The following is a 72,089-nucleotide window of genomic DNA, read 5'->3' as shown; positions in this document are numbered from 1 at the left end:
CTGTGTCCCTCTCCCCCTCCACCTGGATGCTTGACCAAGACTTGTTTATTGAGGCTTCCTTCTCCTTGTCCACCCCTTCATCTCTTCCTGTCATAGATTGGATCAGATCCTACATTCCAGTCTTCCTTAGCCCATCCTACTTATGTTGATTTTGGTTTCCTCTTTGTTTCACAATGTTTATCCTATTACTTTTTATTTGTACAAAGTCTTATCATATTTTGAAGGATCAATGGCTGTATTTTTCTCTCTATTTTGATTTTCTTCCATGCAACTCTCTACTGTTCAAATGGGGCTCTTTCTTTCCTCTGGTTTCTTGTAGACTAAGGAAATAATTTCTCAGGGTTTTTTTTTTTTTTTTGCCATGCTGGGGATTGAACCCAGGGCCTGTGCATGGGAGGCAAGCACTCTACCAGCTGAGCTATATCCCCAGCCCAATTTCTCAGTTTTTGATATTCAAATTGAACCCAAAGTATTAAAACAAAAACAAAAACAAAACCGGAAATGTAATCTTTGAATTCAGACTTTCAAGAAAGAGAAGCCTCTTGACTCAGAATTTGGAAGGCCGCTTCTGACTACTTTATAGCTGGGAGGACTGAATTTGGAGTAATCCAGAGTGGGAGGCTGAGGGCATGTTATAAAGAGAGTTAGTTCTTTCCATGTAGGAAAGAAGAACACAACCATGGTAGGTAAGGCTTAGTAGAAAGGTCAGCTGTGAGGGTTCTGCTCTACCCTTGGGCATTAATCCTGCGGATGGCAGAGGTGACTCAATTGAAAAAACACACTCCGATGGACTTGGAGGGAGTCCAAGAACATCAAGGCTGATTCCTGCTTCCTTGGAAGTGCGCCTGGAGAGGGGAAGCCTCTTAAATAAGCTCTGGCTGCGTCTGGTTCAGGGCCAATGTATATGGGAAAGGTTTTGTTGCTGAAGTGGAGGACCATGTCTCACAGGGAGCAAGGAAAACAGGTACAGAAGTGTTGGGTTTTACAGATTTCAAGGCTTGACAGCCAATGAGGTCATGGCCTCATCTGTGGATGTCAGCAGTGGATGCTAGAACAAGGTCCACAGGACTGGGTGGCCTAAGCCATGCTGGAGACATCCCAAGGTCCATATGCCCAAGGGTGAACCATTATTTCAGTTGGGTACCAAGAATTTCAGATGAATCAAATGCTTGGGGAAGGGGCAGAATGAATGATTCAGTCAGCTCACATTTTTATAGCCAGTTTACAGTTTGAAAACATCTTTCTCTGCTGGGCCAGGCAAGGGGAGTATTGTGGGTGAGGTTTTAAAGACTGGACCATGGAGAGTTTAGGAGGTGAACAGTGAGAGTGAGCTCAGTGGCAAGTCTCCTGTCTCCAAATCCACTATCTGGATTTGCACTGTCTTTTGCACTGTTTTCCTGGGACCTTGTTGGTGACATTGACGATGATTTCTAAAGTTCAACTCTCTTTTTTTTTTTTTGTCTTTTTTTTTTTTTGGAACTTATGTGACTACTGAGGAGTCCCCAATTTACCTTCAGCCCTGGCTTTCTTCCTTCCATTCCATGGCACTGTGAGGGGCTGGGCCAGCCCACTGTGCTCCACAAGGCAGAGGTAAGGGGCTCTGTCCTCAGGGGGGACTCCCACCACCACCCAGGACTGGTAAGTACCATTTCCACTGGGAAGAATCTCTCCCCCTGCTTTAGTTTCCTGCACCTTGCCGGCCCGAGTCCAGCGCAAACCGATTCTTTGTGGGTAGAAGTCATAAGCCAGGCATTTGAGTGTTCTGTTTCTTCCCGGGGCCACATGGCTGGTGACTGACACAGAGGGAGGATCTGTGGAGGGACAGGAGATGGACACTGAGGGCTTGAGGTAGACTTTTCCTTTGTCATGTCCCTTCCATCCCCAAACCCTCAGATGTCACTATCAGCAGATCTTTAAGCTATGCGCCCACCTCCCCTAAGAAATCTTTAAGAAGATCAGGGAAGATTGAGGCTCTCTGTTGGGTCATGGAATGTCTACTCTGTTACCCTTATTCCCATCTGACTGTGTATTGACTTATGATAGCAGCAATTTGTGAATTCCCTATATGTTTCCCTGGTGTGCCCAAATCTCAGTGGGGTTTGTAGCTCCTTTCTTCTCTAGTCTTGACCCAGCTCCTTGGCTCTTCCTATGTCTCTGTCTATCAGACTCCTCTCTGCTCTATTGCGTTCTTCTCTCTCCCTACCTCTCCAATCAAAGCCTCAGTTTGTGGCACTTAGTTCTGTTCACACTTGCTTGTCCTTCCAAGCTGGACTTCTCTCCACAAACAAGAGGCATCAGGAGTAGAAAAAAGTGTTCATGGGATTTGAACTCTGAAATATGGAATTTGAAACCTGATTCTGTCTGTTATGGCTAGTATTAACTTAGCCTCTTGGAACCCCAATTTCTTCATCTGTGAAATAGGGGGTTATTTAGAGAAGGTTACCATCAAGACAGTGGTTTTCCTGGCTCCTCCAACTTGAAATTTGGATAAATGTTGGTTTTGGATCTCACCTCTTCTCTTCCCAGGGAAGGAATGAATTCTAGGAAGTGAAAAGTGGGGGACCAAGGGATTCCCAGGGGTGGATGGAAGCAGCCTGAGATGACCCCCTGAGCTCCCAGCCTGAGATCATCTTGGTCTTTCTCAGCTCATTACTGAGAGTAGGTCCCAGGAAGTTCCGAGTACCTTGTTGGTCCAGGTGAGTCCTGCTGTGGTTCAGGTACCTCTGCAGTATCTCAGGGCACTCCTGTTCCAGGTATGCCTTGGCCCGCTGCACGTAGACCTTTTCTGCTTCCCACTTCTTCTTGGTGTTCAGGGCTGCTGGGTCCAAGGGGACCCAGGCTGGGATTTCTTTGTTGAATTCAATGAAGTCCTGTCCATCATAGGCATACCTCCAGAACGCCCCATTGCTTCTATTATTCTGGATCTCACAGCCGAACATTCCCTGAAAGGTGTGAGACCCTGAAGCCTCCCCCAAACCCACAGGGAGCCAATCAGCCTGGTATGAAATCCAGCTGAATGACTCTCATTCCTGCACACTTTGCAACCAAATAGGAAGAAAACTTTTGGATCTCTCCTTTCCTCTCAGTTCTAGGTGGAGTTCATCTGACCACATAAGAAAACATAATTTGATCCCTTTTCCCCTCTTTTCCAGTGGTTGGCATCTTTTTTTTCTGAGTTTTTAAAGCCTCAACCCCTTTGTGAACAATGACTCTCAGAAACTGACCTTCTTGGGGAACGTTCAGTCTGAATAGCTCTAAGAGTGCAAATCCCAGATCTCTCCTCACCACACTGGCCTGTTCATGAGATTAAGCCTTATCTCTCTATGCTTTTCATATCTCTGAAATGGCAATGACAGCAGTGCTATTTTAGGAGTTTATTGAAAGTGAGATGTATTGATATCTGGGCCTGGCACATAATAAGTGCCCAATAAAAAGTTAGCTACCATCACCTTCTAATATTGTGCTCATATTTTTCTCTTTTCTTATAATTACTTACTTAAACATTTCTATTACAGTCTTCCGGTGTCCTTCCTGCTCCTATTTGGGACACACCAGCCCAGGTCATTTTCCTTACCAAGACTTTCCATGCTAAATCCTTCAGATTTATACTTAACTCTGGCCTCCTTTTGAAAACCTTCAGATTTCAGGTGGCTTCTTGGAGATTTTTTTTTAAACTCAGAAGCCCAGTCTTGATATCCTGTCTTATATAATTATCTGATATCTGCAGTTTATCAAGTCTGATTAGTTGCCTTGGTGGGTAGACTGTGTGGTTTTTATCCTGACCCTATCACGTAACTCATGAAACTCAACATTCATGAAACTCTAACAGTCTGTGGTTTTGAACCCAGCACTTTCTGAGCTTTCAGTATGGACCATGAGTTTGTTGTGCTCGGTATTTTCTCTCTCTTCATTTAACATACTTCAGTTGAGCAAATAGTATTGGCTGCACCTCGTCCTAGGCCCTGGGGCTGCAGGGGAGAGCAAAACACATGCTGCCTCCTTCATGGAATTGATGTAGGTAAGTTTTCCAGAACCTCATGGAGGCAGGTCTCAATTCTCCAGATAATTAAAAAGCTTGCTCACTGTCAAGCAGCGACTGATGGAAGAATGTACCACGTGAACTCAGCTCAGACTGACTCCAAGGTTACTCACCATTCCACTCAACATCCCTGAACAGGGGTGAACCTCACTTCCTGTGAGAGCTGAGGCCTGGAGCAAGGATGGGAGGCCATATGGAAGGAGGACACTATGGGAGGGGGCATTAGGTCCAGATGGGTCTGTGTATTTCTATTTGTGCCTCCTGCTCCACCTTTGGGGGAGGGACTATCTTCAACCTGTTGGCCCCTTTCCACTCACACTTATAGGGCTGCCTCTTGAGCTAAGACCCTCCCCGTGGTCTGCATTTCACTGACCTCTGCTGTCCTTGTGGTAGTCCATGATGTCTTTCAGGGTCACCAGGAAGATTTCCTCCCGGGCCTTCTGAAGTTGGCTCTCCTTCTCCCAGTCCTCCATTCCTTCTACTTGGCTCCATGGTCCCATGGGCTCTGCTTTCCTGCCCTCACTATCGTAGTGGAAGAAGGCCTGGTCATTGAGGAAGGCAGTGGCCTGAAACCTTGGGAGGCCTTTACTAGGCCTGGACACCCCAGTGTAGAGAAAGGTCAGAGAATAAGGACCTGAAAAAAATGAGAAGACTCAGAGGGGTGGGGTCCATGCATGGGGAGACCTACTGTGCACCAGAAGAGAAGACCCGTCCCTGAGGCCTCTGTCCCTGAGGCCTCTTCCCAGCTCTCTCGGCCCTGCTGTCAGCCTCACACTACTGGAAGTTTGAGCAAGCTCAGCTCTCATTCTGGGACTGACTTTTCATATGTCTTCGCTACATTGTTCCTCTGCTTGGCATGTGAGATAATATTTCTCAACCTTCTTGTGGGTATATTGGGACCATGTGGCTGAGTTCTGGCAAAGGAGAAAAATGAGGTAACCTCATTCTTTTCGTCCTATGAGCTGGCTTGCACCTTCTCTCTTCCCTTTAGGCAAAGACTATGGAGACAAACCAGCCTGGACCCCTGAGTCACCTTATGGAGGAGAGGAAAGTGGCCTGATATGCACTGAACTTGATGGTAACCTGAAAAATACATATAGTTAGAAAATATGGGAAGGAGAATTTACTAGAAAATCCAAGAAATGACCCAGGATGGGACAGTACAGGGCAAGACTTCAATCAGTCTCAGAATTCTGAGGGATGTACCTGCATTTTAATACCAGGCAGCAACTAGAATAGGGGGACATTTCCATAATGAATTCCATAATTGGTTCATGAGATAGTTCACGTGGATTTCAATAGTGTTGGGGGCATATGGCAGATTCCTAATTAGTTTATAATAAACATGGTTAACATTTAAATCAGTTGTGGAGGTGAAACCTCAGTGGAGACCCCAGAAAAGTAGAGTGACTGCCATGTCTACCCAGGAAAGCCACCAACATCAGCCTGCAGGTGTAGAAAGCACCACTACGGTGTTGAATATAACAGAGAGGGGTAGGGCAGCCCGGGATTTGAGGACTCACCTGTCATAGCAGTGTGCACAAGATGCTAGACTTGGAACCTTGGGATTTAATGTCTGCCCTTCTGGGTTTGGTCTTCTTTTGGGCCAATAGCTCCTTTCTACTCTCCTATTCCTCCCATTTGGAGTGGGAATATATACCCTGTCTGCCCCATAATTGTATATCATAAGTAGTAACTTGTTTTGATTTTATGGGTTCAAAGCTTCAAGGAGTTTGCCTTGAGTCTCAGTTGAGACTTTGGATTTTGAATTAATGCTGGATGAGTTAAGACTTTGGGACTTCTAGGGATGAATGATTACATATTTTACAATATGAGAAGGACATGAACTCTTGGGAGTTAGGGATGGAAAGTTAAGAAGAGAGAGAAAAACTAGACATAATCTGTATTCCCTTTTCTTTTGCTGTGTGATGCTTTGTGTTGCCTCAGACCCCGCCAGCAAGAAGGTCATTCTCAGATTAGGCCCCTTGGAACCATCTACCTCCAGAACCATGAGCCAAAATAAATCCTTTTTCTTTATAAAGTTAACCACCTCTGCTGTTTCATTACAGTAATGAAAAAGATGACTAAGTACATCAGTAGACCCTGAGTAAAGCAGATTATTCTCCATAATGTGGGAAGGTCTCATCCAACTGGTTGAAGGCCTCAAGAGAAAAGACTGACTCCTCCCTCCCCACCAAAGAAGAAAGAATCTAGTCTCTGGACTATGTTTGGATTCAAGACTACAATGTTAACTCTTTCCTGAGTCCCCAACCTGCTGGCCTGTTCTGCAGATTTTAGGATAAGCCAGACCCTACAACTGTGTACCCCATTCTTTAAAATAAAATTCTTTCCCCCATTAAAATCTATCTATCTATCTATCTATCTATCTATCTATCTATCTATCTATCTATCTGTCATTTATCTATTACCCATCCATCCCTCCATTCTTTTGTGTCTCTCTGACTAATCTGGATTTTGGTATAGAATGTGCTTAACATTCTAAACATGATTGTTATAAAACAAACATAAAAAAAACCTATTTGACAATTTGTGACTGCAAGGAATTTTAAACTTGCACAGGTTAAAAGCCCATAGCTCATCTCTCTTCATCCTGGACCCTTGATGCCATGCATAGCCTCATTCCCTGTTGAAGCATTGACTCTGGATTTCCCTGAGTGTCCCCACCTGTCCTCCATCCCAGCCCCTTGCCTTCTAGGCTCATGATTGGGTGAGGACCTGGGTTTCCTTTAGCTAACTGCCTTCTTGCTTGCCCCTGGGAGCCCCCCCCCCGTCTCTCTCTCTCTCTCTCTCTCTCTCTCTCTCTCTCTCTCCTCTCTCTTTGAGTCAGGCAGGTGTGCCTATCCACTGGAAGGAAGGAAGGAACAGATTAGAAGCAGCTCTCTCTGTGTGGGTTTCTGCCTCATTCTGCCATTTAATCCCAGGAAAGTCACTTTGCCTTTTCTATGTCTTAGTTTTTTTCACTTGGGTTTTAGATTCAAAATCTTTACAGTCTTAATGAGCAGGAGTCCAGAGGCCCCTTGAATGCTTCTAGAAGTGTGAGCTGAGTTAGTTGATGGTCTTGAACACCCATGACTATGACGTGCCTGGGAATCCCAGCCACAGGGGGTCCTTCTCCCTGCCATTCTGTCTTGTTCTTTGCCTTCCCACCATTCTTCTCCAGCACCTATCCCTTGCTTCCCCACTCACCAGCTTGGGTCTCCTGGGGGACTGCATGACCCAGAAGGAGCGGCAGAGACAGCAGAACAGGTACCATTGTTACCATCGTGTCTGGCTGGAAGGTTCTGGACAGGAAACAGCTCTTTCCTTGGGTCCTGGCACCATGCCCAGGGGAGGTGAATTCACAGGCCAATGAGGGAGCCAGGATGGGTTCCTCCCCAAACAATGTGAAAAAAGGATTCATGAATTGGCTTGGCAGTGTGGTCAGGAGGTCTATAGACAGGCTCTGCAAACAGAGTGGAGAGAGCTGATCTCAGGACTCTGAATTCCTTGGGTGAAAGAATGGGTGGGCTAGAGGTGTGGGTGAAGAGTGGCAGATGTCTGGGATGTGTGTCTATGGTGACACAACTGCCCTGGGGTCATTGGGGGGATTGGGGTGTTGTGGGACCATACTTCACCCCTCTTCTCTGGAAAAATTCTTTATGTGTCAGAGCCTGGGTAAATCCCAACTAGTGAAACCAAAGGGACACCTAAACTGACCCTCTAGTGTCACCTGCTTTTAGTTGACTTTAAAAACCACTAATTTTGGAAGTCACTAGCTGAGCAATATATTATTCATCTCTTACCAGGTTTGCTATAGTTGACACCTCTGACATGTGGGTCATGATGGTAACATAGATTAGATTATTTTACAGGGACTTGGAAAGCCACTGACTTTTCAGTTGGGTTTGCACAAGTGTTTGATGCGTGACCTTTTGATGGCAGAAGGCTGAAAACTCCACCTTGGAATCATGTGTTGTCATTTTGGTAACACTAGTCCCGTGAAGAGCGATAAACATTTGACTGCGCATGTGCAGACCCTGATTGCTTCACCTCCAAAAACCTTTCTTTGCACCTAAAACATCCTACTTTCTTACTCCATAGATATCCCCAAATCCTACCTGACAGGAGGCAGATTTGATATGTGGGGTTCGCCCTCCGCACTCAGTTGCTTGTGAATAAACTCTGTTTGCAAAACTCGTTCGCATTGATGGCATGCTGTGTGGGGACTGGGTGGCGGCGGGGGTGATGCAAACTTGGCCTGATTTGGCACCACAAGGGGACAACCATTATTCTCTCGCACACTGCTCCCAACCAGAGCTTCATCTTGAGGACATATCCACCTCTTTCCCTTTCCATGCCTGGGACATCCCGACCTTCCATCATGGAAGCAGAAACAGCCAGAAATAGGCGTGCACATGGCTTAGGCTCAGCAAGCACTTGTTCCTGTCCTGCCCGTTGAGTCAGGAGTCAGGGAACCGAAGCGGGCACAGTGGACATCCCTTCCTAATGGGTCTCGACAGTGACCCAGCTCCTGTGAGCTCCCCAGCAGTGGTGGCTGAGGTGGAGCCAACGTCCAGTGCTTGACGGTACTGGCGGTCAAAACTGTGGCATCTGCCGCCCCCTGCTGGCAGCTGCCGTGCATTCGTGAAGTGATTTTGACTGTGTTGCTTCTGCTTAATTCTGAGTCTGGGTTCTCCAGCCCTTCTGTGGACTCTGAACGCTAATCAACCTACAAATATTCTGCTTAAAGTCAGAACTCAGTTGTGTTTCTAGCAACGGTTGATCCTGACAGATACAGAAATTTGTACCAGGATTATTTTCAGGCCACAGTCTCTCAGGCAGCTGGAGGACTGGGAATCTGAGATTGGTTATAGGGGCCATACTGGGGCTGAAGGAAGTGAAAAAATGAAAGACTTGGGGAAGTTTTGCTGGCCTAGTACGCAGTGGTGGCTAAAACTGTGGACTGAGTTCTCTCTTGTGGTGGACAGGAGCAACTGTCATTGAAGGCAACATTTGAACTCCCTGGGGGGTGATACTATAGGACAGTATGAAGGACATGAGGAATCCAAGGAGTGAAGGATGGGAGTTTGAGCCATAAAGTGGCAGGAAACAGAGTAAAAGAATAAACCCCAAAACTGAAATTATTAGCCGCGTGCGTTAGCACATGCCTTTAATCCAGCAACTTGGGAGGCTGAGGCAGGAGGATTACAAGTTTGAGGGCAGCCTCAGCAACTTAGCAAGACTGTAAGCAATTTAGCAAGAACCTATCTCAAAATAAAAACTAAAAAGATCTGGGATTTTGGCTCAGTGGTAGATTGCCCCAGCTTCTTTCTTTCTATCTATCTATCTATCTATCTATCTATCTATCTATCTATCTATCTATAATTATCTATTCAAACTACAGTCTGAAAATCAGGCCTTTTCTATGACAGTGCAGAGATAATATGTCTTTTGCAGTTGCATGTACGAAACAGATGAAAAACTCTACAAATTCCTACTTATTAAAGTATAATAACAAAAAATAGGTTTTGTAACCTAAGTACCCAAATCTAATAAATCTAATAACAAAATGTGATCTAGACATGTGATCTGGAGTGGCTCTGGGAAAGACCTCCTGGGGGGTGTCCTGGGTGAGCAGGACATTGGACAGAGGTAGAGTTTCTGTTGGCAGAGAGGGGGCACACGTCATTAGGACAGGGACAGTGTCTGTCAAATTCTTTTCTCTGTCCCTTGTGCTTGGTAGAAAGAAGGTAATCAATATACACACCAATAGATCAATGGGTAAATGGGCAAAGACTTAAAGAGCGGCAACAGACATATTTGAGGGTCACTGAGACCATGCTGGTGGGAAAAAAGAAAGCTTATGAAGATGATTGAGGGGTTGGGTAGATGGGGAAATTGCAATCAGATTTCTAAGATTTCCTCAGTGCAGTGAATGTCCCCCACCACCCAGTGAATGAGGAATATTCCATGACGTCTTTTCCCTCACGGCCTTTGTTCTCCGGCTGCCCCATTTCTATAGGTCAGTAGCTCTTAATCTCCTTGCCAGTCGTTCTCAAGATAATTTTTATGTATAAAACAAAATATACTCGATACAGAGGAAGCCAATTAAACGGTAACCAGGTCTTTCCATGAAACTCTGGACTGATGGGCTCTTTGCAGAGGGGTCCCCAAATACAAAATGACATATTATTCTAAAATGACCAAGGAATTATTGAATAAGGAGATAATTTGTGGCAACGAAACTCTCTTGGCTTGGGGCATCCTCTGATTGCACTTGAAGTTGATTCCACCTGCAGGAGAATCTTTGTTGGTGGCACTTTGTTGGGTGGGTAGGGAGTGACCCACATTTGGTTTTCTGGACCCCTCTATCCTCTTGGTGTGCCCAGTCAAGCCCATGGTTTACTTTCATATTACTTGCCTCATCAGACCCTTGTGATCCTCCCCCGTCAGCAATCTCACACCCAACTGGTTAGGAGCATTCTTTTTTTCTGGGGGGGGGGGGTTACCAGGGATTGAACCCAGGGCACTCGGCCACTGAGCCACATCCCCAGCCCTATTTTGTATTTAAATTTTTTTTCTGTAGTTGTAGATGGACAGGATGCCTTTATTTTATTTGTTTATTTTTATGTGGTGCTGAGGATCGAACCTCATGCCTCACTGAGGCATGCTAGGCAAGTGCTGTACCACTGAGCCACAGTCCCAGCCCTATTTTGTATTTTATTAGAGACAGGGTCTTACTGAGTTGCTTAGTACCTCACCATTGCTGAGACTGGCTTTGAACTCGCCATCCTCCTGTATCAGCCTCCAGAGCCGCTGGGATTACTGGTGTGCGGCACTATGCCTGCAGGAGCAATCTTTTGACCTCTTCTTGGAAAGCTGTCCCACCCCCATTTTATTTTATTATTATTTTGTCCCTTTTTAATTGTTACATCATAGTTGAATATAATGGTGGGATTTGTTACTTATTTGTACGTTCACAATACAAAACCATAATTTGGCCAATATCACTCCTCAGCATTTCCCTAACCTTTCTCCTCCTTCCCCTGTCCCTTTTCTTTCCTCTACTCTACTGATCTCCCTTTGATTTTCATGAGATCTTCATCCCCTCCCCCAACTCCTACCACCTTTCTTTTCTTTCTCCTCTGTAGCTTCCACTAGGAGAGAAAACATACAACCCTTGACTTCCCTAGTTTGGCTTATTTTACTTAACATAATGTTCTCAAGTTCCATCCATTTTCCTGCAAATGATAAAATTTTATTCTTCTTTATGGCTGAATAAAACTCCATTGTGTGGCTGGGGGTTGTGGTTCAGAGGTAAAGCACTTGCCTAGCATGTGTGAGGCACTGGGTTCCATTCTTAGCACCACATAAAAATAAAATACACCACATAAAAATAAAATAAAGTGTCCCCCTCCTCCTCCCATCTACAACTAAAAATAAATTAATAAAAAAACTTCATTGTGTATATATGCCACATTTTCTTTGTCCGTTTATCCATTGATGGACATTTAGGCTGATTTCATAGTTTGGCTATTGTGAATTGTGTTACTGTAAACATGAGTGTGCATGTATCATAAGGAGTGGTGTAGCTGGGTCATATGGTGTTCCATGCCTAGTCTTTTAAGGAACTTCCACACCAATTTCCACCCCAATCTCACCACAGCGTAAAAGTGCTGCTTCTCCTTGTCCTCTCTAGAATTTATTATTATTTGTGTCCTTGAGGACTTGGCAAGCTTTCTAAACTATCACACCTCCTTTGTAATCCGATTCCCTCCAGGAAGTTCTCTCTGGGTTTCTGAGTGGTTCTGTGCACCCGCCCTCCACTCCCAGACACTTGGTCTTCTGAGGTTTCCTCATCCTTTGCCACTTTGTCCCTCTCTCCTGTTATAGGTGGGGCTGGATTTCACATTCCCTTCTCCTTAGCCCTGGCCTGTTTGGTTCCCTCAATGATCTGAAATTTTCTTTCTGTTATGTGCTATCCTTTATTTGTTCAAAGTATCAGGAGTTGCTTTGAAATATCACTGGTTGGGTTATTTCCTTCTGAGTTCTTTGTTTTTCTTTCCTAAGTCAATTGAATAGCCCTGCCAAAGGCAGCATTTATACACATTGCCCATCTGATACTGTGTAAGAAAAAAGTACTAATATGAACAAGAAGCAAAAAGGACAAGCAAGTGGGCCAACTTCTCACTGAAACAACTGGAATAAGGACTAGGCCCCTTCTCTTGGTCTCAGGAGTCAGCTGACAATGTCTTTCTCAATCCCCACGCTTATGCTAAAGTTGGGCTTTTGTGAATGCTCTCAGTGGGTTCAGTAGGATTCTGAAAGACACCATTCTAAGCCTCTATGCCTTCCTCTTTCCACAGGGTCATCTACCCTCATAGGTTCCCTCCTTCAAGGTTCCTTGGTCTGCGTCTTCCTCCATGCTGATGAGTAGAACACACACACACACACACACACACACACACACACACAAAACAAACAAACAGTGAGCCCTTAGTCCAGTGGCAGGAGATCCCTGAGCAGCTCCTCAGGACGCTCCTGCTCCAGGCAGCCTCAGCTTGCTTCCCTTAGATGCTCTCTCCCTTCGGCTTCTGCTTGGGGTCCAAGGCTTCTGGGTCCAAGAAGACTCAGGCTGGGATTATTTTTTGTTGTTGAATTTTATGTTTTCTCCTACTTTCTATTTCTCTTGCTTTTTTTTATTGTAGTCTCTGTTACATTTCCTAAACTATATATTTTAACCCTTTTACTATAGAGTTTTAAAAACTCTACTGTCATATGTTTAATGTCTAAGAGCATTCTCTAAATTTTAGTTGGTCTTTTTTTTTTTTCCCTCTTTTGGCAGTACTGAGGATTGACTCTAGGACCTCATGCATGCTAGGCAAGAACTCCACCACTAAGTCACATCCCCAGTTCTTAGTCTTTTAAAATTGTGTTCTCCCTGACTGAACTTTGTTTCTGGCTACTTAGCTAATTTTTTTTTCCTCCACTCTTAGGTCTATACTTTCTTGTCTGAGGCCTATTTCTGATGTCTGTTAATCCTCAGGTGTCTGCTCATGTTTAGAGTGAGGAGGGGGAGGCAGAAAAGAGCTGCTTTGGGGATTTAAGTGTATGCAGGAGCTTGAGTTAATAATCACTTTTAGCTGCTTGCTCATTTAGGAGGGGATCTTCAGTGTCTTTATCTTTAGGTCTTCTCCATTGGGGTTGATAAAATTCCCCAGAGAAAAATGGGACATATTAGGACATAGAATAACCCACTGCTGGCTTAACTCTGGCTCCAGCCCTTGTTTTTTTTTTTTTTTTTTTTTTTGGTGCTGGGGATTGAACCCAGGGCCTTAGGCATGCAAGGCAAGTACTCTATCAACTGACCTACACCCCGGGCCCTGGCTCCAGCCCTTGACGGACCATCTGGGGTTTTCCAAGGCCAGCAAGGAGGGAAGATCCTCCTGTTCCTTAACCTTCCTCCAGGGGTGATGGTGTGCAGGACTTACGCATTCTGATTTCATGCCTTAGATAAACTTTGGGCAAGTTGCAGAACCTTTCCCAGCCCGGCATCTTCAGCTGTGCCCAACGGTGCTCAAGCTCAGTTTTTGCTTTCCAGATCTAGATCATACCTGTTCACAGCCTGTGTGTCTACAGAGCATCATCGCGGTGTCCCTTGCTCCCCCAGCGGGGTCTCAGAGGTCCGAGGTCCCCAGTGCGCAGAGTCTGAGAGCGCAGCTGGGCTCCCTGGTGCCACAGGAAGAAGGAGCGACTCCCTAATCCTGCACCTCGCTTACCCCTTGGGTCCCTGAAGTGGCTCTTGTTAGAAAATGAGTCTTTCAGAATCTCTGTGGGATTGATCTTCAAGCCTACAGTTTAACTTCCAGGGAACTGGGCTTCATCTAAGGGTTCATCGCCTAGTATAGTGATTGCAAAGGTTTTCTCCCTAATGATTGCGAAGGACTTCTCTTCTATCCTGCTTTTATCATCCATGTCCTGATTCTTTTCTTTTGGTACTGGGAATTGAACTCGGGGCACTCAATCACTGAGCCACATCCCTAGCTAGCCCCCCCTTTTTTTTGTATTTTATTTAGAGACAGAGTCTCACTGAGTTGCTCAGCACCTCACCCTTGCTGAGGCTGGCTTTGAACTTGAAATCCTCCTGCCTCAGCCTCCTGAGCCACTGGGATTACAGGCATGCACCACCTCGCCCAGCGGTGTCCTGATTCTTGATGTCTCTATCTCCTCCATCCATTTTCAACAATTTATCATCCCTTTCCCCTTCCTGAACTCCCACTTTCTGGGATCAGTGCAACCCTTATTAGGACTTCAATCTCCTTCTGGTTATTTGAAATCCTCTTAACTAGGATTTTACCTGGTAGAGTGAGAATTATTAGCAAATTCACATTTCACAGGGAAGCAGTGCTTGGCCTTGACTCTCACCTCTATCACTATCTGCTAAGTTTGTGACCTTAAGAAAATGATTTAATTTCTCTGTTTCAATTTTCTCATCACTAAAAATGGACATTATAATAATAGTGTTATCCTGGAGGTTTTTTTGGGGGGGAGGGGAATGAGAATTCAGTGGTCCATAATACTTACTCAATAAATACCATCTACTAGAAATACCTAGTATGCATCTCTTCTGTTACTCATGACTTCTGCCCACAAGTTTTCTGTTCCAATGTCTCCTAGGATCCTCTCTGTCTTAGTCACCTCTATTTAGAAAATAGTCCAGGCTTTTTTTCCCCTAAATTTTCTTTCTGAAGTCAGAGTCTCTAAATTCTGTGCATGTCTACTGTCGCCTTTGGTGGTTCTCCTCCTCCTCCTCCTCCTCCTCCTCCTCCTCCTCCTCCTCCTCCTCCTCCTCCTCCTCCTCCTTCTGGTACTGGGGATTGAACTCAGGGACACTTGACCACTGAGCCACATCCCCAGCCCTATTTTGTATTTTATTTAGAGACAGGGTCTCACTGAGTTGCTTAGCGCCTGGCAGTTGCTGAGCTGGCTTTGAACTTGCGATTCTCCTGTCTCAACCTCCCAAGCCACTGGGATTATAGGCATGGGCCACGGCGCCTGGCACCTTTGATTCTTTTTGTTTCAGAAAAATTCCAGTCCCAGGGTATAAGAACCAGCTGTCAAATGCAAAAGATGTGAGACTGAAGAAGGAGGTAGACAGTGGATTGCACAAAGTGCAATTTATTGGGGACTTCTGAGCAGAGCTTGTCTTGGGCAGTGTGAGACAGGTAGACTCCTGTATCCAAAGGCAGGAGAAGGGGTTTATATGCTAAGCTAGTCAAAGATGGGCAATCAGAATGTATCTGGCCTTTCTCAAAAGCTCTTAACATGGGCTGGGGTTGGGGCTCAGTGGTACAGCGCTTGCCTAGCACATGTGAGGCACTGGGTTTGATCCTCAGCACCACAGACAAAAATAAATAAAATAACATTGTTATGTCCATCTACAACTAAAAGCATTTTTTTAAAAAGTTATTAATATGTCCAAGGTAAGTTTAGAACAAGAGGCCAGAACAAGGGGCCAGAACACAATGTTTGATGACTATCTCAGTAGCTTTGTTTGTTCTATAAGGTTGGGGTGTGTGCCAGGGTCACCTGGTGGGCAAGATGGTGGTTACAATAAAAAAGACTATTGTCATGTCAAGTGGGATCTCTACATCTGTTTGAGGCTCTGATATTTTCTTCCTGCCAACACTCTTTTTCACCCCCACTTGGGAGCTGCCCCAAGAGCTTGCAAAATCTACAAACCTCAGTCCACTGACCTTCTCTGCCTTTGGAAGAGTTTTTTGATGTTTTTCAAATTCGCTGTGAAAAATTCCTTCATGGTTTTCTGGACTTAGCTGTCTTCCTATCCTCCATCCTCACCAGCTGGGGTCCCAGGGGCTCAGCGTTCTGTCTTTATCACCAAACAGAAAGAAGGCCTGGCTGTTGTGGGTGGGCAGTGGTCTAAAACTTAGGAAGGCTTTCACAGAGCCAGGACTGTCTGTTGTGGTCACAGATTAAGGACCTGTGAAAGTGGAGAGAACTTTGAGGTGTGGGGTCAGCTAGGGAGTCCCACTACTGGGCAGAAGGGAATGGTCTGGTCATTGAGGTCAACAGCTGCCTATTCCTTTCCGGCATTCAGCTTTTTCCTCCTGTTGACTTTTTCCTCCCAGCACTGAAGGAGGCAGACAGAGGATTGCCTTAAGGCCAGAACATGCGGGAAGGAGAACTTACTAGAAAATTTGGGTAATGAGCCAGAAGGGATCAGCATGAAATAAAACCAAAATACTCCCTCTGAACTCTGGTTTTTTGAGTTGAACTTGTTGCTAAATTGAATCTTTGCTACAGTGGTGACAAATGCTGACTCTTTGTAAATATTGCACATTTAAAACCTGCACATTCTGAAGCCATCATTTGAATATAGTTTTGTTTCCCCTCCAGATTTCCTTGTGATGGTTGGCCCTGGACTAGATTGGATCTCTTCTCTTTATGTCCCGCCATGTCCCAGGTATTTAGTTCTATGGGGAGATGTTTTCTTGCTGTTTCTGATGATTTTCTTCTGCTGACCCCTCCTAGAGCCTTCTTCCAATGGGAAAGAGGGAGGGAAGGAGAGAAGAAAGATCCCTCCTCCCTTTGTTCTTGGGGTGCAGAGATACTGAACTGCTGTCCTTCTTTCCACTCCCTTCCTTTGGGTGTGCTTGCTCTCTGGGTACCCAGCGGCTCCAGATCCTGGCACACATCATCAACATATGGCCGTGGGAGGAGGCCCGTCTCATCTGGTGGGAAGAGAAGGGACAAGGAGGGCATTGTTGGTGGAATGAAGAAGTGGAATGAGAACTCCTTCTAACCCTGGGGGCTTCTTTCTTGGCACCAATCCTCAGAAAGTTATTGTGAAAGAGAAGTTTGTCTTGGTGCTTTAGGGTCCTGACAGTAGCTTAGAAATCATTAGGCAGAACCTCCTGCCCCCAATCCTAGGACCAACCTTGGCCTCCTCCCCTGATACCCACACTGACCCAGACTATGGACATTTATAAATGGGGCCATTGAGGAATCAGGAGAATTTCATGCAACTTTGAAAAATGTCCCTGTGCACTGGGCCCTGTCCATCTCCCCACTTTCTGCCCCCATTGCAGACATTTAGATAAGGACTTTGGTCACTCTGGCTGGACCATCTGTATAGCACTGAACGGTGGGGGTCATAGCTCTCAAGAATATGATTCCAAGCCTTGAGCAGAAATGTGCTGACAACACCTGACTCAGTGACTCCTCCCTGAGAAGCTGTTTAGCGGAGGGAGAGAATTACGGCTCCAGACTCCAGAACCATCATTGGTTCTGACCCTGCCTCTTCCATTTACCATCTTACTGGCCTTTGCAGGTGAGCTCAACCTCTCCACACCTTTGTTTCCTCATTCACCTATAACATAATGATGCCACTAATACCTACTTTCTAGGATCATAATGAGGGTCGAATTGTAACAGGAACTTAGAATGGCTTTGCTCAAAGCAGTGACTCTTAGGCCTGAAGGTACCCTGTGGGTATCCAAAGTGTAGGATAACGCTTGGTATCTCTGGCTTCATTTTGTATCTGTCTCCTTGATCACCTTAAACTTTGGGTCAGGTTCCCACTCAGTTCTGCACATAAGTATGCTAATCATTTAAGGAGTGTTTATATGGGAATTAATAATACAATGCTGGGCATGGTGTCACACATCTGTAATCCCAGTGGCTTTGGAGGCTGAGGCAGGAGGTTTATAAGTTCAAAGCCAACCTCAGCAATTTAGCAAAGTGCTAAGCAACTCAGTGAGATCCTGTCTCTAAATAAAATACAAAATAGGGTGGGGATGTGGCTCAGTGGTTGAGAGCCCCTGAATTCAATCTCCAGTACAACCTCCCCCCCAAATCCCCAAATAACACAGATTTTTATTTTTATTTTTTTGGTACTAGGGATTGTATTCAGGGGGTACTTAACCATTGAACTACATCTCTGTTTTTTTATTTTATTTAGAGACAGGGTCTCACTGAGCTGCTTAGGGCCTCGCTAAGTTGCTGAGCCTGTCTTTGAACTCGTGATCCTCCTGTCTCAGCCTCCTCAGTTGCTGGGATCACAGGTATGTGCCACCATGCCCGGCTATAATACAGGTTTATTATACTTGGATTTACCCACACTACCTCAGGTCTCTTGATGTGTGAAGTCAAATTTTCAGGGAAATTTGTAGCATCCTGTTTTAGGTTCCTGGAATGGTACCTGAAAGTCTTGGGTCCTTGTCCTTCACCTCCAGGAGCAAACATCTCACGGGAACTGAATTGCCCCTTCCAGGATCACAGGTAAACATCCTGAGCAACAAGTGGATATCGCCCCCTCAGATGTTAAGGAGTTCTCTGCAGCCACTGGCAGAAAGAGAACTGAGAGAATCATCAACCAGACCACAGTTTGAACAAGACTACCTAATTATGCAGACCTCTCCCCCCCACCTTAATTCATCCTCTACTTAAACCTAAAGCTCCTGTTGGCACCCCAAAGACAGAGCTGGGATGCTAGGTCTCCCTTTGCCTTCCCAATATGGCCATATAGATTAAAGTTTTCTTTCCTGTTTTTCACTGATTTTTTTTCTACTTTTTTTTTTTTTTGTAGTGAGTGTCTGGACCTGGCCTCAGGCCTCTGGCCTAGGATTCTGGTAACAAAATGAGTTAGAATTGGACAAATGCTTAGAAAAGTATCTGGCACATTTTATTGAGTCTTCTTTTTTGCTCTTTCCTGGAGGAGTTTTATTATAATAGACCGCTTCAGTAGGCAGTGTTCATTCTCTGAGTGGGACCAAATGTTTGGATTCAGATCTCTGACAGACGGTTGGAGAGGTATTTGGAAACAGGGACTAGGAATTCAGGGTCCCCTGCTGCCGGCTGAGCCATGTGGGAAGACGCATAGTGTGTTGAGCTTGCCTTCATGCCCTGATTTTAATGAGAGAGAGGAGTTTTAAATGCTCTCTGCCCTCCTCCAGTCTGTGCCCACTCTTTGCCCTTGCATAACTTTATAGAAGAATGAGGACAATGATCTAGTGCTATATGTGCTCTAGGAGTCCAGAAGACGCCCAGTCCTGAGTCAGCTATAGGGGAGGAGGAAAGACCCCAGGATTAAGTCAGGAGATTTGCTGTGCAACTTTGGGAAGTACACTTCACTCCTCTGGGTCTTATATTTCTCTCTCCCTCTCTTTCCTTCTTTGCCTTTTATAGTGCAAAAGAACACACATAGAGGAAGCGATATAAAATTTAAACCTGTCACTTAGCAAGTAAGTGTAATGCAAACACTTGTGTAAACAAGGCTCAGATTGAGGAACAGAACATGTTAAAGGAAAAAAAATCAATGACACTTGTTAAAGCATTGTAAAGAAGATTTCATTCAAGAAGGGGCACTATTGCAATAGGTCCATATGATAGAATTTTGCTGTGGGGAAGAGAGATTGAGAACTTCAAATGTAGTATAGGCCAATGATTATTCATAGCTAAGGGGCAAGGTGGGGGTCAATGGATGGAAAATAACTAAGAGGAGACAGCAAGTATTTCCTAAACCCACCTAAAGTAGTCTCGCTGAAGGCCTTGGAGATTAGGCATCATCCTGGGGTTGGAGGATGGAGCCCGATCAGATAGGAAGAGTTGAGTATTCTTGCTAAACTCATTTATCCAGGCTCCTAAACTCTATTTTATAAGAAAGTGTACATAAGAACCTAGGAGAAGGTTCAGGAGCTTAACAAAAAGTTTGGATAAACCAGGTGCTGTGGTGCTTGTCTGTAATCCCAGCAGCTGGGGAGGCTGAGGTAGGAGGATTGTGAGTTCAAGGCCAGCCTTAGCTATTTAGTGAGGCCCTAAGAAACTCAATGAGATCCTATCTCTAAATAAAGTACAAAAAAGGGCTGGGGATTGCGGCTCAGTGGCTAAGTGCCCCTGAGTACAATCCCTTGTGCCCCCAAAACAAAACAAAATAAAAAAAGTTTGTATAAGTGAAGATCTTTGTCAAATATTTCCAGTTTTACAAAAGTCTTGAGTCCTCTCTTCATTGCCTCCTCTCCCTTTCTGTAGGCGTAGCCACTCCTGGTGTTTTATGGTATGACAATTCTTGCTTTATTTGGGGTATAGCACCTTTGTGGGGAAGAAAACATAACCCAGGAGAAAGGTGTGAAATTTAAGAAGCAACATTGAGGAAATAAGCCAGTAAATATTTCAGTAAGTCTAAATAAGAATGGAGTTAACTATTCCATCCGCAATGCAGAGAGTGGACTAGAGGCAAGCAAATCCAGAGACAGGGTCACTAGGATGATGATCCAGTAATTCTGCCTGAAACTAAGTAAAGTGCTGAATTCAAGGCATAGAATTGGCACAGTAGGTAGATGGATAACATTAGTCAGGACGGGGAGGTTGTCAAGGTTGTCAGCCCGGTTTGGGGTTGGGATTGTGAGAAGCATTCTCACCTGTCCAAGGCCAAAGAAAGGACTGAGCATACAAGGCAAAACAAAAAGCCAGATTTACTTTAATGATAGCTTTGCAAGATCAGTTGCCTAATGGTCAGGGATTCCCATTTGGGTATAACCAGTGTTTTATTCCTTAGAGGACAGGATTCCCTTCCCTGGTTTCTGACTGGCTGAGGACTATGGGGTACATAGTCTTCACCTAGGTTTTATTGACCCTTATTGGCTGTTCTCTTGTGGATGGAAAGTCCCTTGAATTGAGTGCCTTTTGTGGTACACAGTGTCTCTTTGTTGGTCAGGTGGGGCTTTCTTCTCAGCTGTTTGTCAAGAGGCTGTGAATCTTCACACTCTGATATTAACTGTCACTTTTCACTCTGCTTTCCAGCTGCCTTTCTAACATCCCAAATCATTTCACATTTAAAGCTATATACTGTATTCTGAAAATGGACCTTAGACTTTCTATTTCTCACAGGAGACCGGGTGAATTGTGGACTTAGTAATTAGGAGATGGAATATGTAGGGGCTGGGGCTGTAGCTCAGTGGTAGAGTGCTTGTTTAGCACGTGTGAAATACTGGGTTTGATCCTCAGCACCACATAAACATAAATAAAATAAAGCTTAAAAATAATATGGAATATGTAAACAGAGGGCTTTAATTTTCTTAAGAGTGTGAAATTACAATAGGCTTATCTTTAAAAGCTTTTGTAAGGCTGGTGATCTGAATAATGTGGACGCTAACAATATAGTGGTATTTAGAGATTTGTCATCTGTGCCAGATTACTTGCTCAAATCCCAACTTTTCAACTCTTGAATAAGTCACTCTATATTCTTCATTTCTCTTCTCTGTAAAAGGAGATAACCTTACATCATAGGGGTGCTATGAGGGGTGATTGAACACCCACACAGAACTTAGAAGATCCATTATTTTCTTTTGCAGGACTAGGGATATAGCATTCCACTCCTGAGCTCCATTTTCAGCCCTTTTTATTTATTTGAGACAGAGTCTCAGTTGACTGGCTGCCCTTGAGCATGTTAACCTCTTGCCTCCACTTTCCAAGTGGCTTGATGAATATCCATTATTTTAAAACTCCAAATTACATTAGTGAAACTGGGTATTACATAGAAACACTTGGGATTTCAAGATGCAATGCTTAGGAAGTTCAACATCATATATTGCAAAGTGACTTGCTGGTCTGAGATGCAATGTTTCAAAAACAAAAATAAAAAACAACAACAAATATTAATGTTATGCCATTCTTAAGCCCTATACCCTGTCAAAGTTGCATAAAATTATATGATTGTCTTAAATTATAGGGAGAGGGAATTGACTTTGGAGAGTGAATAGTTTTTGGAAAGGTGTATTGTGAGTTCTCCAAAGATGAAGGGGTGAAAAACTACACTTCAAATCTCAGGTCTAATTTGTCTACTGATTCCTGCCAGATAAATAAAAAAGATGAGTGTTACAGTTTATATATGGGATGTCCCCAAAAGTTAATGTGTGAGACAATGCAAGAATTTTAAGAGCTGAAATGATTAGGTTATGAGAGGTGTAACCTAGTTGGTGGATTAATCCACTGATATGGATTAACTGGGCAGTGACTTCAGGCAGGTAGGCTGTAGCTAGAGGAAGTGGTCACCTGGGGCATGCTTTTGGCGTTCATATTTTGACCCTGGTGAGTAAAGCTCTGTCTGCTTCCTGGTTTTTCTGTCCTGAGCTGCTTTCCTCTGCCATGCGCTTGTGTTATGATGTTCTGCTTCATCTTTGACTCAAAGCTATGGAGTCAGCTGACCATAGACTGAATCTCTGAAACCATGAACCCAAATAAACTTTTCCTCCTCAAAGTTACTCTCTTCAGGTGTTTTTTTTGTCACAGTGACAAAAAGCTAAGATACTAAAAGATAGGAGAATAAGCAGGTGAATGGAAGGTGATATGGCCCCATTGGAATTGATCTTCTGCCCAGGTAAAAGAGTGTGATACCAGTAATTTTGCTAATAATTTATCCCACACTAACTGAAAGTAAAGCATAAAATTAATAGAAAAATAATTTGAATATGTGAACTCAGAAAATTTTATTCCCATGGCCCTTCTTAAAAAAAAAGTTATAGCATAAAATTCAGCTAATCATAACACAAGGGACTGGTTGTCAAATAATACAGTAGAAACCAGAGAAAATGGGAAGATAATGGTTGCAGTAGAGAATATAGTATACATTTTGTCAAAAATTTGTTACAACTATAACAACTGCATGGGAGAAGGAGAGGGGAGATGATGGGTGAGGTAACAGTTGCAAATCAAGGAGTGAACTGTAAGCAAATACTACAGTTGAATAGGGAGTAAAGAAAATGAGATCATTACTTAGAGAGACTGTGTACAGAAAGAGAAGGTATTCTGTGTGAAGTTCAGGTTAGAAGATAACTACTAGATGAAATACAGACCTCCTAAAATGCCTGGCATGGTGCTGCATGCCTGTATTCCCAGTGACTTGGGATCGCAAGTTCAAGGCAGCCTCAACAATTTAGTGAGGCCTTAAGCAACTTAGGGACGCCCTGTTTCAAAATAATAATAATAAAAAGGGCTGGGGATGTGGATCAGTGGTTAAATGCCTCTGGGTTCAATTTTCTGTAAGAAAACAAAAGCAAGAAAAAATACAGACCTTTTAAATTTTCAAAAAAGACATACCTGAAACAATGAACACATAGACCACATGGTAAAGGAGTTTCAAAAACTATAGAAATGAGACAAATATAATAAAATAATGAAAAGCCTTGTCAAATAAAAGAAAAATGTATTCATATTAGATATACAAAGCAAAACTCAGCCTTGTGTTCAACATAAAAAGTGTCTCAAAAAGGTTGAAAATTAGGTCCAGGGATGTAGCTCAGCATTAGAGCACTTGCCTGGCAGGTATGAGACCCTAGGTTTAATTTGCAGCACTGGAAGCACATGCATGTGCACACCCTCACGCGATACACAAAAGTTTTATCAAGCAAAAGAAAAATCACAATTAAGTGGGTGTTAGGCTCATAATATCAAACTAAATTGTACTTAATAAGGTAAAGAAGAACACTCTATAAAGTGTTCAATTTATATTGAATAGATTTATTGTAATTGTAGGGAGTCTGACAGTGGAAATGTTCAGGGAAGCATTCCCCTGATGAGCAAACTCCCTGGGGGGTAACAGGCACCCTGTTTCCCACCCTTAGAATGCCCTGCAATCTCTCTTAGGATCTAGTAACATAGCGAGTATATGTACAATGCCTAGCTGGTATGGCAATGCCCTGAGAAGCCTCTATGTAAGAGCCTCATCAATCCTCGACCTTGATTGCTGGCATATGGCTCCTGGGAATAAAGGGACTTGCTTGCTTGATAACTACAATGTTTCACCAAGCTCCAGTGCTCCTGGAGCTGCCCACCTAACAGTAACTTCAGACCATGGACTTTCTTGAGAACTGCGCAAAGCTCCTAACATTGCATATTGTAACTCTGAAATGTAACTGCAAAATAAGCAACCTTACTGATACTCTAGACAATAATGTGGTTATGATACTAATGATCTAATGTAAACATAACTGTTAGGACAAGGAGCCACTCTGCCACCTTCCCTGCCTTTGCACCTTGTATCTGTCTCATTATTATTATTTTTTTTACAACAAGAACACTTTATAAAGTATGCAACTTACAATGAATAGATTTATTGTAATGATGCAAAAAAGTAACAATATATTATATGTATATAATATATATGCAGGAGATAGATAGAGAGATAGGAGTATATTAATAAAAGAAGACTAGTAATTTAGTCTTGTTTTGTCCAACTGGAATTTTTAGTCTTCTGTTTTTCCTACTGTTTTTGTTCAGAGGTCAATTATTGAAGGAAAAGCTATAAAATGTTTGTTTCCTATTGGTTTTATGTATTTCCTGTTGATTTTATGTATACTTGTGTACATCTGTGTATTATATGTTGTATCTACATATATTAGGTAGATGGTATCAAAATATGTTTATAGATAAATGAGTACTCATAAATTTAATAAAAATATCAAATAATTTTTAGTTTACATGACTTAAACATTTTAAAAAAGGTTAAATTTAAATTGGTTAAACATGGGGGCTGAGGCTGTAGCTCAGTGGCAGAGCACTTGCCTAGCATTTGTGAGCCACTGAATTTGATCCTTAGCACCACACAAAAATAAACAAATAAAGGCATTCTGTCCATCTACAACTACAAAAATTAAAAAAGTTAGTTAAACAGATAAGAGTTTGAGATTGCTTTGTTTCTGTGTCTTCATTAAAAACAAAGTTACTAAAAGTTAAAATTCTAACATATAATTCTATGTTCAAAAAGTGCAAAAAAGTTTCAGTTGTGTAAATAACATAAAGTATTTCATCTTATTAAGATGGAATAATTAGACCAACATCATTCTAAAGGAAGAAAAATTGAAAGTGTTCCTCTAAAAACTAGAACAAGACAGGGATGCCCTTTTTCACCACTTCTATTTAACCTAGTTCTTGAAACACTGGCCAGAGCAATTAGACAGATGAAAGAATTAAAGGGATACAGATAGGAAAAGAAGAACTCAAATCATCACTATTTGCAGATGATATGATTCTATACCTAGAAACCCCCCCAAAATTCCATCAGAAATCTTCTAGAACTAATAAATGAATTCAGCAAATTAGCAGAATATAAAATCAACACCCACAAATCAAAGGTATTTCTGTACATCATTGACAAATCCTCAGAAAGAGAATCAAGGAAAACCCACCCCATTTACAATAGCCTAAAAAAATACTTGGGAATAAACTTAATGAAAGAGGTGAAAGCCCTTTACAATGAAAAGTACAGAATGCTAAAGAAAGAAAGATCTTGGAAGATGGAAAGATCTACTTTGTTACTGAATAGGCAGAATTAATATTGTCAAAATGACCATACTACCAAAAGCATTTTACAGATTCAATGCAATCCCAATAAAAATCTCAATGACATTCCTCATAAATATAGAAAAAGCAATCATGAAATTCATCTGGAAAAATAAGAGACCCAGAATAGCTAAAGCAATCCATATCAAGAAGAATGAAGCAGGAGGCATCACTATACCAGAACTTAAACTATACTACAGAACAATAGTAACAAAACCAGCATGGTATTGGCACCAAAATAGACCAGTAGGCCAATGGTACAGAATAGAGGACACAGAGACAAACCCACATAATCACAGTTATCTCATATTAGACAAAGGCACCAAAAACGTATATTGGAGAAAAGATTGTCTCTTCAACAAATGGTGCTTGGAAAACTGGAAATCTACATGTAACAAAATGAAATTAAACCTCTATCTCCCACCATGCACAAAACTCAACTCAATGTGGATCAAGGACTTAGGAATTAAACCAGAGACTTTGTGCCTAATGGAAGAAAAAGTAGGCCCAAATCTTCATCATTTTGGATTAGGCCCCAACTTTCTTTCTTTTTTTTTTTTAATTAGCTTATTTTATTTTATTTTATTTTATTTTTTTTAAATTTTTTATTTTTTTATTGGTTGTTCACAACATTACAAAGCTCTTGACATATCATATTTAATACATTAGATTGAAGTGGGTTATGAACTCCCAAAGGCCCCAACTTTCTTAACAAGACTCCTATAATGCAAGAATTAAACCAAGAATCAATATGTAGGATGGATTCAAACTAAAAAGCTTCTTCTAGGCAAAAGAAATAATCAGTAAGGTGAATAGAGAACCTACAGAATGGGAGCAAATCTTTAGAATGAGCACATCAGAGCACCATTATCTAGGATATATAAAGCACTCAAAAGCTAAACACCAAAAAAAAAAAAAAAACAAAAAACAAAAAACAAAAAACAAAAACCCACAAATAACCAAATTAATAAATGGGTACTGAAAAATTGTGTGGCCAATATAGAAAGCAGTATGGAGAATCCTTGAAAACTTGGAATGGAACCACCATTTGACCCAGCTATCCCACTCCTTGGTCTATACCCAGGGACACAGCCACACCAATGTTTATAGCAGCACAATTCACAACAGCTGAATTGTGGAACCAACCCAGATGCCCTTCAGTATAGATAGGGAAACTTTGGTATATATACATAATGGAATATGACTCAGCATTAAAAGATAATGAAATCATGGCATTTGCAGATAAATGGATGGGTTTAGAGAATATAATGCTAAATGAAGTAAGCCAATCCCCCAAAACCAAAGGTTGAATGTTTTCTTTGATATGAGGATGCTGATTCATAATGGCAATGGTGGGGTGGAGCATGGGAGGAATGGAGGCACTTTAGATAGGGCAAAGGGGAGGGAGGGGTAAGGAGGGAGGATGGGGGTAGAAAAGATGGTGGAATAAATTAGACATCATTACCCTAAGTACATGTTTGAAGACATGAATGGTGTGAAAATACTTTGTGTAAACCAGTGACTTGAAAAATTGTACTCTATTTATATGTAACAGGAAATGAATTGCATTCTGCCATTATATATAACAAATTAGAATAAATAAGTAATTTAATTAAAAATATAATGGAGTAATTAGAAAAATTCAGAAATTTCTTGAAGATTGTTTAAGAATGTAAATTTTAAGAAAGGGTCAGCATTAGGAAAGAGATATAAGAAAGTTCTCAGTATGGAAATATAAAAAGTTAGAAGGGAAAGGAAATGTTTCTGGATAAGGAAGTCTTTTGTATGGTAAAGTGAACAAATTGTAGCATGTCTAAGTAAGTTACACAAGGTTTGTGAAGGGTAAATCTCAAGAGGTTTGTGTGTGATTAAATTGGCTATAATTAGCACAATCAGTTGAAGTTATTTAAGGTTTTTTTTTCCTGAGGTCAAATATTAATGTATTGATATAAACCAGAATTTAATTCTAAATATGTTCAAGTAGCAAGGGTTCCTCAAAACATTTATCTGCTTTTATCTATCAGGATAATTTCTTGTATCTGTTAGGCTTCACTATTTAGGGGAACTAATCTTAAAGGGATTAAGGTTTTTTTTTTTTTTTTTTTAAAGAGAGAGTGAGAGAATTTTTAATATTTATTTTTTAGTTATCGGCAGACACAACATCTTTGTTGGTATGTGGTGCTGAGGATCGAACCCAGGCCGCACGCATGCGAGGCGAGCGCACTACCGCTTGAGCCACATCCCCAGCCCGGGATTAAGGTTTATACGACTCTGGTTAAACAAACAACTGTAATTTTAGATTATTACACTACTCTACGGATTCTAAAAATTTCTTATAAGTTAAACTTGATTAATACAAGGACATTCATGTAATTGGAATGCTGTTACTAGCTTTTGTATATTATATGTATTCATGTCCTCCAAGGATACAAATCTTTAAAATATAAAGTTTAGGAGAACACTTTACCAAGCTGATGTTTTCCAAACTAAAGTTTTTCATAGCAGTAGTCTCTTTCAGACTTATATAAAAATACCAAATTTAGTTGGAAATTTATGTGATTTAATATTTTGAAATTGGATAAAAATAACCTGCTATCAGTAACTTATATACAATATTTTGTGTTGCTCTTTACATTGGGGTGGGAACTTGAATGCATTTTTGGCAGGTAACAAGGTGAGCATAATTTAGTTAAAGGTTGACAATATGGGATATGAAAACATTTTGTCACTTTTCCACAAAAGAGGTTCAAAGCTGTCTTAGCTTGTTTAATTCATTTTCAGATGTAATTTTGAATTATGTTAACTGATATTTATATAGACTCAGGAAATGGTATATGAAAACTTTATACAAATAATATTTGAGAAAGAGGTAATGGTCAGTTTCAGAAATAAAACATCTTACCTAAGATTTGTCAAGAGACCACCTCACTTGAGTTAAGACTCTGCCTCTCACCCTATTCCATGTTAGGATAACCACTCAAGTTCATTTGAAGTTATGTTTAAAAGACAGATTTTATTTTTGATATAAGGATTAATGTGATCTTAAAATAAACAAGGAATATAATATTTCAGTAAATGTTGGGGATTCAAAATATGTTTCTTGGTTCATAGCTATTATAAAAACTAAATATTTTTTTTGTGATTTAAAATAAAATCTTTAATTGCACATTTGTGACTTGAGTTCATCTATGAGGTAGGAAACCTCCTTCTTACTCCCAATCCCAGTTACAATCTGTCATCATGGTCCAGCTGTTTGTAAGGGGATGGGGTGGGTGCAGGGTTAGGACCCAGGAGCCATCTCAGAGCTGGCCAATGAGTCTGCACCAACATGTTCAGGGGAGAGAGCTCAGACCATGATTGTATTTGCTCTGTTTCAGGGCCTCATTGAAGCCCTCACACAGGGACAGGTCACTCTGAGTGGTTGAGCAGTCCAGAAATTGCTTGATCTCATAGGAGCAAGGCTCCATCTGTAGTGGAGCAGCACTGGTAAGGGCCTGCTGGGCAGCAGGCTGGGAAGGCTCTGAGCTTCCTCTACTGAAGGCTCCAGTCAGGGCACTGCCCATGACATGTCCCATGGCAGAGCCCATGGCTACCCCAGCGGCCGTGGATGCCATCTGTGCCATGAGACCCGCCTGGCCTGAGGGGGCAGGAATCAGGGCAGCTGCTGAGGGCGGTGGGTGTGCAGGTGGATGGGCAGAAGGTGCCACTGGGCGACTGGCTGGCCGGGCGGCCACGCTTCGGCTCCTGAGTGGCATGGTGGTTGTGGTGGGACTTGGATGAGCTGAGTCCCTAAATATGTTTTTAACTCTTGTTAATTTCATTTTGTATTTTTCATGGAAACTTTATGACTCTTATCTGTCAGGGCTTTACAGAAGTACAACTTCTAATACAATAACCTGAATTAGTTTGAAATAATGAGCCATCACCTGTAGGCTAGACAAAATATAAGGCTGACTTCCAGCATAATAGGGACTTCAATTAAATGGAAGGGGTAAACAACTGTAAATATAGACATTAGGGGCCGGGGTTGTGGCTCAGAGGTAGAGTGCTCGCCTAGCATGCGTGGGGCACTGGGTTCAATCCTCAGCACCACATAAATATAAAATAAAAATATTGTGTCAACCTATAACGAAAAAATAAATATTTAAAAAGTTATAGACATTAAATTTAGAACACAGTACTCTTACTTTAAGACTGGTGTAACTGGCCTGCTAGATGATTAAACCCCAAATTTGGAGACAAACAATAAGAAAATGAAAGAGCCAAGGAAAATAACCAATATTTGGCTCCTGCCCTCTGAGATCAACTTGGGCCCAGGGAATGATAGGGACTTCCCTAAGAGCTTTATAATTCTGGGCCACATGACCTCCAAATCAGGGGAATCAACAGGATCCTAGAGGACAGGAAGCTAATCAGTGCACATTCTGCACAGAGGAGGGCCATTTGAGAAAGGAATATTCCTGATGCTTCTGAGGGAAGCCACATAGGGTCAGCAAGACCATATTCTAGAAGATGGCACTAGACAAGCTAAGAGGCTTCTCACAAGTTCCCAAAAGTGATCCCCTGAGGATTCTCAGCTTATTCTTAACAGTAGATAGGGACAAGGCCAATATTAACCAACCTTTGTTTTGAACATCTGTCAGGAGAGTTATAACCAAAGCCCAGCTGTGCATGGGCCAGTGTTTGTGGCTAAGGTGGTACAACTTGTGGCAAAGGGGTTAAAGATCATCTGGAAGCTACAACTAAGCAAAGCATATCTGGAAGCCCACCTACACTGGATCAAATATTGCCAAATGCTTTGTTAATTACTAGGTCTAGCCCTATTAGACAGACAGAATTCTCCTATCATGAGATTTCTCATGGGTGTCCTCTTCCCATTATAAGAGGTATATGAGACCCAAAAATTAAACAATGTTACGCCTACCACTTTAAACTAGGAGATGCTATTTAGGTAAAAGAATGAAATAAATGTCCAACCCCTAAAGCCTCTTTGGAGGGGTCGATTCACTGTCATTTTATCTATCCCTACTCCAGTGAACATGGCCAAGTGGTCTCTTAGATTCATCACAGCAGGGTAAAACCAGCCTCATATGATTGGGAGTACATTCCTGATTCAGCTGCACCATGAAAGTTGAACATCCAAAATAAACAAGGGCAGCCCAGAGGCCCCTGAGGACAACAGCCCTACTTTGGTCACTCTGGGAGTTGACTATGCATGGCAGAAGCTTGAGGAACCAACTGCTAACTGAGATAAACGGACTGCTCTTATTTTCTGTATTGGTCTATTTACTGTGATGCTCCTTTTGGCACTTCCGTTCTGTCTCTGCATCCTTAACATACTGACTCAACTTGTCTCCCCCCACCTGTAGGCCATGAACTTCCAGATGGTCCTCCAGAGTTATCAGCAGCTTAGCCTAGAGGATACGGACAAAGATGATGTCCCTTAAAAAGGTTAAGAGGCCATCAAATTGAGGAATGAGATGGCAAAACCAGACCTGGTTGTAAAGTAAAAATTTAAACTCAGTTCTCCTTTCCTTCTGAGAGGCTTTCTTCAAGAAACCTAATTGACCATGGGTCCCTACCTTTTGGGCTGTAAGCAGCTGTCTCTGACTTCAACCTTTTGAAATGTAAACACCCTTGTGTGAGGCTTTCAAGGCTAGAGATTTAACAGGTGCCTGTGAAAAGGGCCATTTCATCTTATTTGTTTCTATAAAAGTACTTCATTTTAGAGACTCCCTCCCTTCCACCAAGGCCTTCAGTCATGTAGATTAGGAATTTTTAAAAAAGAAAAATCCACCCTCAATGATAGGATGGGTCCAAGATGAGGCCAAATAACCTATAAATGTTGTGAGAAACTGGATCATAGCCTGGAATTTGGAGTTTGTTTTCCTCTGGGCCTGCTGGCATAAAATAAAGTTTGGAGTTCTTCTTCTGTCTGAGTGCTGCCTGTTCCTCTCAATGGGTCTGTTTCCAACAACAAAGAAGCAGCCTAGAACCAGTCCCTCACTCCCCGTTGGGCAGCCTCCAGAGTTACTTTCTTAACTGGCCGTCTGCTTGCCCAGCTTTGCCCCTTCCCATGGAGGGAATTCTGGCTAGCAGTGGAGGCAGGAATGGCCATGTCACAATTCTCCTTGGACATGGTGGAGAAGGGCTGGGCTTTCTAGGTTGCTGGGGGGAACATGGAGCAGATGCCTATCATACTGAGAGGGGAGTCTGTGTTATTTCTCTCAGTCAAGAGGAGAGGACATCTGGAAGTCACCATGAATTCTAGGAGGAAGAAATGCAGCAAACCACACACACACACACACACACACACACACACACACACACTCACACACACTCTTCTGTGGGTGAACTTATGCTTCAATACTTGGGGCAGGAGAGCAGGGGTTTTGGTAGATATTCAAACCCTTTGTAATGCTCTCTGTTGCTGTCTGCAAGGCCCCACCACAGAAATATGCAGAGGCTTCCCTTTCAGGGTCTGAGAATCCCTGTCTCTGTTCTCTTAGAGAGCACACCCCTCGCCTTCAACAACAGACAGTCATTCTCGGGAGCTCATGCTTTAACAGCAGGGCTGTGCTTGCTCCTCCAGCTGCAATTCTTTCACTTTGCATTGAAGATGCCAGGAATGACAAGGGGAGGGGGGAGAAGTGGGTAGTGCCAGGAGGCAGGGCCAAGGGGAGAGCCGGGACCCTGCAGGGCTTCAGCCTGAGGATTCTTCTCTCTGCTTCTTTCCCCAGAGCTTGGTGCTTCTGCTCAGAGCTGCCTGGTGAGAGCAGGTGAGTGCATGGGTGAAGAGCTGCCAGGTTGGCACAGGGCCTGCCGGTAGTAGTGGTGGCGGGAGGCTGCTGGTCTCTAGACACATTTCTCCAGCTCTGACCACACAAATCACCAGGGGATATTATTGATCCAGATATGATCTAGAAGTTGGATATGTGCTAGGAAATGATGCATTCTTCCTGATGCTGGTGTTGATGCTTCATGGCCATACTAGAATATGAATAGAATAGATGACTAGAGGCATCTGGTGTGTTTTTCCGGAAAGCTGTGAGATGGGAGCAATGAGCCTGGGTGAGCATTGACAGGTTCTTCCCTTGTTGGTGGACATTCCCTCCCTTACTCCTAAACTCTCTGGGATGGTTCTGCCACCAGTGGAATCCCCCCCCACCACCAAAAGAAAAAAGAAAGAAAGAAATGGAAGGAAGGAAGGAAGGAAGGAAGGAAGGACACAAGATAAACTTAGAAAAATTATTTCCAAAATCATGATGGAATTTGAAGAATTTGTTTTAGCTATTTGAAAATCTGCTCAAAGTCTTTCTTTGCTTTCCCAACTCTTGAACTCACAGGTGATGCTTCACTAAAATCTGGACAGGGCTCAGATTCTGCCAATTCTCAAACTTATTTGCAAACGATTCCTCTATATTTGGTTGTCTGGCATGGTCCTAGGGTGGGTACAAGAAAGAGAGAGGTCATGGGGAAGGAAATCAGAGATACGGACTGTGGGAAGTGCTTGAATTCCTGACCTTGGACCCTGTTAGGCATGCCCCTTATTACATTTCAGGTCTGCTGGGAGTGCATTTAAATGGGTGCTGGTGTTTTGGAAATCATGCTCAGCAAGAGACCAAGCAAACACGGGAGGGCTGCAGAACTTGGGTTTATTTATGCAGAGGATCTAGATGAGTGCTTTTAAAGTTCTGGGCCTTGAGCTGCAGTTACATGGAGCTTTTATAGGAAATTTGACATCATTTCTTAACCATTACAACTTAGTGGGTTTGAATTCTTGGTCTGTGTGACGGAAGACCAGGCACAGGGAATTTATAATAAGGAGTTCAAAGGTGTAGAAGAAAGACAGTGAAATACATGCCTGTGTTATCACCAAGTGGCCTTTACCACGGGCAGCAGTAACTCAAGATGACTTGACTTCATCTCCCCAAGAGCTCTATTTCCAAGAACTAAGCCTCTGAGGTTCTAGTTTAAACAGCAGTTAATTGGCATAGAAACCTACACTTTATACTAGCAAATAAGTAATGTAGCTACATTCCTACAGAATTCAGAAAGTTACAAAGTATAAGAATAAAGGACTCTTTTCACAGGCACCTGTTGAATTTATGGCCTGTGGAAAGCAGGAGTGTTTATATTTCAAGAGGGAATCCTCAGACTCCTGGAGACAGTTATTTACAATCCAATAGAGAGGGACCCAGGGTTGACTAGGTTCCCTGAAGACAGCTTGACAGAGGGAAGGGGTGGGGGAAATTAACTTTTTACCCAAGCGTTGCTTCTTCATCATAATATTCATCTTTCTTTTAAACATTTATTTATTTATTTTTTACATACATGACAATAGTGGAATGCATTACACTCATTATTACCCATTTACAGCACAATTTTTTGTAACTCTGTATATAAAGTATGTTCATGCCAAATTATGCCATTATACATGCACTCTTTTTTTTTCTTTTTGCATTACAATTCTTTTTTTTAAAGATTCATTCCTTAGATGTTTATTGATTTATTCATTTACATACGTGCTGAGAATTGAACCCAGTGCCTCACATACGTTAGGTAAGTGCTCTACCACTAAGCCACAACTCCAGCTGCATTAATACACATATATACCACAATTTATCATATTTCTGTTTGTACATAAGGTATGTTGACAAAACAAAATAATATTCATCTTATAATCAGGTCTGGTATCCCTGATATATTGGGCCTGCATTTTGAAATAAGATGAGGCTGAGACCAAAATTTGAGAATTTTCTGAGTTACTATTCAGTCTGATAACTCTCCAAGAGAGCCAGGACAGATAATCTCAGATCCCTGGAGCTGTCTCCTCAACTCCAGGGACCCTGTAGCTTATGAGGTGGGATGGGGGCATCCTCAAAATAAAAGGGACTGATTGGGGGGAGATTTGTATCCAACCTGGAAGGTGGACTGAGTATCCTGGTCCCCCAAATGGAAGGCCAGAAAAGCTCTTTGAGAAGGTCTTTGAAATGTCTACAGACATACTACTTTACAGAGTTGTTCACAGAGGCCAAGAGTGGAGAAATGATAGGCCAGTGCTACCCTGTAACAGTGCTTCTTAACCAGGGGCATGAAATTGCCCCCAGGACATTTAGTGGTGTCTGGGGACCTTTTTGGTTGGAAAGAATATGCTGCTGGTGTTTAGTGGGTGGACACCAGGCATGCTTCTAAACATCTTCCACTGTGCAGAGAGGCAAATAGAATTATTGGGTTCCAACTAGTGCCAAGGTTGAGTGACCTAGCACCAGCTTTGGAACTAGATGTTCCTTTTGGTCTTCTGTGGAGCTCAAGTTCAACTCAAACAAAACAGTCAAACATTTATGGAGGAATTACTTTTTTTCAGGCACTTTACTAAGTGCTTCTCTTGCAGTAAGTCAGCTGCAAGTTGAGTATCCCTTATCTGAAATGCATGGGATCAGAAGTGTTTTGAATTCTGGATTAAAAAAACATTTTAGAATATTTGCATAGACATAGTGAGGTATCATGAGCCTGAGAATCAAGTCTAAACACAAAATTAATTTGTTTTATACATACTCACACAGCCCTGAAGATAATTTTATATAATATTTTTAGAGCACTTGCCTTTTGTCTGTGATGCACGTGTCCAATAAAGTCAGGTATGAAATTTTCTTCTTGTGACATTATGATGGTGCTCAAAATGTTTTGGATTTTGGAGCATTTTAGAGTTTTAGGTTAGAATTGTAGTGATTTTATTATTATCTTGATTTTCAGAATTAAAAAAGATATTGTTCCTATATTTACTTTCTTTTTGTTACATTCATTATTTATTTTCTTCTGCTCAATTCTAAAAGAGTTTCCCAAGTCTGTTTTCCAGTGCCCCAATTTGATTTTCCTGCAAATATCGTATATTGCCTTCAAATTTTAATTGCGCTATGATTCATGTCCTATTCTATTTGCAGTATTTTTGATTAATTTTTCTCAGTTATTTATTTCTCATGAGTATATGCATTTAAAAAAATCCATTTATTCTCTCTCTCTCTCTCTCTTAACCAGGGATTGCATCCAGGAACATTTTACCACTGAGCTACATTCTGAGCCCTTTTTATGAGCTACATTTCCAGCCCTTTTAATTTTTTATTGTAAGACAGGGTATTGCTAAGTTGCTTAGGACCTAAGTTGCTGAGGCTGGCCTCAAACTTGCAATCCTCCTGCCTATGCCTCTTGAGATGCTGGGATTTCAGGTGTGTGCCACTGCACCTGATTCTATTCTCATTTTTTTGAGGAGTTTTGGAAAGAAATATTTTTAATATTACATCTTTAATTATGAGACCAACTTTATATCTTCTTAGAGATTAAAAATGAAGCCTTCTAAAAATCTTACCCATTTTAAGAGAAAAATCTCAGTAACCCAATATACTTCTAATATAGCCATCATAAGTTTAATAGTCTATGATGGAGGTAGAAGTATAGAGCCTGAAGGAAGGCAGAGATTCAAACTCTGACTCCCTGTGGCTGAAAACACATTTGTGTTCCATCTGGTAAACATTTATCTGGTCAATCTAAGACCCTTGGAATGATCCCTTGGGAGCATCTCAGTCCATCCCTTCTGCCTAAGCTTTGGCATGTGCTTTGTCCTTATATATAGTTTATAATACTCATGCTCATTTAAAGTTGTTTTGTGATTATTACTGGGTATTATAATTTGGAAACTGGTATGAAACAAATTAGATATGTCTCATTTACTGCCATGTTAACTTAGAAATCCAGGTAATTGATATTAGAGTTAAAGGGAGATAGCTAAGCATATTCAAAGCCAGAGAGGGAACAGGAAGTAAGAGATCTGAATTACAGGGAAGATAATTTGGGGATCAAATCTTTAAAGAATCAGGAAAGTAGAGACCTAGTAAATAGATTTGGGAGAATAACATTGGGCAAGTGTAGGGCCATCTCTGTCTGAGATGTCATTTATCTTAGTAGTAAGCTGTAGTAACTGTGGAATTTCATTTGAGAGTTTCTATTTCCTCTGTGGAATAGAAAGTTTGTATGATGTCTTAGTCTGTTCAGGTTGCAATATCAAAATGGCTTTATATAATGTATAAACATCAGAAATGTACTTCTCCAAGTTCTAGAGGTTGGGAAGTCCAAGGTCAGGGTCTTAGCAGATATAGCATCTGGTGAGGGCCTGATCTTCACAGAGGGTGCCTTCTTTGTGTACTCCATGATGGAAGGGTGGAAAGAAAAGCTCTCTCAAGCTTCTTTTATAAAGGCACTAATCCCACAAGAACAAAGCCTTTATGACCTAAAGGTTCCATTTCTGATTGCTGCCACATTTGGTACTGGGATCCAACATACGAATTTTGGGAGGATACCACTATTCAGATCATAGCACATTGTCTTCTGGCAGTGAGAAGAACCAGGTTTGTGAAGATTTGGGTTAAATGGAAATTGTTGTAAACAGCTTCTGGGCATTGAGAAAACCTACTGGTTAGGGCAGAGATCAATATGGCAAACTTGGGTTTGAAGCATGATGGTATTTTGGTCATGGAACTTAATGCATGTCTGAAACTTGTCCATCAACATGAGGGAGATACATAACCAAAGACCAATGGCAAAGGAGAGTAAAAAAAATTGAATTTCTGTGTTCTCATTTCTGGTGTTGGCCCCAAATCCCCGTGGCCTTTAATCATGGCAGATTCTCCTGGGTTACCTTCAAATCATTCTCTCTTTTTTTTTTATTATGGTTTTATTTTTTATATTTTTTTAAAATTTTTTTTAATATTTATTTTTTAGTTCTCGGCAGACACAACATCTTTGTTGGTATGTGGTGCTGAGGATCGAACCCGGGCCGCATGCATGCCAGGCGAGCGCGCTACCACTTGAGCCACATCCCCAGCCCCTCAAATCATTCTCTTGTTTCTATTTTGGAAGGTTCAAAGAGCATCAGACTAAACTAAGCCTTGAAATTCAATCTGTTTATTTAATCCCATCTCTATCAATCTCCTTAAATAGTCCCCCTCTAGTCTTGCTACCATGATGGGAGTAGAGATCATTCCAGTACACCTGTGAGCACCCAGGGGCACAGCACCAGAGAAAAGCAGATGGCAAGAGAATGCACGTACCCTCCCAGTGTCAGCACTGATATGGTTAAGATGATGTTGTTAGTGGCACCAGACCTGGTAGAAAAGCTGAGAAATAAAAGTGCACCCTGGTTTCTTACTATTAGTCTTTGGGACTATGTCCTTCTTTTCCTCCTTCCTAGAAAGAGAGGAGGAAAAGAAGGACATAGGTATTCTCAAACTGCCAGTTCTCCATTCCAGGAATACAGAAATGGAAATCAGGAGAGGGAGAGAGAGAAAGGGAGAGGGAGAGGAAGATAGAGAGGGAGAGGGAGATGGAGAGGGAGAGAGAGAGGGAGAAGTTCAGTAAATCAGACAAAGGTGAACAAAGGGAAGGGAGGGGTATAGGAATAGGAAAGACAGTAGAGGGCTCTGATTTCTGATCAATTCTTGTGTATACATAACCCAAAATCCCTTAATATCAAGATTATTCAACACACAGACACATACTTGGGAAGATTACGGAGAATTCAGGTGTTTATGCCTTGTTGACTATTGACTGTCAAGAGAAGGAGATGGAGAGGGAGAGAGAGAGGAAGAGGGAAAAGGAGAGGGAGAGGGAGAGACAGATGCACACACACACACATACACACCTAAACACTTTCCTTTTTTAATATTTACTTTTTAGTTGTAGTTGGATGCTATACCTTTATTTTATTTATTTTTATGTGGTGCTGAGGATGAACTCAGGGCCTCGCACATGCTGGGCGAATGCTCTACTGCTGAGCCACAACCCCAGCTCCCCTACACACATTCTTTACTGTAATATTATCTTACATGGATGATTCAATTAGTTAAATAGGGGCAGAATCTTGATATTTGCTGTAGTTTGCATGAATATTCCCCCAAAAGTCCATATATAAAGACTTGGCTCTCTGGGTGACTGAATTGGGTGGTGCTTTGAGAGGTGGGGCCTATGGGAATTTTTTAGGTCATTGAAGAGGTGCTCATGAAAGGAGTTGTGGGACCCCATCCATTCCCACCCTCTCCTTGGATTGCATACGTGAGCATTTTGCTCCAACATGTCGTCTCTGCCATTTCCACCCAAGACATGAAGTGAGGTATTCAATGGATGATTTTCAACAAACCTGTGCTATTCTGTTTGCACTTTGAAGCTCCAAAACTGTAAGCTAAATGAGCCCTTTCTCTTTATAGAGTTAATTACCTCAGGTGCTGTGTTGTAGGTATGCAAAGCTGACTAATGCTATATTTGATTGACCAGTCTTTGGAGAGGATCAGAAAGGCTTTTCAGATCCTCCAGTTAGCAGTGACAAGGTCAAGAGTGACAAGCTCCCTCTAAAGGGCAATGAGCAACACCTTCACTGATCATCCTCCTCTGTCCCATTACAGGATGTGTGGCAGGTTCCTGAGGCAGCTGTTGGCTGAGGAGAGCCAGCATTCCACCCCTGTGGGACGCCTCCTGCTTCCTGTTCTTCTGGGAGTCCGTCTTGTGCTGCTGGCTGCCAGTGGGCCTGGGATCTATGGTGATGATCAGAGAGAATTTGTGTGTCACACTCAGCAACCAGGCTGCAAGGTGGCCTGCTACGATGCCTTCCACCCACTCTCTCCGCTGCGCTTCTGGGCCTTCCAAGTCATCTTGTTGGCTGTGCCCAGTGTCCTCTATCTAGGCTTCACCCTTTATCATGTGATTGAGCACTGGGAAGAATCAGAAAAGGTGATGAAGAAGGAAGAGATCCTGACCCACAAAGGGGACAGCAGCAGAAGGGTCTCTGCGGCTAGAAACCTCAAGCTTCTCTGGGTCTATGTGGCACAGCTGGGTGCTCGGCTGGTTCTTGAAGCGGCATCCCTGGGGGGGCAGTATCTTTTGTATGGGTTCAACATTCCCAGCTCCATTTCATGTCGCCAAGAGCCTTGCATTGGCAGTGTAACCTGTAATCTGTCCCGCCCCTCTGAGAAGACCATCTTCCTAAAGACCATGTTTGGGTTCACTGGCCTCTGTCTCTTGGTTACTCTTTTGGAGCTGGTGCTTCTGGGTTTGGGGAGATGGTGGATGATCCTGAAGCACAAATCTTCCTCCTCAACTTCAGAGAGTACTACAAGACACAAGGAACCAACTGGCAACTTCCCAGTGGTGGAAACAAAAGAGCAGTTTCTAGAAGCAGGTGAGAAGGACCCTAAAGACCCTCTCACTTCCTGTCCCTGATGTCTCCATCTACCTGGGGGCAAATCCTTCACCCTTCTGGGAAGTACAACTTCCATATGTTCCAAGTAGATAACCAGTTTTCAGGCAGATGAGTTATGACCACTGCCCCCAAGTCCATCCCCCAGTGCCCATCCCCATCAATTGGACAATTCTGCCCATGGACCAGGATGCGAGTACCAGTCCCTTCTACTGCCTGCCCTTCAATTTTCCTACTTAGGAAATGTCTCAGCTTCTGCTCGATCTCTACTTTATAAAGTTATAAAGGCACTTGGCTTGCCTGAAGGAAACCCTATGATTGGATCTTCTTTGAAGCATTCAGTTAGTGGGGATTCACATCCATGACAAGTTAGAGGCTCTCGAAGGATATCAAAGGACCACATTGGCCCAGGCTATTGAAAACATTACTTTAAAGAATTCCTGACTCTGTCTTCCCACAATTACCTGGTGTCAGCATCACAATTTTCCTGGGTTTGGTTCCAACATCAGCCAGAAAAAGCTTCCTTAAACCACAGACTTCTCTTGCCATCCTCAATAAATACTGATGACTATTATTGGCATTCCTGTTGCTGCTCTTTCCTGTGTCAGTTACTCCACTTATTTTTTTTTCTGTTCCATATTCTGTGCTCCTTCCTAGCTTCAAAGACCTATCATCTGTGAATGCCACCCAGCCCTGCAGCATATGTCATAGTTAGAAACTTTGGCCTTCCAAGTATATACATAACCCAAACTCTCTTAATATCAAGATTATTCAACACACAGACACATATTTGGGAAGACTACCTAGAATTCAGGTGTTTATGGCTCGTTGACCACTGACCATTGATGGCTCTGATTTCATGTGTGTGTGTATGTGTGTGTATTCTTTATAGTTTTTTGTTTTTTAAAATTATTTTTAATTTTCTTTAGTGTATATATATATGTATATACTATTATATATATTAGTTGTAGATGGACACAATACCTTTATTTTTTAATTTGTTTTTATCTGGTGCTAAGGATCAAACCCAGTGCCTCACACATGCTAGGCAAGCGCTCTACCACTGAGCCATAACAAGCCTCTATTTTCTTCATTTTTATTTTATTTTTAAAATTTCTTTTATTTTTTTTAAGTGTGTTACAAAATTTATTGGTGTAAGCATCCAGACACTTCCAGATGGGAAAGATGATGATATGCAGATTCCGCTATGAGGTGCAACAGAAAATCATGTGGGCAGGACAGTAGGCCTGGTGCAGGACTCCAAACAAAGGTTAGACAAGAGCACTTCCTCTGGGAAACTCAGAATAATAATTTAAAGCTTCATGAGGCAAGATATGTCTTGATTTAAAACACTAAGAAATAGTACCATCGATGAAAAAGGAAATCAACTTCTAAGTGTACCAAAAGGGGTGAAGGACAAACAAGAGGGACATTTGCATCTGTCGAGGTACAAATGGGAGTGTTCCATCAATTGGCGTTAATTATTATTAATGGCAAACCCTGCAAATACAAAATAAAACCCAAACTACTGGTCACATGATTCAAAATTTACATGTAATAAAGGCAAGGCAATAGACTCAAGTTATGGCCTGTCAAATATTTACTCCACGGACCTTATCTACAGAAGCACTTGGCCGATTTGTACGCAGTGATTCCTTATGCACGCCAAAGGGGTTTCTGTAAAAATGACGCTATATACAGTCTGTACACAGATCCACCAGCGATTCTCCATCTCCCAGGGGAGTTATCGACTTAAATAAAGCAGGATACCTGAGGTTTCATGTCTTTAGTTGCCTTATCACAATCCCAAATATACACTTCAGGGGTTTTGTTTTCAAAGACATTTTCCTTGAATATGTGCACTATGGTTAAAATTAAAAACAATAAAAAAATAAAATAATTGCTTGAAGGAGCTGGCCCTCTCCACCCCATGCGAGAGACTTCATCAGGCTGTGGCAGAGCAAGGGCTGAGTGTGTCCCTGGACCACTCGGCCTTGGGGGTGGCCCTCTGTGGCGCCTCCAGCAGAGCCGGCAAAGGTTCTCCTTTCAAAAGGAGGATGCAAAAGAAAGGAGGAAAAACAAAACCCCAGAGGCCAAAGGGTTTCAGTGGGACGAAGTTCCTCCACCACTTAGAGAATATCTCTGCAGCCACTGCACCAGCTGGGCCACCATGGTGTCGGAGATCCTGGAGCAGGCCTCTTCTGCCAGGTAGATGGCCCCTCGCAGCTCCTCTATGGACCCCAGGTTCCCCCCACATGCTTGGCTCTTCTCCTTCAGCTCCGCAAGCAGAGGAGAAATAATTGTTGATAAACACTGAGAGAAAGGCCTCTTGGGGATGTCTTTCATCTTGTTTCTCTCCAAATCCGATGGCTGAAGAGCTCCGTTCTCCAGATTCTTGGGATTCTTCTCTTGGATTGTGAAGATCCTGTCCCTGGAGTCACTACCTCCAGATGCCTGGCCATTTGTTTCCGCATCCGAGTCCTCAGAGCTGGAATCGTCCTGGCTCTGCTCGGCCTTCCACCGCTTGTACCTGTCAATGAGCTCCGTCAGGTAGGATGTCTGCTTTGCATTGCGCATTATGAATTTGTGCTTCAGCAGCTCCTTAGCAGTGGGTCTAAAGCTCTGCTCCTTGTTCAGACAGGCCTCCACGAACTCCTTGAGGGGTTTGCTGTAGTTCCCTTCCAGTGTGTGTGTGTGGGGGAGGGTTGTTCTTTGGAATCAGGAATAAAACCTTCATGGGATGCAGCTCAGAATGCGGGGCTCCCCTTTTGCCAGTTCTATAGCTGTCATACCCAGTGACCAGATGTCTGCCTTCGAGTTGTAAGCTGACTGACTGACTGTTTAATGACCTCGGGCGCCATCCAGAAGGGGGTGCCCACGAAGGTGTTCCGCTTTAACTGGGTATCTGTCAGCTGGCCCGCCACTCTGAAGTCGGCCAGCTTCACCTCTCTATGCTCCACAGCAGAACACTGGCGGCTTTGATGTCTCTGTGGATTTTCTTCTCTGAATGAAGATCATCAAGTCCTTTCAGAATTTCTCTTAATATGGTGGCAATCTGAGTTTCATCTACAGGGCCAGGTTCTAATAGATCCAGGGCAGAGCCTCCGCCAAGGTATTCCATTATTATCCACAATTTAGTATCCTTCAAGTAGGATCCATAATATTTGGTTACATAGGGACCGTCACACTGACTCAGCACTGTGATTTCTTGTTGAATGTCCTCTATCTCATCTTCAGCTTCTTCCAGATCAATGATTTTTATGGCAGCCACTTTCTGAGTCCGATTGTCAATGCCTTTGAACACCTCACCAAAAGAGCCCTTTCCAATTTTCTCCAATTTCGTAAAAAGCTCTTCTGGGTCTGCTTTTAGGTTCTGCATGGCCGGCAGGCCCGACTGCACCGGGAAGTGGGCCATGGCGCTCAGGACGGCCACTTCCTGGCACGGGGACGGCCAGACTGCGGTGATCCGCGGGGGCAACCAGACCCGCGGGCCTCGCGGGAGCCCGAGGCCACCGCAGCCCCGGCCGGCCGGGTCTCAGTGGCGGACGGTGGGCCATGTCTCCGTGCATGGAGCAGGGAGGGGCTGCGGGGGGCGCGGGGCCTCTCGCGAGCTGCTGCTGTTGCTACTGCTGCGCGCCACGATGCTCGGCTGCAGCAGGGCGGCCTGGGTCCGCTTGCGCTGGCCGCCTGGAGCCGGAGTCTATTTTCTTCATTTTTAAATGGATTCTTCTTAATTATACGTGCTAGTAGAATCCACTTTCATAAAATTATACAAGCATGGAATATATATTTTTCTAATTAGGACCCCATTCTTTCCGGCAAAAGACTTAAAATCAGCATACTACAAGTGACACAGCTACATTAATGTTTATAGCAGCACAATTCATAACAGATGAAGAAATTTTGGTATATATACCTCATGGAATATTACTCAGCCATTAAAGAAGAACAACTTTCTGACATTTGCAAGTAAATGGATGGATCTGGAGACTATCATGCTAACTGAAATAAGCCAATCCCCCCAAATCAAAGGTTGAATATTTTTTGTGGATATGTGGAGGCTAAGTCACAATAAAGGAATGGGGAGAGGAAGAAGAGAAGTTCAGTAAATCAGACAAAGGTGAACAAAGGGAAGGGAGGGGTATAGGAACAGGAAAGATGGCTCTGATTTCTGCTCAATTCTAGTTCTTCACTTGGTGCACTGCATGGGATCACAGTTTCCAGGGCAGCAGCAACTCAAATGCAGGACCATAATCCTCAATATCACTGAGCGAAGGTGATAGAGATTTACTGCTGGATTGGGACCTACCAACCAGGGAGGTTTACAAAACAGGGCGATTCAGTAGATCCTTTAAATCTAAGTATCAGGTTTCTTGACTCTTTCCTTATTTCTGTTGGAGAATGCTGCCCTCCACCATCTTTTTGCAGAGTTCTCTTTCTCTGTAGTTCCTTCTCACCCATAAAAGTCTCATTATATATAGTTACTGTTTCTTAAGTTATCCCCAAGTATGTCAGATGATCAACAGATCATCTGGTAACAACTAGAAAAAAACTTTTCTTCCTGTTACAAAAGTGTTTCATGAGAATCCTTTATCTGCTATAGCCAGAGCTCGGACATGGGGACCAAGGAACAAAACCCAAATGCCATCATTATTCTTCCTTATCCTACTCCTTTAAAAATAGCTTTATTGAGATACAATCCACAAACCATGTAATTTATTCATTTACAGTATATAATTAAATGGATTTCAGTATAGACACAGAGTTGTATATTCATAAACACAATTTTAGAATATTTTTCAATTGAAAAATGCTTATCCCCCAACCTCTAAATGTAAATAACCACTCAGCTATGGCTTCTGTGGATTTTTCTACCTTGGGCTTTTCATATAAATGAAATCAAGCAAAATGTGGTCTTTTGCATCTTGACTTCTTTCACTTAGCACAATGTTTTCTTTCTTTTCTTCTTCTTTCTTTTGGTACTGGGAATTGAACCCAGGGACACTTTACCATTAAGCCACATCCCCAGCCCTTTTGTTTTTTACTTTGAGACAGGGTCTCACTGAGTTGATTAGGGCCTCCCTAAGTTGCTGAGGCTGGCCTTAAATTAGTGATCCTCCTGCCTCAGCCTCCCAAGCTGCTGGGATTACAGGTGTGTGCCACTGTGCCTGGCAGCATATGTTTTCAGGGTTCATTCATGTTGTAGCATGTTTCAGCACTTTATTTCTCTGTATGGTTGATTATTCCATTATTACCATATCCCATATTTTGTTTATCTGAACATTTCTGTTGTTTCCATTTTGGGGGGTATTATGAATGCTATTTCTATAAATGTTTTCATATCACTTTTTTTTTGGTAAACATACTTTTGATTCTCTTGAGTAAATACTTAGGAGTAGAATTGCTGGGATATATGATGACTCTGTGTGACTTTTAGAGAAACTGTCAAACTTACTTCCAGAACAGCTGCATTATTTTTACATATCTACCAGCCCTGTGTAAAGTTCTTATCCTAGCCACATTCTCAACAACACTGGTAATTTTAAAAAATATTTTTATTTTTTTAGTTGTAGATGGACACAATATTTTTATTTTATTTTTATGTGGTACTGAGGATTGAACCCAGAGCCTCACACATGCTAGGTGAGCGATCCAGCACTGAGCCACAATCCCTGCCCCAAAACTTGTCATTTTTTTATGTGTCTTTGTTTTAAAGCAAAATTCTAGCCATCCAAGTGGATATAAAGTGTCATCTCTTTGTTTTGATTTGCACTTCCCTAATGGATAATGATGTTAAACATTTTTACACTTGCTATTGACCACTTGTATATCTTCTTTAGAGAAACATTGGCTCAAATCCTTTGCAAATGTTAAATTTGAATTATTTGTGGTTTTGTTGTTATAACCTAAGAGCTCTTTACATATTATGGATATTAGATATTTATTAGAAACATTATTTCCAAGCATTTTCTTCCACTCTATGGGTTGTATTTTACTTTCTTGATAGTGTTCATTAATGCACAAAAGTTTTAATTTGGGGGCTGGGGATATAGCTTAGTTGGTAATGTGCTTGCCTTGCATGCACAAGGCCCTGGGCTCAATCCCCAGCACCACAAAAAAATAAAGTTTTTAATTTTGATGAAATCCACTTATTCATTTTTTTCTTTTGTTCTTTGTGATTTTTGCTGCATATTTAAGTAGACATTATTTAATCCAAAGCTGTGAAAATTCACATCTGTGCTACCATCTAAGGGTTTTACAGTTTTAACTTTTACATTTATGTCTCTGATTTTGACTTGATTTTTATAGCAGAACAAAGACAAAGATGACCTTGCATTTCTCATTGGAAACAATGTAAGAGAGAAAATTCTTTAAAATACTGAAAGAAAGCACTTTTAACCTAGAGTTCTATAACTTTCAAAAAAACCTTTCAAAAAAAAAGGTTAAATAAAGAAGTTTTCAGGTATAAGAAAGCTGAAAAATTTTATCTATAGTAGGTGAACTCTTCAAGAAGTGTTAATGAAAGTTCCTTAGGCAGAAGAACATGACACCAGATGAAGATCTCTTTCTACACAAAGGAATATAAAAGCACCAGAAATGGTAATGAATGAATATATCTGCTGTTATTTAAATCTCTCTAAAAAGTAATTTTGATGATAGATGTATGTATTATATTTCTGATTCACAAGGTGTACAGATATTTGGCCAAAAATTATTCTAGTTGTTTCTGTGAGGATGCTTTTCGATGAGATTAAATTTAAATTGATAGCCTTTAGTAAAGCCAATGGCTCTTTCTAATGAGGGTGGGCCTCATGCAATCAGTTGACAATCTGAATAGAAAACAAATAACCTTTCCCTGGAGCAGGAGGGAATTCTATAGCATTGGACTTCATCAGCCATCTTTGCTCTTCCTGCCTGATGGCGTTTAAACTTGAACATCAGCTTTTTCTGGGTCTTGAGGCTGCCATCCCACATGGCGGATTTGAATTGCCAGCTATCATAATCATGTGAGTTAATTACTTATAATAAATCTCACACACCCACACATTTATGCATATGTGTATACACATAGACATCCTATTGGTTCTGTTTCTTTGGAGAACCACAACAGGAAAGTAATTGACTATTTTACAAAACAAAACCAGCATATTGTGGAGTTTGTAATGTATTTAAAGGTGAAATACATGACAAAAATTGACACCTTTATCACTAGGAAATGAACTTTATCTCTGGTACTATTCTTTGCTCTGAAATCTGTTGATATAATATAGTCATTCTAGATTTCTTTAGTATTGACATCTTATATCATTTTAATTCTTTTACTTTAAACATATATGGGTCTTCATATAAAATGATCATAGTTGGGACTTTCTTTTTAAGATGATATAACCAAACTCTCTGCCTTTGGTTTAGGGTAACTCAGATCATTTATATTTAATGTGATCATTAATACAGTGAGATTGGTGTCTATTATCTTGCTATTTGCATTTTGTTGTATTTCTTTCTTTTCCCACCTTCTTTTTGATAAATCAAGATTTTAAAATCATTCCACTTCATTTCCTTTGTTGATTTATTATTTACAATGGTTTTATTTTAGTGTTGCTTTAAGGGTCACAGCATATACTGATAAACCCAGCCTGATTCCCTCTTAAAATTGGTAGCCACTTGCCACAAAGGCATGAAAAGCTAATTTTGGCTTTACTCTAAATTACTGAGAATTCTAAACTTGCTTGGAATGGCTGCCCATGCCTTGAACTCACCCATGCCTGGCTTTCCCTAACCAGATCACAACCCTCTCTGAGGCTCTAATGACCTTCATAAATTCTGATGTTGGGGCCAACAAAATTATAAACTAGCCTTTGTGTTATGCTCTTCAGAGTTTTGTTATCTGTAAGTTCTCAACCCCCCCCCCCCTTGTGTAACTTTCTGGGCTATAAAACTGCGCTTCTAGAAAGTTGCGGGGCTGTCTTTTGTTCCCATGGTTTTTGTTGGGAGAGGCAGCACAGCCAGTCGAAATAATAAGTTTGCTTTAATTTGATTTTAATTGGAGTGGGTGGTCTTTTCTTTGCATCCAGGTCTAACAATACCTTTATCAGTCTACCATCAAGTGATATTATACAACTTCACAACTAAGAAATATGTAATAGTATATTGCTATTTTTCCCCCCATCTCAATCTTCATGCTATTGTCTGGATAAAGGAATCCTCAGAATACCATAAACAGATTTCAACACTAACCACCTGTTCTGGGAAGAAAAAGACATTTTCACTTCAGGGTAACATTACTGGTAATTGGAGAGCAGAGAAAGCTTGAAGATTACTGTGGGAGTATGTTAGGAGGACATCTTGGAGGTTAAAAAATATCTATCTCCTCATGTGGAAATCTGGGATAATCATTGGAATTCAGCTGGCCCTCAGTCTCTAGCAAGTCTCCCTGTCATCCCTCCAGAGGGAGATACAACTCTTCATTGGGTGGGATTTACCTAGCTCATGAGGTATTGTACAATAGCACTGTGGACAGAGTACACTTGACATTTTTTTCTTCTTCTTTTGTTTTACACCTCTGGCTGTATTCTTTGTCTGAGTCCTCTAACATCTTTAGTTACGCCATTAATGACTCATGGGAAATAAAGCTATTCTTCTTTTGAATGAAAATTCTCTCCTTGAACTCTGGCTTAGAGACACACATTCCTTGGCTCCCTTTCCCCCTTCATTTGTGTCCTGGGTAGTCCATCAGTACTGTCCATTCAGATTCCAATTTCATGTTCCGTTCAGCTCCTGTATAAGATGCACACAAACAAATATGGTAGCCCCCATTGGTCACTTTTCTAGTGGCCACCCAAACACTTCTTTCTCCTCTGGATCCTCCTAATTGAACTATTTAATATTCACTCTCCATGTACTTCAGAAGATGCAGTCTCATTTAAGGAATTTACTGCCAGTGGAGCTAGGACAGAAAATTTTCCAAGGTGCATCTAAGTCATATTCAAATATTAAAAATATTTTATATTAATTATATTTAAATATGAATATTTTGAATATTAAAAAGAGCTTTTAAAAACATTTTTACCATTTCTGATGTTAGCAGCTATATTGGAACTGAGAACACAGGGACAGTGGACTTTGTTAAAGATTTCCCTAAGCTTTGTTTTGGCAGTTGTAAGAAATGATTACACTTTCCTATCAGGACTTCTTCCAGTACCCACATTGCTAATTTCTTATCATTGGGAAACTCATCAATACTTTTTTCTATTCTTCCTGTGGGCTGTTGCAAGGTTGATTGATTCTTCTACAAATCCTTATTCTGATATCAAGTGGAGCCAAAAAACAAATTTTATTTTTTCATCCCTTGGCTTCCTTTTAAATCACTGGTGGCAACAGTTCCAAATCTTTCCTCTACAATTGGGAAGAAGTTAAACTTTCACTTGAGGGGGAAAAAAGCCACATTCATATCCTCACCTCATATTATTCAGTCCTTTTCCTCTTTTTTTTTTGTGGGTCTTGATGTTGACCCTCCTCTGCTCATCAGGTATGGTTGGGATTCAAATGTCTGTAATTAATAATAATAACGAAACAACAAACTGAAACACTGAACCCCTTTGATGCTTTGGACATACAAAACATAATTGAGAAGAAACTTTCATGGTAGATTTTCATTTTACTTAGGGACTTCTGCGAGATTTTTCTATGTTAATGTGTGATATGACTCATTAAGAGTGTTGGCAGCAATTCAGCATCTTTCACCACAGAAGCCATTGTTCTTGGCACAGTGATTGGGACTTCCTAGAAGGAAATTTGGCCATCCCTACTTATCCTCCACTTTCTGAGCCCCATGTGGACCTTCTAGGATCTCAACTCCTCAGATCCACAGTGAGAGCCAGATTGCATCGCCCTGGCCCTCTCAGGTCATGGGTATCCTCCTCCACCAGAAGGTGCTCTCTGCCAGGTGCCAAAGGGGTAGAGGAGGGGCATCTTGAGGTGAGGAAGACAGACAGGCCCATCCCTTAGACAGTCTTTAGACGGATGGGTCGGAACTAAACTCAGTGCACTCTGGAGACCTGGTGGTTCCTAGAAGGGGAGACCAGAAGAGCCATCCGGATGGTCCTGGTGAAGGAATGGATGTGCAGTCTGGGTGGCTGGGAGCGCCCACGTGTCTATTCTGGAGGGTGAGGCTCCTCCAGAATCTTCATCCCGAGGTTAAGGCTGTGTTAGCTAGGTTTTTATTTTTTTATTTTTAAAATTCACATTTCCCATTATTTATTTGTGCTTTAAAAACCAGTTACTGGGCTGGGGTTGTAGCTCAGGGAGAGCAGGTGAGACCTTGGGTTGGATTCTCAGCACCACATTAAAAAAAAGTCACAAAGTCTAGCCCAAGGGGTTGAGAAAGCAGTTAGGAGAATGAAATTGGGGGCAGGGGCCGGAGCCAAGTGACGCCTGGTGGCAAAAGTGTGTTTGTGTGTGAGATGTGTGTCCACTTGAATTATTTGTAATGCTTCTGAGCGGAAGACTTCCTTTCTCCTCCATTTGTTTAATTACTTATGCACAAATAAGCTCATGGAGATTTATTTTGTCTTTTGGGTTGCAATCCAGCATCACATTACTTATCTTTTGGTCAAATTATTCCAGCTTTGTTCATTAGGAATCCTTCATATTAGCTCCCGTGTCCTTCCAATTGTATTTCCATTGTGTTAGGTCCATTTGGTGTATTGTGTTCAAGTATTCTGTTTCCATATGGATTTTCTGTCTACATGATTAATCTGTTATGAATTAATGGCTCCTACTGTTATTGTGTTGCTGATGATATCTTCCTTCAGATCTGTCAGTGTTTGCCTTAAATTAGGTAGAGTGATGTTGGTTGCATACCTTTTTTTTTCTTGGGGTTCTGGGGATTGAACTCAGGGACACTTGACCACTGAGCCACATCCCAAGCCCTATTTTGTATTTTATTTAGAGACAGGGTCTCATTGAGTACCTTATTGCCTTTCCATTGCTGAGGCTGGCTATAAACTGGTGATTCTCCTGTCTCAGCCTCCCTAGTGGCTGGGATTACAGGCGTGTCCCACTGCAACCAGTTTGCATACCTATTTTTAATCATTACATTTTCCTATTGAATTGACCCTTTAATCATTATATAATGACATTTTTTGTCTCTAATGCCAGTTTTGACTTACCTATGTGTCTTATATAAGTATAACCTCACCATGTTTTCTTTCAGTTACTGTTTGCATGGAATATCTTTTTCTTTTCCTTTACTTTCAGCCTATGTGTGACCTGAAACCTGAAGAGAATCTCATGAAGACAGCATATAGTTGGATTTTGTTCTCTTAAATCAATTCAGCCACTCTAGGTCTTTTGATTATTAATTTCATTGCATGTAAAGTGATTGGTGATAAGTAAAGGATTACTATTTCCATTTTAAAATTGTCTTATGTCATTTTTTTAGTTCTTTTATTTCTCTCTTTGTAGATTTTTCTGCAAAGTTTTGATGACTTCCCTTTTGTAGTGACATATTTTGATTGTTTTCTCTTCATTTTTTTGGTATTTAATTGTATGGTTTATATCTGCAATGACCCCAAAGACTCATGTATTGAAGGCTTGGTCCCAAGCTGATGGTGCTATTAGGAGGTGATGGGTACTTAGGAGGTGGAGCCTGGCTGGAGGAAGTAGATCATTGGTGGTATAGAGGTACATGGGGACACAGGGCCCTTCTTCCCTCTCTTTCTGCTTCCTGTCTTCCATGAGGTGAGCAGATTTCCTGTGTCATTTACTCACCACCATGATGTTCATTCTTTGCACATACCCAAAGCAATGGGTATTGTGCCATGGATAGTGATCTCTTAAAATGTGAGCCAAAATAAATGTATTCATCTGAAGTTGTTTATTTCGGGTGTTTTGTCACAGCAATGAAGCTGGATAACACAGGAAATTGGTTTTCAATAGTGGGGTAATAGTTGTGATTATACCTGATACTGTGGTTCATGAAAGCAACTTAAATGTCCACTGATGAATAAATAGATAAAGAAATTGTGGTATGCATATACAGTGGAATATTACTCTGCCCTAAAGAAAGAAAGAAATTCTGCCATTTTTAAAAATGTAGAAGAACATGGAAGAGCCTCGTAGGTCAGTAGAATGGTGGTTGCCAGGGAGCTGGCGAGGCTTTTGTACAAAGCCAAAGTGTATAGATTTACAATTATACAAGGTGAATATGTCATAGTGATCTCTACTATACAGTATATAGATCTGTGGGAGGCTGCCTGCCCATAAGCTGAGCATCCTCTCTCAGCTTTGAGTAAGGGGGTGCTGGTCTAGTATCACACACCTTACTCTATGCAGTGGAGTGGCCCCCCCTCTTCACTCTGCAAAGAAGTTTGCTCTAGCCCTGGACTTGAGCGTTACCCAGTGGGATTAGACAACCCCCTTTGAAACTGTATCCCCTGCCTTATTTGGTGAAGAACATTCTATTGAAACTCCTATGTGTCTCCCCTATAAACATAAAGAGATTCTGGGTGCACACTCTCTTTTCTAGTGCTCTTTCCAGCGTGGAAGCTGACCTTTAAGGTCACAGAGCAGTCCACCCTCCATGTGAAAATTTCTTCTGTGTCCTGTGCTTTTTCATCATTTTCTGAGCTTGATGTTGCAGCCAGCTCTTGTGAACCCAGTTCATCTCGTCAGTGCAGGTGACTGGCGAGATAGAGCCTATAGTTATCAATTATACTTTGTATACTTAAAAATTTGCTAAGACAGTAGAACTTATATTGTGTCTTTTAACATACAGAAATTATAATGATAAATAAAGAGAATGAGAGTAAAGTTTTGGAGGTGATGGATATATTTATAGCATAGTTTATGGTGACTTCATGGGTATATTTATCTCTGAACTCATCGACTTTTATTTATTAATATGTCCAATGTTTTGTATGTTACTCCTTCCTCAGTAAAGTGGTTTTATTTATTTATTATGATCTTCAATATTTTTAGTTGTAGATGGTCACAATACCTTTATTTTGTTTATTTATTTTATGTAGTGCTAGGGATCAAATACCAGTGAAGTGTGTGTTTTTTTAAAAGATAATCCATTTTATTTATTTATTTTTAATTGACTTTTATTTTATACGCAGTGCCAAGAATTGAACCCAGTGCCTCACACATGCTAGGCAAGTGCTCTATCATTGAGCTACAACTCCAGCCCAGCAAAGTGGTTTTAATGTATAAAACAAAACACATTTTTTAAATTTTACTTTTGATTTCTTTTTTGACCTATGGGTAATTTAGAAGTTTCTCAATATTTGCAGTTTCAGGAGATATTTCTATTATTGATTTCTAATTTTATACTTGCCTGAGAATATACTTTGTATGACTTAAAGTTTAAATTTATTGCTCCTTTTATTATGGCCTAGAATATAGCTTATGTTATATCCACATACATATAAAAATGTTTTCTGTTTTTTTTTAGATTGGAGTATTTGATAAGTTTCACCTAAGTCAAGTTGGATAATAGTATTATTTTTTCAGATTTTTTTCTGTTCCTCCTGTCTCTACTCTTTCAGGGCTCCAATTACATATATATTAGATGGCTTGATGTTGTCCCAAGGATAACACTTGCCCTGTTTATGTCTTTGCCTTTACCTGAACCTTTCTTTGACTTTTATTACCTGGATAAACTTTACCCTAGTTTAAAGATTTTATCTTAAATGTCACTTCTCAGTCGGTAGAGCATGGGACTCTTAACCTCAGGGTCATGGGTTCAAGCCCCACGTTGGGTGCCACTTCTGCCATGCGACCAGCGCAGGCTTCATGAAAGAATGTTCAGTTCATAAGAAATTGCTAGTGAGTTTTAAATTAAAGAGTCAGACTCTCATTACCTTTAACCCAGCTCCGAGACAGCTTCTCCTAGCTCCCAACTCCAGCCACCTAATGTGGTGGTGAGGTTTACAGAAGAGAGAGAGAGAGAGAGAGAGAGAGAGAGAGAGAGAGAGAGAGAGAGAGAGAGAGAGAGAGAGAGAGAGAGAGCACATGCCAGGGAGTGAGCTTTTATTGGGAAACAAAAAATTCAAAGGAAAATCCCATCCATTGAAGGCTAAGGGGGACAGCATCCCAAGGTCAGGGGCAATGATTGGGTCTTCAGGGCAGTGGCCAGGCACGCCTCTTCATGGACAAGCCCTGGGACCTGGGAAAGAGTGGGGAATGGCTCGGACACAGCTGTGTTTAAGAACCTCTCACCCATCCAGGGAGGTAACTCAAATCACGTACTAGGATGGCCTCCCACAGTCATTGGAGGATGGAGTTTTCCCATTTGATCCAGTTTAGTACAATAATTGAGAACAGTGATTGCTTCAAGGAGTGGCTATCAGCTAAAGCTCTGTTGTGCCAATTCCTTCCTTGGTGTTTTCTAGCCAGGAGCAGGAGTTTTGGGTTTTAAGCCATGAATATGGCCTTAAGAGTTTCCAGATACCATGTGTGCCTTTCATATAGAAATGCCTGGGAGAATGAGATTGACACAGAGACCCAAGCCAAGATGAAAAGTGGATTAAAAAAAGCTCTGGAATTATTCAAATTCCCGGATCTATTTGATTCTAAGATCAATCATACTCTTCTCATTGCTGTGATTTTTTCCATAAGATACAATAAATTGGAAATAGGCTAGGCAGTGATTCCTGATCCCCTGACAACAAGAAAGAAGACAAAGAAACAACATATCTGAGAGATGAGTAACAAAATAAATGCACTGTAGGTAAGCCCTGGGCGTGAGGCTATGTGTTGCAGTCCCTGTACTTGCTCCATGGCCCACTCCTCGATTGGTTGCTGCAAGGACAGTTAGCAGACATTGCATTGGTGGTTGCCTGTAATTTGCTTAGCTACTGCTTGAGTATATATATATATATAGTAACTGCGCAATAAAGTCAGACTTGCTTACTGCTTGGTCTCTGGAGATCTTGATTAGCGACTCTGCAGCCACACTCTCCTCCACCCTGTTCCGTGGACCTCCTCACTGGACGAGAGAGAGCCCATGCACAAAACAATGGTATGTATATGTATATGTATATGTATATGTATATATATATATAATATTTCATGCTTTTACTATAGTAACACAGCCACATCAATGTTTATAGCAACTCAATTCACCATAGCTAAACTGTAGAACCAACCTAGATGCCCTTCAGTAGATGAATGGATAAAGAAACTGTGTTATATATACACAATAGAATATTACTCAGCATTAAAAGAGAATAAAATTATGGCATTTGCAAGTAAATGGATGGAGTTGGAGAATATAATGCTAAGTGAAGTAAGTCAATCCCCCAAAACCAAAGGCCGTATTCTCTCTGATAAGTGGATGCTGATACTTAATGGGGGGCAGGGGAAAATGGAGGAACTTTGGGCAAAGTGGAGGGAGAGAGGGGAGGGGTCATGGGGGCAGGAAAGATGGTGGAATGAGATGGACATCATTACCCTAGATACCTATATGACTGCACATATGGTGCAATGCTACATTGTGTATAGCCAGAGAAATGAAAAGTTGTGCTTGCTGTAATTATGTACAATGAATCAAAATGCATTTTGCTGTCATATATACCTGAGAATAAATAAATAAATAAATAAAAACCCAAAGAAAAAATTGGAAAGTAAAACAAAAAACAAAAACAAAAATAAACAAAAAACAATGTAGGAATGGAACCATCATATGACTCCCACTCTGTGGTATATATCTGAAAGAGCTAAAGTCAGCATGCTATATGGATACAGCCACATCAGTGTTTGGTAGAAACACAAATACTGGGGATTGAATTAGGACAAACTATATTTCATGCTTTTATAAGTATGTGAAAATCCTAATGTTATATATAACTAAAAGAACAAAAAATTCAAAAAATTTTGTTTCATGTCACTTGCATGGGCTTTGATTAATACAAAGCCTTAACACAAGCTGACATAGTTATATCTGTAAAGCTTAAGGAGGAAAGGACCCCTCATGCTTGATAATCACTATGTAATCAATCAAGTGCATGGTACATAGCAAGTGCTCATACAATATTTGTCAAACAAATGAATGAATCATATAAATGCCATAGCTGCCTTAATTTAAAGCTAATTATATTCTTGCATAAAGGAAGGTACCAGATAAAAGTAATAGTCTGTAGGTTTTGAAGACAGTGATAATACATTTCATCTACTTAAACAACAAGCCACAATATGGAGTCAAGGTAAGCTCAGTGAAGCAAGACATTTTGATATCTGAGTTGAGAAAAGAGAAACAATAGCTTAAATATGCTTATGATGAGTGCTGGGGCTGTGGCTCAGTGGTAGAGTGCTTGCCTAGCATGTGTGGGGCATTGGGTTCGATCCTTAGCACCACATAAAAATGAAATAGATTATATGTGTCCATCTAAAACTAAGGAAAAAACTCCAAAATATCCTTATGACAAGAGGAGGGCAGGGAGTGAATGAAACATGGGAGTAAATGCAATGTAGGGAAATGCACTTTTCTTTTTATTTGTCCATATAAAATCTTCTGACAGGTTATTTAATGTACTTTATAAGAATTGGAGTACCAACAAGACTGAGGGTGGGAATTACCTGCTATCATGTCTATAATATAATACATGGGAAAAGACAGAAAAGTGGCCATTGTGCAAGAAGATACTCAGACTGTCTTCTGAAAAGGGTAGCATGGAAAGGGGCTACAGAGATCTGGGTTCTGTAATGAATAAAACAAGTCAGGGAGTGCAGGAATAGTTACTCTGCATTGTTAATTGGCCCCTAGAGAGGGTATTCCCATGCTATCTTCAGAGCCAGAGTCCCAGAATTATCAAGGTCCCCCAACCCTGCAAACAAACTTCAAGTACAGCACTCTGGGATTATCACGTCACTGCACACAGCACAGAGTAATTGGTATCTTGGGTAATCGTGCCCAGAAGAGATCCGGGGTGTGTTCTGGTGGGAATTCTTGATGCCACTAGGGATTCAGATCTCTATTCACTTCTGCTGACATCATAGGTCCTGAGGACCAGGGGGCTATTTCATCTCTCATGGAGTTTGCTCCTCTTTTCTCATGAATGACTCATGTCAGGCCAAGTCTGGCCTCTTCTAACCCTTGTGATTACTGTTGAGGAAACATCTGTGTAGTCCAGAAGGAGCTTAGTAACTGCATAACATATACATGTTTGGATGTTACTAAGTAGGGAATGAAGGTAAAGCTAGAAAGAGGGTACCTTAGTGATTCTAAACCACAGAGACTGCAAAGTGGATTTTTGTTGGACTCTGGGAGCATTGAAGATTAAACTGGTATTATGTTTAGCATCTTATTCAAGTAACATTAATGGCCATTCTTATTTCCCAGGCTCTCAATCTGGTAATGAAATGTAGTTCAAATATATGTTCAGGGACAGAGGAAACATATATACCATACCAAGTTCCAACTAGGAGGGGCCAAATGCATTCAGTTACTTAATCTGTCCTGTTGTGGACTCATGGGGCTCAAAATATGAGCACAGATATTGAGAGGGTCACAGAACCCCATATCCTATTGTTTCTAGGGTAATTAGTGCAGATATGATGACTGTGCTGGACCAATGTCCTCTCTGGTATTATACTAGGAGATGGCAATTTCCAGGGTTAGAGGAGGAGTCTGAGGAATACTTCAGCAAGTGCTTGTGTGGAAGGCCAATAGCCAAAGTGTGGCTGGGAGGACTGTTCTTCCTTCTCCATTTCACTTCTGTGCCTGTTCTGTCTACAAATCTCTGCAGAGGAAATGCCAGGTAAGATAGTGCTGGAGCTTGAGGTTTTATTAGAAACTAGAGCATTGTGAGATTATCCTTTAAATAGAGGGAGACATTTGGTTAGCCTATGAGGATGCTTCTTGAGAAGGCAGAAAACCCAAACAAAACAAAACATTGAAACAAAAATGTAATTTAAGGGCCACAAGTAAGATTGGAAAATTATTAGGTGGGTTGCCTAAGGGAGGAAGAGGAATAGAGTCAGATGGTGGAAAACTTGTACTATGGAGGTTTACAGATATGGTTAGAAACTAATGAGGAAAGAGAGATGTGTATGGATAATTAGGTAGAAAGGATGTTTGTAGACCATCTTGACTCGGTTGGAGTAATCAGGGGGAGCAGTGTTGAAATTATTCTCTTAGTCCACAGAAGCTGAGTGTGAAATATGACATGACTGCCACAAAAATCCTAGAGTGACCCTAGGGCACAGGAAAAATGAATGTGAGCTCTTCATTTCCTGGAAAAAATTCTTATTTGATCAGAATGCATTCAGTCCTGTGTTTTTTGTTTTTATTTTTAAGTTTTTTTTAATGCTCATATTTTTAATTATTTGTGTTCACTCTTATGAATGTCATGATCCTCACTAGTCTACCTAGGGCATAGGTATTGTTGTTTTGTTTTGTGTCAACACAGTATCCATTCACATTTAAAAAAATTATAATCAATAGTTAAATAAAGACAACATAAAATATCCTTTTACCTAGTCTGATATGACTATTCTATCACCTTCTTTTTCCAAGAATAGTGTATAAAATATACAACCCTTTCTTCATTAAGGGAAAAAAATACCTTTTTTTTGTATTTTGTGTAAAATTTATTCTATTCCTACTAATTCATACTCCTCCTTTTATATCTAGTTATTGAAATACTGAAATATGATATTTGCCGCAGTCTGGCTGGGCACAATTCTGGAGCCACTTGTCAAATAAATGAATTTTATTTTTAGAACCACACAGGCCAAACAAAACAGCTCCTCAGGAAAAACCCTGAGAGCCCAACTGCCACCACCGGCTTCCCACAAGCCTATCCCTCAACCACCAGCCTCTCCACCTCCCACAATCCTCCTGCTCTTGAGGTCGATTGGCTGGGTCGTGTGGGCGGAGCCAAAAACGTCCCCCAATGAGCATCTCTGTGGTCTGAAAGGGCAGGGAAACAGTCCAATGAGCATCACCGCAGAGGAGCCAATCAGCTAGATGTTGCTGGGGCCGCTGTGAGCCAATCATCAGCCGGCAGCTGGAAGTTTGCTGGCAACTGGAATTTTGCTGGGGCCCCTTTAGCTGTGGCTCTCAACATCCCCCCCTCTCTGTTTAAACAACAAGCATGTGGCTTAGGGACCGTGCCTGCCTTAGGTTGTCCAATAGTACATATGGTCCTTACCCGTTATCGGATGAGCTGACCTCAAGGCGTCAGCCTCCTATCTTAGGTTGGTACCATTGCAATTGGATCTTACCCGTCACTGACTACCGGTCCAGTATACAGCCACACCTGTGGAGAGGTCTTTGTACCAGTGGGGTGGGGTGGGGTGAGGTTCTTTTATATCTAGTTATTGAAATACTGAAATATGATATTAGGTTTTATTAATAACTCTTATGCTTGATAAGAAAGTGAAAATGAAATAAACACTTGATTTATATAATATTAATGGATAATATTCTTATCAGCATTAGGAAGAAATGCACAAACTATGGTGGTTTATGTTCCTGAGGGTTGTCCACATGGTCATTATTGGTGTTTATAACTATCCTATTTCACTTCCCAGTCCATATTTCCTTGGTTCACAGATAGTCATTGTTTCTGGTCTGGTAGGGTGACCCAAATCTTCCTTTCTGAAGGATCTGAGCCCTTATCAGCATGATCTGACTTGGGCTGTAGTTTTCTATTGCTCTGCATTACAGACCTGGGAGTTTGAAGTGGAACTTTAGAAAATGTCCTCATTTCACACTTGCTCTTCCTCCTCTGAATTATATAGTTATAACAACTCAGTTTCCCCTTCCTAATTAGAATCAATTACTCCATGCCATAGGGTGAACTTCTTCACCTGCTGATTCAGTTATAATGAGGATCCTAAAGTGGCAGTAGGACAATCTCAACTCTCAGAAAATGGAGTCACAAAACAAAAAACAATCACAAAACAAACAAACAAAACAAATCACAAGTGTCAATTTTATGTTAAATGTAGTCCAATACTATCAAGGTGCTATCAACTCAGGTTGGCTTTGCTGTTGGCAGTGGGTATTCAGCAATGGCTTCAGGCAGATTTGCCTTGGTGACTGGAAGTCCACTGTACTGAATACAGGTATAATCTTTACTCCTGCTGCCATGTCTGGTTTGTTCATGGTTCTGGTGAGCAGATGCCAGATCTGAGTGAGGAAATGGCTGATAGCTAAAGAATGGGTAAATACTTTTTTGGATAAGATGATCTATTCTATGGGTAGGAGTAATGAGGATTTCTTTCTTGTTTCCACATGAATATTCTTAATATATCTTAACCAGATAATTTTGAAGTTCCAGGAGACAAAAGGGTCACATGTTTCAGAAAAATGACTGTCTCCCATAGGTGGACTAAAGAACTGTGGATTTTCGCCTGGAGAAAGGGTTAATATTTGCCTTCATGCTGGATGTACTGTATTTTTATAGGCAGATAACTGTTGTATTTGGAGGTTAACCTGACTGAAGGTTATGTGTATGTGTGCCAAATTGGCAGAAGATGGACTGCTGTGACTTTGTGATGTGTGAGGTTGGCTAGGATGAACTACATTTCACCAAATTCCCTCTAATCCATCGTTTTTGTTTAAGGTGGGTCTTAGAGAAGCTTCCTGGGAGATTAGAGGGCAGAAGAGAAGCAGCCATCCTGTAGTACTAATATGTTGTTGCTGGTCAGCTGGCTCACACCTCACTGGCATGGAGCAGTGGCTGGGCCTGTAGTTGCTCTACCTTCCCCAGGATTCCCCTTTAGGCTCTTTGACTTCTGGGCTAGGGGTGTGCATTCAGCTTCATTAGAAATCTGTCCTAAATTTCCCATGTGCCTATATGAACATACCATATGGATCGCATCTGGATGTATATCCACAGTAACTAATAAAGAAATATAAATCAATAGCAGATAGATCAGTAGAGAGAAGGGAACAGAGGAAGTGAGGAGGAGAGGGAAAGGGGAAGTACTGGGGACTGAATTAAAGCAAATTATATTTTATGCTTTAGAATTATGTCAAAACAAAATTAAATATTTTGCATAACTAAAAAGAGTCAATAAAAAAGAATCCCAGCCACTGATTCCATAGGCAAGCACACATGACATTTTTTTTTGTCTTCCCTTTTGGGGTTACAGCTCATGCTTTTGGATTTAGTCTGCCTCTTGTCTGCCCTGCTTTATACTATCTTCCCTTTCTACTGCTTGTTTTGAAAAAAGTATATTTAAATAATTTCAGCTGCTAGATAATTACAAATAGAAAAAAATCTCTTCACAAATGTATTATTTGATCAAAAGGGCTTATCGCCATGTATACAGTATCCCATATTTCTGGCATCACACTTTGTCTCCACTCCCTGTTTCCCCAGGGACTGAGAAGGGACCATGTGGCTGAGGAATCAGACATCTCTAGCAGACTTCTTCCTTGAAGGGCTCTTCGATGACTCCCTGACCCACCTTTTCCTTTTCTGCCTGACCATGGTGGTCTTCCTTGTTGCACTGAGTAGCAACAACCTCACCATCCTCCTCATCTGTGTGGATCGTGGGCTTCACACCCCCATGTACTTCCTGCTCAGTCAGCTCTCCCTCATGGACCTGATGTATGTCTGCACAACCATCCCCAAGATGGCTACCAACTACCTGTCTGGCAGCAAGTCCATCTCCTTCCTGGGCTGTGCCACCCAGCACTTCCTCTATTTGTCTCTGGGTGGCGCTGAGTGTCTTCTGCTAGCTCTCATGTTCTATGACAGGTATGTTGCCATCTGTCATCCTCTGCGTTACACTGTGCTCATGAGCAGGAAGGTGGGACTGATGATGGCCCTCACCTCATGGTTGGGGGTATCTCTGAACTCCCTAATTCACACAGTCATCTTGATGCACTTTCCTTTCTGTAGGACTTGGAAAATACACCAGTTCTACTGTGAATATCCAGCTGTTGTGAAGTTGGTATGTGTTGACGTCACTGTCTATGAGACCACAGCGTACTTCAGCACCATAGTGCTTCTCCTCCCCATCATCCTGGTTTCTACATCCTATGGCTTCATCCTGCACATTGTCATTGAGATGCATTCAGCTGGGAGTAAGAGAAATGCCTTTGCCACTTGCAGCTTCCACTTCACTTGGTCTCTCTCTGGTTTGATGACTGCATCTTCTCATACATGAGGCCCAGGTCCCAGCACACTGCCCACTGCAAGACAAAGTTAGTTCTGTGTTCTATAGCATCATTACTCCCACTCTGAATCCTCTGATTTATACTCTCCGGAATAAGGATGTAGCTAAGGCTCTGAGGAGAGTGTTGAAGAGAGATTTTATCTCCCAATGACTACACCCATGTTTGTCCCAAATGTAGATGTTATTCTGGGTAAATCTCTAAGAATTTTCAAGAATCCAGATACCTGATGTTCTCTGACCCCTCCAAGAAGAAAGTGGTTTATGTATAACTTCACTATTTTAACTTATTTGCAGGAATTCAAGCAGCATTGTATATGTGTCTACAGTCATTCAGAGTATTAGAGAAATACCTTTACAAATCCCATTAAAAGAAGACATATAATGGTTAGTGACACTCTAAAATATTAAGATAAATATGTAAGAACCTTTTTTATTATTATTTATCAACAAGACGTATGTAAATCATGCCACCAGAGGGTATTCATGGAGTGTAAAATTAGAATTTGTTGCTTAATATCAGAATCATGGGAAGTAAAGGGTGTTTTGAAAGAAAGGGTAGATGATACAAAATTTATACTCATAGACTTTATAGTTCTTGAATCAGTGTTTATGGATTTATAGGGGGAAGGAATAAAGAGGTGAGGATATGGAGAGGGGTGGAGAGAGTCCCAAGAGAACCAGAGAGGATGAGTCTTCATGTTTGGCAATGAGGTGGTCATCTCCTTTCCATCACACAACACAGAGTACTGTGTAGAGACACTGACCAAGCCCAGCATCACTAGTAACTCAAGAGCAGCATAAATCTATCTTCAATTCATTTTTTTTCACAGAGCAAATCAAGATGCCTTTTGTTCTGACATTCATCCTTCTTTAAGAACAAAGCATAAATCTTTAGGGAGATTCAGATTCTACTTTACAGGCTTTTCTCTTGACACAATCTTTAGAACATTGGTTTTTCTGGCTGAAGCAATGATTCCCTGCTGAATTTCAGAGGAATCTGAAAACATTAAACTAGCATACTTAAAAGTAGTAAATGAAGCACCAAAACCAGAAGTAATTAGAAAAGGTACATTTCAGATAATAAAGCTGTACAAACATATGAAAACTACATTTAGCCTTGTATGCCTGGGATTCCTTCCATTTATTTTATAAGCTCTGTCAAGATTGGATAGTGAAAGCATATATACATCTGTCCATTCAGCAAAATATTTCATGAGCATCTATTCACTACCATGTCTGGAATAAAATCATGTTGGCTTGTGTTTTTTTTTTTAAAATTTAAATTTTTAGCAATAGAGCTGGGGATGAGGCTCAGTGGTTGACACTTGCCTAGCAACTGTGAGGCCCTGAGTTCCCTGGTACCACAAAGAAAAATTTTTAAGTAAAATGGATGAATTTAAAAAATTTAAACCAGAGTCAAACTCTCTGTAAAGCTAAATAAAATGAACTTCATGGATGTTTGCTCAGGTTTCTTCATGCATGGGTTACACAGGAAACCCTGAGTAGGTTTTATAATTTGAAGTATATGAGTAGTCCTTCCCTTCTAATAGAGTCCATCATGCCTCTTGATTGAACCCATGCAGTTTAAAGATGGAAAAGACCTTCAGGGAATATTATGATTCCCCCCGCCCCCACAGGCTCCTCTTTGTCTTTACTTCCAAGAGAAGTGCAAATGGGGAACTTTTGAGTCCTACAGAGTTTTGAGGAGCACTTTTGTCCTATTCTCAGCAAGGCATTCCTTTACTGTCAGGGTACCTCCAGCAGAGTAATCTTCTGGTTCCAGGAGAGGGAAGAGAAGAAAATTGTCATGAAGATGGAGAAATTCCAGCTGAGAAAGACTAGGAGCTTGCAGAAAGTACCTACCCCATCCCAGGTGTATTAGAGACTTATTTTCTATCAGATCTAAGTTCCCTATACGTGAAGCATAGCTACATGGCTGCCCTGAATCCTCAAAGAAAATGATAACCATATCTCTCCTCTCATTTATCATATGGAAAACTAACTGATGGGGGAGGATTTGCATATTAAATGAACAATCCCTAGAAATAAGCCATATAAGTCCTTGCTTTTTATGACTCAATTACAACTTTACATTTTTCACAGAAGAGATTCCACATTGTTCCATAGATGTAACAAATTAGTATTTTTATTTTATTTTATTTTTCAAATTAGTATTTTTAAATTTCAAATAGTTTGCAAATATTTTCTGCATACAGAGAAACACGTGTGTGCATGCACACACACACACACACACACACACACACACACAAACACACCCACAGAGGGAGAGAAATGTCATTTATAAAATTTTAAAATTAAAAAGAGCAAAAAAAAAAAAAAGACAGCCATGAAATTTAATTCAATGACAAGTCACTCCTTAAATATTTATTGACTGCTTGCCATGGGTGAGGTCCCCTACAAGTCACCACTGGGCATTTATGAAAGGCATAAATAAGGCCATGTGGTTAAGTGGTTAAGTGGGATGATGTACTAAGATACAGAAAAAATAGGCCTCCAGGGGCTGTGGTTGTCGCTCAGTGGTAGAGTGCTTGCATAGCCTGTTTGAGCACTGGATTCATGTCTCAGCACCACATTTAGAAAACTAAAAGAAAATAAAGATAAAATATAGGCCTACAAATGGGATGCTTTAATAACAAAATATTAACTTAGATGATGAAAACAGTTTGCAGTAACCAATAACAAAATGGAGAAGTGAATAAGTCTTGCATTAGATGGGATGGATTCCTTGAAAGAGTTTGTATATTGAACTAGAATTTGAAGGTTGAGAAGAAGTGGGGGAAATAAGATTCAGAAAGAGTTATTACGGAAATGTAAAATAAGTAGTTTTTCTGTAACAGGACTCTTGGGGGTCAATCAGGATTACCCTAGACTGTATAAATCCTTCATAATGTTAAGAAATTATTGACATCAGTGATTCTCAATTTTGCCTGAGAATGGGAACTGAAGGATACAAGATCAGTATACAAAACAAACTGTGTTTTTATACACTGTGATAAACAGTCCAAAAGGGAAATTAAGAAATGAATAAAATAATTCAATTTATGATATCATTGAAAAGAACAAATACTTAGGAATCAAAGTGACAAAAGTGCAAAACAGGGCTGGGGCTGTAGCTCAGTTCATAGAGTGCTAGCCTAGCACGTGTGAAGTACTGGGTTTGATCTTCAGCACTACATAAAAATAAAATATATTTGTCCATCTGTTATAAAAATATTTTAAAAAACTAAAAAAGTGAAAAACAGGTACAATACTAACTATAAAACACTGTTGAAATAAATTAAAGAGGATCTACATGACTATCAAAAAACATGCCAGGTTCATGGATCAGAAAATTTAATATCAACAAATGGCAATACTCTTGAAATCAATTTGCAGGTTTGAATGACCTTTGTAAGAGAATCTTAGCTGACTTCTTTGTAGAAATTGACAAACTGATTTAAAATTTAATTTGAATTTAAAGGGACCCCAAATAGCCAAAATGATCTTGAAAAACAATAATGAAGTATAGGATTCACATTTCTTGATTCCAAAACTTAATGCAAAGCAAAAATACATTTTTGGTGATAAAGCAAAATGGTAGAACTATTATAGACAAGAGTTTTGGTGGTTCTTTATTAAGTGAAACATGGAATTATTGGTCTTGGCAGATGGGTAACATGTAAATAAATGGAATATGATTTGGAGTTCATAAAGAAACCCACCTGTCTATGACCTGTGGAATTTTGAGAAAGATGCCACTACCACTGAATGGGGCAGACACTCTTCAAAAAATGAAACTGGAACAACTGAATAGCTACATGCAAAACAATAAAGTGTTGTCCTTACCTGACCCTGTATGTAGAACATAACTCAATATAACTCAAAATGGTTGAAATACCTAAGTATAAGAGTTAAATCTATGCAATTCTTGACAGAAAATTACAACTGTGTAAGTCCATATGGCCTCAATGGAGTCTGAGATTTGATACTTAAAGCACAAACAATAAAAGGAAAACACATAAATCACACATCTTTCAAATGTAAGTTTCCATGACATGTTGAGTTTTTAACATTTTTATAAATAGCATCATATTGCATGCATCTTCTGTCAATTTCTTTTATGAACTTTTATAGCTTTGAGATTAATAGATTTAAGATTTTGAAATCTAGTTCATTCATTTTAATGGTTGAGGTATATAGTAGCTTCCATGAAAGGAATAAATTGCAATAAACTAAAAACTTTGTGCTTCAAAGGACAATATCAAGAAAGTGAAAAGACATCTATAGAATAGGACAAACTTGTTGCAAATCATAATCTAATAAAGATCTCTGTGAAGAATATATAAAGATTCTTAAGCCTCAAAATGAAAAGACAGATACTTTGGGTATACATGGGCAAAAGACGTGAATAGATTTTTTTTTTAAAAATATTTTTATTAGTTATGGATGGACCTTTATTTATTTGTTTACATGTGGTGCTGAGAATTGAACCCAGTGCCTCACACATGCCAGGCAAGTGCTCTACCACTGAGCCACAATCCCAGCCCATGGATAGATATTTCTTTAAAGTAGTGGATCTGTCTTAACTTTCCTATGTACACAGATGAATACACCACAGTGAATCTCCACATCATGTACATCCTCAGGACTGGGATTCTAATTAGAATAAGATGTACTCCATTTTTGTATAAATATGTCAAAATATACTCTCCTGTCATGTACACCTAAAAAGAACAAATAAAAAAGTAACTAACATTGCTCAGTACTAGTAACCAATAGGAAGATACCAATCAAAACCACATGAGGTGTGATCTTGAATCCACCACAATGTCTAAAATTAGAGGTGGAAACATAAAGTCTTAAAAAAGATGTGAAGTAATTGGAACTCTCATACATTTTTGGTGAGAAAGCAAAATGGTACAAGTATTATAGAAACAATTTTTGGTGATTCTTTATTAAGTGACACACAGAATTATTGCATAAGCCAGAAATTTCACTCCTGAGTATACACCAGAAGAAATTGAAATCTGAGGTACTGATATATATTTCACTTGAAAACAAAATGCTAATTGATAGCCATTTACATCACAAATGACTACATATTATATGACTCTATTTTTATAATGTGTCCCAAATATGCAAAGCTAAAGAGACAGAAAAATAGAGTAGTGTTTGTGTAGGGTAAAGGATTTTGGAAGCTGAAGTTAAAAGATAATTAGCTTTCTGAGTTTTGACAATTGTGATGGCTGCATGTATCATTTAACAAACTGAAAATTATGGAATTTTAGATTTTAAGGGGGTGAATTATATAGTAAGTAAATGATATCTTAACAAAGTTGTTATTTAAAAGAGAAAAAGAAATGCTAGTCCACATACTAATTATAAGAAAAAGTGGATGAAGGACATCTAAATCTCTGATGCTCTTTACTTTTATTATCACAAAGGAATCTTGTGAATTGTTGAGGGAATCAACATTAACTTTGTCTCTGGCTGTAGCTGGCCCTGTGGTCATGCCCCTGCCAGCTCCTCCTCCACTCAGTGTGAATGAAGATAGTGTGGCATCCTTCCTTTGTGTACCAGCATGTGCTAGTGATCATGTCTGTGCTGTAGGTCCCAAAGATTCTGAGTAGAGAAAACACAGAGTATTTAAATCTGTGCTGTTTTATTCTCCTTCTGCTACATGTGCAGCAAGAAGTAGGACCAGCACTGTCAGAATTATCTGTTGATCAAGTGGCTAGTGCTTGCTCCCATCATGTGCCATGAGGCAGCTGTCCTTGTGCCAGGGGTGTCAGGGACACTAGGGTGAGTGAGCCTCATCTCTGAGCTCAAAGAGGAGAGGGAGGGAGAGAGAGAGAGAGAGAGAGAGAGAGAGAGAGAGAGAGATTATAAACGAACAAATTACAGCAGTCAGTGAAGTGTGGATGATTGGGGGGGGGTTCAAAGATGGCGGGCCAGAGGGAGACAGAATTCTGCGCTGCTCAGTGACCTGGGGTTCAAGTTGTGAGAATATGGCTTCTTTGCCAGCAATATTCCTGCCCAATGCAGGAAGCGCCTTGCCTGTCCAGGGCTCCAGGGCTCCAGGGCTCAGCATCAGAATAAGTCTCCCAACTACCAGTCCACGCAGGACTACTGGATACCTGAGTGAGACTATCAATTGCAGTGGCAGCAGCACCTGCAAAGAACTTTTGGCCACCCACTCGAGCAGAAATCACAGACGCTGATTCCATGGAGGACACCTGGATTTCCCATGAGTAAGAATTCAGTCTACCACCCCTGTGTGGACCCCCATCTACCAATGTGGGGAATCCCCTGGTCACTGCCATCTTGGGACCCTGCAGCAATGACATAATCCCCTATGCACAGTGCCTGCCAGCACCCAGGAACTTCACAGGCTCTGAAGTCAGCTGACATTGCCAGCCACAGAGCTTGCTGCTGAACACATCATCCAATACGATTGCCAGACTCCCTCCACCAGAACAGACACCTCACCGCTGAAAGCAGGAGCCTCCATCTTGGGTCACCTTTATCACCATCTTCCTGGTACTCAGTTTCTAACTCCCCACTCTCCCCAGCCACTGCTAACTCTGCACAATGACACCCTGGTTGCTTTCACCATCCTGAGGGCAGAGATACCAGCTAACAACAGAGGACCCCACCTATTGGATGAGAAGGGAAGCAGGAAAGATACTGATAAATAACCAAAACAAGCCCTGTGTCTTTCTTCAATATTTCTCTCTCTCTCTCTCTCTCTCTCTCTCTCTCTCTCTCTCTCTCTCTCTCTCTCTCTCCCTCTCTCTTTCCCTCTCCTTCTTTTTTCTCCCCACCCTCACATCCCCAACATACATGAAACCAAATACTTTCCATGAATTAAGATTTTGAGGTCTGGGATGTCTGAATAGTATATTACATTATGTTGTACATTTTTTTAAATACTACTTTATTTTTTAAATTTTTAAAATCTTTTTTCTTTTTTCCCACCAGGTTCTGTTATTTTAACATTTTTTACTTTTCTTGATATATCTGTGTGTTTGTTTTATGTACTCTACTGTTTTCCCAGTTAATTGTCTACCCAAAGGTACTTCCTATCCTTCCTCATTCTACTAATTTCCCTCTTTAGATTTCTCTTTCACACTTCCTAAGGTATAACAACTCTATATCCTCACTTCCTACCTTCTCACCATATCATCCTATTTCTCACCCCAGGTTCCTTGTCTACCATCAGAATCTGTAAATCCTTTTACAAACTTATTGAGTATATTGTAGATAATAATTGAATTCATCATTTTTGTACATTGTGAACAAACTGTAAACATCTTATTAGCAAACATTTGTTTTTTTAGGGTGTATATTTGTTTATATTGGGATCTGATAACATTGTCCTTCACTTCAAAGAAGAGGTATTGGGTTCCTACAGGGGCACAATAAGCCTGTAGGGTAAAATAGGTACCGCCAAGATACACAGTGCTAGAAGGAAAGACACACAAGCAATATGGAAAGACAAAGGAAGAAAGTGCCTCAAACAAATCAAGATACTGCATTATTAGAATCCATAATAACAGAAGATACTACAGAGAAGGAGTTCAGGATGTACATAATTAAAGTGTTCTGTGAACTAAGAGATGATATAAGAGCAAATACAGGCAGCAAAAGATCATTTTGAAAAAGAGCTACATCAACAAATAGAGGAAGCAAAGGATACTTCAATAAGGAGATAGAGGTTTTTTTTTTTTTTAAAAAAAACCAGACAGAAATCTTGCAATAAAAAACAATAAACCAAATTAAAAGTTCAATTGAAAGCATCACCAACAGATTAGACCACTTGGAAGACAGGACCTCAGACAATGAAGACAAAATATATAATCTTGAAAAGAATGAAGACCACACAATGAAAATGATAAGAAACCATGAGCAGAACATATAAGAAATATGGGATAGCATAAAAAGACCAAATTTAAGAGTTATTGGGATAGAGGAAGGAATGGAGTTCCAACCCAAAGGTATGAGCAATCTGTTCAACGAAATTTTCAAACATGAAGAATGAATTGGAAAACCAAATTCAAGAGGTTTACAGTTTCCAAATGTACAAAATTATAACAGATCCACACCAAGGCACATTATAATGAAAATGCCTAATATACAGAATAAGGAGAGAATATTAAAAGTCATGAGATAAAGGAATCAGATTACATATAGGTGGAAACTGATTATAATATGTGCAGAGTTTTCAACCCAGACCCTGAAAGTTAGAAGGTCCTGGAACAACATATATTAAGCTCTGAAAGAAAATGGATGCCAACTAAGAATCTTATATCCAGCAAAACTAAGCTTTAGATTTGATGATGAAAATAAAACCTTCCATGATAAATAGAAGTTAAAATATTTTACAATTCGAAAGTCTCTACTACAGAACATCCTTGGCAAAATATTCCATGAAGAGGAATTGAAAAACAACAATAAAAATCAGAAAATAAAAGGGAGCTAGTATACTAAAGGAAAAACTAATCAAAGGAGAAACCAAGTCAAGATAAATACCAAAAATAAACAAAAATGGCTATAAATACAAATTATGTCTCAATAATAACCCTGAATGTTAATGGCCTAAACTCACTAATCAAAAGACATAGATAGACTGGCAGATTGGATTAAAAAAGACTCAATGATATGCTGCCTTGAAGAGATTCATCTCATTGGAAAAGCCATCCACAGACTGAAGGGGAAAAGTTGGGAAAAATCATACCTGTCACATGGACTGTGGGAGCAAGCAGAGGTTTCTATCCTCATATCAAATAAAGTAGACTTCAAGCCAAAGTTAATCAAAAGGGATAAAGATGGACATTACATACTGCTCAAGGGAACCATACACCAAAAGACATAACAATCATATATATATAATTAAACAAATTCTTCTCAAGTTCAAGAGTCAAATAGGCCACAACATAATAATTTTGGGTGACTTTAACACACCTCTTTCATCACTAGATAAATCTTCCAAACAAAAAGCTGAACAAAGAAACTCTAGAACTTAATAATACAATCAATAACTTGGACTTAACTGACATATATAGAACATTTTAATCTTTAACAAGAGAATATACTTTCTTCTCAACAGCACATGGATCCTTCTCTAAAATAGACCATATAATATGCCACAAAGCAACTCTTAGAAAACATAAAAAGTGGAGATACTACCCTGCATTCTATCAGATTATAATGGAATGAAATTAGAAATCAATGATAAAATAAGAAATAAAATCCACTCCAACACCTGGAAACTAAACAATATGCTATTAAATGAACAATGTGTTACAGAAGATATCTGGAGGAGATTAGAAAGTTTTTAGAGGTGAGTGAGAAACAGACATAACATAAAAATCTCTGGGACACTATGAAAGCAGTTCTAAGAGGAAAGTTCATTGCATGGAGTTCATTCCTTAAGAGAAGAAAAAGTCAACAAATAAGTGACTTAATACAACATCTCAAAGGCCTAGAAAAAGAAGCACAAATCAACACCAAAAGCAGCAGAAGACAGGATATAATTAAAATCAGAGCTGAAATAAGTGAAATTGAAACAAAATAAACAATTGAAAAAATTGACAGAACAAAAAGTTGGTTCTTTGAAAAAACAAATAAAATTGACAGACCCTTAGCCATGCTAATGAAGAGAAGGGGAGAGAAAACTCAAATAACTAACATACGTGATGAAAAGGAAATATCAAACAGACACTACAGAAATACAGATGATAATTAGAAATTATTTTGAAAATATGTACTCTAATAAAATAAAAAATATCAAAGGCACCAATAAATTTCTAGAGTCATATAATTTGCCCAAATTAAATCAGGATGATATACAGAATTTAAAGTGATCAATTTGAAGTGATAAAATAGCAGATATTATCAAAAGTCTACAAACCAAGAAAAGCCGAAGAATGGATGGATACACATTCAAGTTCTACAAGATCTTTATAGAAGAACTAATGCCAATACTCTAAAATTTAGGAAATAGAAAAAGAGCACTTCCAAACTCATTCTATGAGGCCAATATCACTCTGATTACAAAACCAGGCAAAGACACATAAAAAACCCACTTCAGACCAATATCTCTAATGAATATAGATGCAAAAATTCTCAATGAAATTCTGGCAAATTGAATACAAAAACATATAAAAAGATACTGTACCATGATCAAGTAGGGTTTATCCCAGGGATGCAAGGTTGGTTCAACATACAGAAATCAATAAATATATTTTATCACATCAATAGACTTAAAGATAAGAACCATATGATCATCTCAACAGATGAAGAAAAAGC

The 72,089-nt window shown here is 40.7% G+C and overlaps 2 protein-coding genes, 2 long non-coding RNA genes and 2 pseudogenes across 4 annotated transcripts in view; 3 read left to right on the top strand and 3 right to left on the bottom strand.

The window, feature by feature from the left end:
• LOC120887381 (uncharacterized) overlaps positions 1-6,401 on the top strand; it is a 12,558-nt gene extending 6,157 nt beyond the window's left edge. The window contains exons 3-6 of the long non-coding RNA XR_005730607.2: positions 1,497-1,848; positions 2,527-4,657; positions 5,031-5,117; positions 6,109-6,401. This is a non-coding gene — a long non-coding RNA (uncharacterized LOC120887381). The remainder of the gene's footprint in view (positions 1-1,496; positions 1,849-2,526; positions 4,658-5,030; positions 5,118-6,108) is intronic.
• Positions 1-7,403, bottom strand: part of Azgp1 (alpha-2-glycoprotein 1, zinc-binding) — a 7,687-nt gene extending 284 nt beyond the window's left edge. Inside the window, exons 1-4 of the mRNA XM_005328430.5 lie at positions 7,247-7,403; positions 4,413-4,673; positions 2,684-2,959; positions 1-1,811 (exon numbers count right to left, since the gene is read on the bottom strand). The exon at positions 1-1,811 is cut by the window's left edge and continues 284 nt beyond it. Of these exons, the coding sequence (XP_005328487.2) occupies positions 1,489-1,811; positions 2,684-2,959; positions 4,413-4,673; positions 7,247-7,322 (936 nt within the window). The 5' untranslated portion in view covers positions 7,323-7,403 and the 3' untranslated portion in view covers positions 1-1,488. The remainder of the gene's footprint in view (positions 1,812-2,683; positions 2,960-4,412; positions 4,674-7,246) is intronic.
• Positions 7,404-16,304: 8,901 nt separating this feature from the next.
• LOC144367454 (uncharacterized) lies at positions 16,305-18,534 on the bottom strand. Its single transcript, XR_013426844.1, has 2 exons — positions 18,261-18,534; positions 16,305-16,791 (listed from the first exon to the last, which is right to left on the bottom strand). It is a non-coding gene; the product is annotated as an uncharacterized LOC144367454 (long non-coding RNA).
• A 12,888-nt stretch (positions 18,535-31,422) lies between these two features.
• Gjc3 (gap junction protein gamma 3) lies at positions 31,423-40,218 on the top strand. Its single transcript, XM_078023768.1, has 2 exons — positions 31,423-32,175; positions 38,848-40,218. Exons 1-2 carry the CDS (start codon positions 31,814-31,816, stop codon positions 39,659-39,661), a joined length of 1,176 nt encoding a protein of 391 aa, XP_077879894.1. The 5' UTR covers positions 31,423-31,813; the 3' UTR covers positions 39,662-40,218.
• Positions 40,219-41,409: 1,191 nt separating this feature from the next.
• LOC101967394 (serine/threonine-protein kinase 24 pseudogene) lies at positions 41,410-43,093 on the bottom strand (annotated as a pseudogene).
• A 17,899-nt stretch (positions 43,094-60,992) lies between these two features.
• Positions 60,993-61,941, top strand: LOC144367061 (olfactory receptor 2AE1-like; annotated as a pseudogene).
• The last annotated feature ends 10,148 nt before the right edge of the window (positions 61,942-72,089 follow it).

Source organism: Ictidomys tridecemlineatus, chromosome 10, assembly GCF_052094955.1.
Source record: "Ictidomys tridecemlineatus isolate mIctTri1 chromosome 10, mIctTri1.hap1, whole genome shotgun sequence".
Lineage (NCBI taxonomy): Eukaryota > Metazoa > Chordata > Mammalia > Rodentia > Sciuridae > Ictidomys > Ictidomys tridecemlineatus.
This window is presented reverse-complemented; position numbering and strand designations above follow the sequence as displayed.

Coding starts and splice junctions, on each gene's coding strand:
- Gjc3 (XM_078023768.1), top strand. CDS start 31,814: ATGCTCTCTGTTGCTGTCTGCAAGGCCCCACCACAGAAATATGCAGAG. Junction 32,176..38,847: donor GAGCTGCCTGGTGAGAGCAG/GTGAGTGCATGG, acceptor GTCCCATTACAG/GATGTGTGGCAGGTTCCTGA.